Source organism: Microplitis mediator, chromosome 11 (genome assembly GCF_029852145.1).
Source record: "Microplitis mediator isolate UGA2020A chromosome 11, iyMicMedi2.1, whole genome shotgun sequence".
Taxonomy (NCBI): Eukaryota; Metazoa; Arthropoda; class Insecta; order Hymenoptera; family Braconidae; genus Microplitis; species Microplitis mediator.
This window is the reverse complement of record NC_079979.1, coordinates 7795081-7867169: the sequence shown is the minus strand read 5'-3', so window position 1 is coordinate 7867169 and position 72089 is coordinate 7795081. Positions and strand designations below refer to the sequence as shown.

At 31.4% G+C, this 72089-nt stretch overlaps 1 protein-coding gene and 1 long non-coding RNA gene across 2 annotated transcripts; one reads left to right on the top strand and one right to left on the bottom strand.

Annotated features, from left to right (window-relative positions):
- Window positions 1–25576: 25576 nt before the first annotated feature.
- Window positions 25577–26078, top strand: LOC130677954 (uncharacterized). Its single transcript, XR_008991740.1, has 3 exons — window positions 25577–25644; window positions 25755–25855; window positions 25939–26078. It is a non-coding gene; the product is annotated as an uncharacterized LOC130677954 (long non-coding RNA).
- Window positions 26079–49179: 23101 nt separating this feature from the next.
- On the bottom strand, window positions 49180–50346 carry LOC130676912 (uncharacterized). The gene has a single exon (XM_057483419.1). It carries the CDS (start codon window positions 50344–50346, stop codon window positions 49180–49182), a length of 1167 nt encoding a protein of 388 aa, XP_057339402.1.
- Between the last annotated feature and the right edge of the window lie 21743 nt (window positions 50347–72089).

Here is a 72089-nt window from a genome sequence, read left to right as displayed (position 1 = left end):
AACTGAATTATATTTAAATAATTCAAATTAGATTTGATAATCAATGAAATGTTTATCAAAATTATTTATTAATTAAATGAATTACTACTTTTGAATAATTCAACAATTATTTAAAAAAAACTTCTGAATTATATTTTAATAATTCAGTTTATAAACAATTAAACCACTATCATTAATGATTTAATAAAATTAAGGACTTTGCCTTTAAATAATTAAAATTTCATCAATGACGAATGAGCTCACTTGAGAAACTGAAATCTTTTTCGATTTCCAGAAGAGCTGTTACCAGGTAGTAACATCCCTTCCAATAATTATTTAATTATACCAATTATTCCATTGGTCATAATTGAATCAATATTTTTTATAATTATTATTTATATATATACATTTTTCATGACTTCCAATGCAGATAGCAACATACGCATGAAGCATTGGAGTCGAATTCATAAATCAATATTAATTGATTCTTACTTTTTTTCTTTATTGCAATATATTCTTTTATTATTTGAACATTGAATAATTCATTTCATTTTTAATTATTAATAAATTGTTTATTAATAATTATTATTTGATTATATTTTATTATAACATTTCATAATTTTCATTTCATATTCATTTATTATTTCATTCCTTTACTAGTAAACATATCATTAATAATTAATTTTATTTCTTTTTCTTTTAAACAACATATATATTTATCTCTTAAAGATATTCTAAAATTCATTTCATATTTTTTTTATAATAATAATTTCATATTTATTTAATTATTTTCATTATTTATTCATTCATTAATTTCCATTTTCATTCTATTATATCTTTTTATTATTTCATATTACATATTTATAACTTTTTATCATTTTATTATTTCATTATTTCTTTACTTATTTATTTATTAATAAATTTCAATTTTTATTATTAATTATAAAATATATAAATTTGAATTTATATTCAAATTTTATAATCATTTATTTTTCATCATTTGATAATTCATTATCATATTTAATTATATTTATTAAACAACAATATTTTATAAAAATAATTTGAATTATATTCAAATTTGAAAATCATCAGCCGTAATAATGGCTGAAAGTCATTTGCTAATTAATTAATCTATGCATAGCCAGATGGCATAGCATGTACGATTTTTAATAATTTGATTGACAGCAGGAATAAGACGTCCTGACGTCACACATCACTTTCTGGTCCAAATTTAGCCAAAAAATTAGAATAAAGAGTTAAAGATCTCTTGGCACCAGCCCGTTTGTTGGTTAATGATTTAATAAGAGCTTCCGTCACAGTGAGATAGCGAATTTAATATAATTATAATATAAAAACGCAAAAAAATTAAAATAAAGGCAATAACCAAAAATATTCAAGGAATGGAATAATATAATCAAGAAGTTTAAGGAAATTGGTAGTCAATTGACTTACTTTATCAACTGAATGATGATTACAGAACTTGATGAGAAAGCACTGCAGACTCTGGATAAAAGAAGTTAAACAGGAACAGCCGATGTCGTTTCCACTGGATAACAGTTGTTGAACAAGAACGGACGATGCAGATGTTTTTACTGGTCGATGCTTGATAATCCAAACTCTGATTGCACTTAAATCTTGTTGAGCACGCACTGACTCGATATTAATAAAGTTGCGCAATCGCAACGTTATTATTACACAAAAAATAGAAAATGCCACTAGAAAGTTAATTAATTTTAACTAATCCGGCTCGAAGGACTAATATTTAGACTCACAGTTAGTTTACCGTAAGCAATTGTTGTTACGTGCAAGATTTGCAATAAGTTTTGCACCAAAAAATATACTCAAGATTTAAGTGAACTTGTACTTTTATTTTATGACTGTGCGCTGTGATATTTCCAAAGTAACTGACCTCACAATAGTTTACAATATTTTTAGATAACTTGACCCAGGGTGTGGGTCATTACAATATTTAGTAGTGGGGATTGGGAAATAGGAAGTAGGAAAAGTTGTAGTCACGATTGGAGATCGTGATGGGCGTAGGTACGAATTTTCGTATAACTCACTGAATAAAAGGGTACTTACATTGATCAAGGTCCAGTTCGTATGCCCGGCTACCGTTTACCAAATGCTCAGTTTATTCTGTTTATATTCAAATCACGCCTATACAATATTGTTGAAGACAATATTGATAAGACCCAAAACGATTTTCAATCTAAGAGTGTGACCTATTTAAATTTCACAATCAAACGTTGAGCGGTAAACGTAAGACTGTGTACCCCCTACTGTTGACTATCTGTCTGAGCGGCTAAACAGGTAGAAAATAAGGGATAAAGGAAGGTGGGCTGCCGAAAAGCCTCGAGAAGCTAGTATTCTATTGCCAAAAGTATAATTGTCTGAGAAATAATGTTTTTCAAATTATTATGTTAACTAGTAATTTATTTATTTAAAATCCAGTATCCTCAAAATACAAAAGGGATTACAAATATTTAAAACACTCAATGTAGATAAAATGTGTCATGCATATGTTTTATAATCAATTTAAAATATATAAAATAATAAAAATCAATTAATGATTACAATGATAAAACTTACCCTAAACAGGTTTAGGTGAGGTGTCAAGACTGTCAGCAGTAACACAGGACACTTATACACACGCGCTCTCGCGGCTATTTAATATGATTCTAATTTTGATTTATTCAGTTTGTTTTAATTATTTATGCGTTTCAAAATCTTCGTAGTTTATGTAAAAATATAAATTGGTAGTAAGTCTTCGCGTTTTCCACGGTAAAATTAAATGTAAATTTGTTTATAAAATCTTCGCGTATTTTCGCGGTAATATAATTCTTTTACAATCTTCGCATTTATCGCGGTAAAATATTATTCGAAATCTTCGCATTAATCGCAATAAAATATTCTTTGATTCTTCACGTTTCGTGGTAAAATTCAATATTAAAATGAAATAAAATGATTAAAATAAGATGAAGATAATTAGCGCTACCGGTGCTTCCAATTGATATTAAATCACGACTTACGACGATCAAGGTCCGGCTCGTATGTCCAGCTACCGTCAACCGAATGGTGAATTTAATAACACGCCAATTATTCTCCTGAGACTAGTAGAAAATGATATATCGATTATTCGAGTGCTTACGTCGATCAAGGTCCGGTTCGTACGCCCAGCTACCGTTAACCGAATGCTCAATCGAGATATCAATCCTTTAGCCACGAACACCGTCAAGTGTCCGGAGTTCGGTATGGTTCAGAGTTTGATTCCCAAAAGAACTGATGAGCTAAAGTCCATGGTCTTTTTATATGGTCTTCACCTATGAAAAGTGGTGGTAACTTGTTTCCCATACAAAAAGACTCGGACCCACTCGAAAGTTCTAGGCCCATGCACACGTGTGATCCCTGGGAAATAGATTTTGACTATTAAGTAGGTCGATGACCTGGCGCCACTCTGCCGCCGAGGAAACCATAAATTTTGGTAGTTTCCATCAGCTTTCTCTAATTTCCAAGAATCACATGCAGGTGCACATGAGTTGGGTGGTCTATAGGTTTAAGAAGAAAATCAAAGAAAGATTACCGCTCCTATGCTTAGATTTTTAAATGGGGACGGATACATAAATTTTAAAAGTACGTTAAGTAAAATGATGAAATCTAAAGAATAAGAGAAACTCTGGTACGTGTTCTCTACTAGTACTTTTCTACTTGGACCTGTACGATTTTTAATTGTAAAGCGTTGTAAACGCTTTGGGAGGTATATTTGTCCCGTACGATTACTGGCGTCAGTAAGTCGGGCGTCAAAAAAAAAAGGTCCAAATGCAAGAGGTCTTAAGTTCTCACGTACTAGATGGACGGATATTCTCTTATGCGATCTATTCTACTGATTTTACCCTGTTAATTATTATATATATAAAAAAAACTGAAGGTCTACTCGGAAACGCTCTTGTGTTACCGCCTGTGTCTTTGCTGTTTTCTGTCTATGTCGCCATAGTTTTCGAGAAAAAAAATTGTTTTTTCGTATACAATAAGTTTAAAATTTTCAAGAAGAAAAGATTTTTAACGAATTGTAAGGATACGAGTCAAACGTATCAGCCATGACATTGTCAACGAATGGCAAGTAGGTCAGGTGACCAGAAGGAGGAGTACTTAACAAGGGACAGTTTTCGGGAAGGTGTAGGCGGTGAGAGAGGCCAGGTGCAAGGTTTGACGTCATCGGGTCCAACGGCATACCTGAGGATAATTGAGGTATCGGCATGTCTGGACCCTAATAGCAATGTTTACCAAACTAATAAGTACGTCTACTGAATTTTATAATAATATGCAGACTACAACAAAGGAAATAAACCCAGAATATTGCTAAGAGATTACAAAAAATGTCTAAATGTACACTTTATGACTATAAGAGGATGAGCGGGAATACCCATCTGTTTTGCTATAAATATTTGAATATTTTCTAAAATATAATACTATAATGACTGGGAAAATCGAGTTATTTGGCGACAACTCAATATAATTTTTAAGCCTAAGACTGCAATATACAAATAAGCAGCTTAAAACTTAAGTAAAAAATGAAATTTAAGTGTACATTTAAAACATGCATTTTAAACAAATCAATTTAAAATTTGAAGTCTAGACAAAATAATTATTTCAAAATATAATAAAAAAATATTTAAATTAAAAAATATAAAATTATTATTGCGTGACTGAACAACCCTGAAAGCCATACCTCACTCAGTAAGGTCTGCAGAACAACACTTTCGGCTAACTTACTGAGAAAGTTTCTGGCAAACCTTGGCTGGATAATACTTTCCTTTAAGTTGGTTTCAGAATACGGCAGTAGCTTGAATGTAACTTGACATAAAAACTTGACGCCAATTTTAAGTGAAACTTTCAATCAACTTAGCGTCATTGTGGGCGGATGTCTATGACGCAGATCCTGATGATACAGATATGTCGATGACACAGATTTCGATGACACAGATCCTAATGGTACAAATTTCTATTACACAGATTCCCGATGACGCAGATAATCAATCACCCAGACCCCGATGATACAGATAATTAAATCACCCAGGTTCCGATGACACAGAAGCCAAAGTCACCTAGATCTCGATGAAACAGATTGAGTTTCTTACTTACTGACGGTAGATAAAAAAAAACACTCAGTGATTTTAAATTCAAAAAGACGGCGCCAAAATGTTAATAAATATTAATTGAATTGAATTGAGGTGAGTGTGACTCTTTTGTTTGGTGTAGAGCCGAGCACTCAGTTCTTTTGAATCATTGTACTCGGCCCTACTAGTTCAATTCTCGTTAAAATTAAGGTTGGGATAACAGATTTATGGATTTCGAGAATCGCAGAAATCTGCCTATCCCAACTTCTAATAGGTTAGGCCGAGTACCATCACAGATCCCCAAGATGTCTTTCCTTACATCCTCTAAGACTCTGCATTGGCTCAGCAAGTGAAGGGGAAATTCATCCTCTGAATTGCATCTGGGGCATACCGAGTCATCGGTGATGCCCATGAGCTTCAGATGCCTCCCGGTAAACCAGTGCCTTGTAACAAGCCCGACAATAATCCTCAATTTGGATCTATCGAGCTCTACTAGACTGGTACCAAGCGACTTCGATGGTCCTTCAACTAGTGCCCTCGTATGTCGCATGCCTCCGGCCTCAAGTCACAGGACCCAGAACCTGTCACAGGTCCATTGGGCCAAGTGGCTTCTTATAAAGCACAAAGGCACCGGAATTGAACAGACTGGCTCGGGGCCCGTTTTGCAGGCCCCTGTCCTTGCCAATTCATTTGCTATGTTATTCCCTTTAATACCGCTATGACCCGGTACCCAAATGAGATTGACATAGTTGGCGCTCGCTAGTTTGTTAGCGAGCGTAATGCAGTCCCGTACAAGCTTTGAAGTCCCCACGACAGATGTGAGTGACTTGAGAGCTGCACGGCTGTCACTGCATATGTATATGTGTTTGTTCCTGTGATTTAGCTCTAAAATGTGCTTTACACAGGCCCAGATCGCATATATTTCTGCCTGAAAAATAGAGGCAGTGTGTCCCAGTCTGAGGGATATCTCAGTTTTGGGTCCGCCGCTATAAATTTCTGCACTTGCTCCCTCTACCCTTTTGGACCCGTCCGTAAACCAGACTAGCCCTTGGGGTGATAGGATTTCTTCGCTCCCTACTTCCCATTCCTGCCTGTTTGGAAAGAGGATTTTGTATTTGTATCGGAAGTGGTAGCTACGAGAGCCATAGTCCCCTCCTTGGGCCAGGACCTCTTCGAGGTCTCTGTTCCGTAGGATGGACGCATGTCTCGTCTTAGCCTTCGAACACAACCCAACAAAATGCAGTCTCAAAGCCGTTCTCACAGCCAGAGATTCTAAATTATGTTTGGAGGAACTACATTCAGGAGTGCCCCCATAGCTAGGGTAGGAGTTGTTTTAAACGCTCCTGTTATGCCTAGCAAAGCAAGTCGGTAGACCTTATTTAATGCCTTGATGTTGACGTCCCTTCGTATTGCGGGCCACCGAATGACAGAGGCAAAGGTTAATTAGGGTATCAAAATAGCCGTGTAAATCCACTTAACTAGTTTTAGTTTTAGACCCCACGTTGTGCCAAATATCCTTCTACAGGCCCAAAAAGTGGCAGTGGCTTTTTGAGCTTGTTTCCCTATATGGCTCCTCCACGTGAGCTTATTGTCCAGAGTTACTCCAAGGTAGCGTACTTCTGTTGAAAACTTCAGCTCAGTGTCGAAAATTGAAGGCGCATTTAACTTATGCTTCCTCTTTTTGGTGAAGAGCACCATCTCTGTCTTGTTAGGGTTAACCTTCAGAGATCTGTCCTACGACTTTTAGCTTTTTTTTTTCAATCCAACGTAGATAAAAAAAAAATAAAAAATCTGCCATCAACTGAAACTTGATGATATTTACTGCGAAATCTCATAGAAGTATAGGTTGTGGGTACTTTTGTCAGAGAATTTTTCATTTTCCACAACTTTCTACTTCTTTTATTTTTTTTTTATACCAACATAAAATTAAAAAAAAAAGCTGCCATTTATTGAAACTTTAGGATATTGACCATAAAATCCCACAGAAGTATGGGTTGTGCGTACTCTTTCCACAGGATTTTCCGTTTCCTACGACTTTAAGCATTTTTATTTCAATCCACTATAGATAAAAAAAAAAATCTGCCATCAACTGTAACTGAATGATACTTAGCGTAAAATTCCATAGAAGTAAGGGTTGTGGGTACTCTTTCCAGAGTGTTTTTTATTTCCTACGACTTTTAGCATTTTTCTTTTTTTTTTTTTTCATCCCAGACCAACATAAATACAAAAAAAATCTGCCATCAACTGAAACTTAATGATACTTACCGTAAAATCCCATAGAAGTAGGGGTTGTGGGTACTCCTCCAAAGGATATTGTATTTCCCACATGTTGTAACTGTTTGTTCTTTACCAACTAATAATGAGAATAAAAAAATTTACATAAATAGTTATAAAATTATTCAAACATACCATGAGTAAAACGAGATTTTTTTTTTTTATTTAACCATCAAAATAACATCACAAATAAATACTAAATTAACTATCAAGATGAAAAATTCGTTAAGTTTACGATAAATAAATTATGGATGAATTAAATGAATAATTAATATTTTAAATGCAATGAAGCTCTTTAGAAAGTATAAATGAAAAATTCTGCTATACTTCAGTCTTATATGCTCGCGTTCAGTTAGTATATTTTTTCTTCAATATGAAGGATCTTTTTATTTTTTTTTTTTTGGTAACCATGAATTTATTTTGTTATTATTGACAAACTGTTTCGATAAGGAAGCAATATACTCTAAACTCGTGTCATCATACCTGTTGTTTGTAGCTATTATATTTCTGTTTTCGTTTATTTGGTCCGGTCCGGCTGGTGATTGTTCCAGTAATTTTTTTGTTATAGAACTAGTTTTTAAATTTGAACTTTCATTGTTCTCAGGAAGAATTTCGATTGGAACTAAAAATGACTCACCGGATTTCAATTTTTACAAAATAATAAATTTTGTTTCATCGTTTTCATTATTAAACATCATTGTTTTCGTTGGAACTTCAAAATTGATTTTATTATCAGAAACTAATAATTTTCTTTTATTTGTCATATCTGTAAGTGCAGCTGAAATCGGAGCTGGAAGTGTAGCTCGAATTGTAGGTGGAATAGTAGATGGTCCTGTAGCTGGTAGTGTAGCCAGAGTTGTAGCTGGAAGGGCAGCCCGAATCGTTGTAACAGGGTAAAATAGATTCCAATGACTTTATATTAAGATCTAAATTTAGATTTGTCGACGGTCGATAACGGGTCCTATTTATAACCCGGTTTATTAAATTGAGTGATTCGACATATCACCGGGTGTCGCTAATTAGTGAGACCCGATCATCTGTCCCTCTCTTTGGCTAATTAATTTAGTAGGGATGAGTTTTCGGGGGTAAATGAAAAAAACCCGGATCGAAGAGTTATAAGGGAATAAAGTGCCAAAAATCGAGAAAGTTCTTCGGACACCCAAAAGGATCAGACGTAGTAACAAAAAAGTAAATATAAAAGTCTGCGTCCGCTTCACGTGGAACGAGGCGATTAATTATTGTTAATTATCAATTGTTACCTGGCACTTAAAGGCCATCCTTTTAATTAACTATATAAAAATACTTATACGTACTGATAATTGACAGATTTCACTCAATCGTAACTTAATAATTATATCCATTGGCGTAAAGAGGCAATAAATTAAGAAGCGAGAAGTTATTGAGGCAACGGAAAAACCTGGAAAATTTGAAGATATCAACATCAGTTACTGAACCGCATCCGACGGCAGAACAACCGCTGAATCCATCAAGTGCTACTGAAATTATATTTGGAGGTAAATTATAATTAATTAAAAAGGCCTCTGATTAAATCATTAATCTGGCTAATTAATTATAATATATATTCCTTAATATCTTTCCGTTGATCTCGCGTATGAAACGGATAGTTCAGGCTCTCCAGCCGTTCAATCTCGGATGATTTTAAGATAAATTTTAGTTATATATCCAGGGAATGATATTATAATAATTTTAGTTAACGTCCAGGGGACGATTTATTAATTGGTATTGAGGTTTAACGTCCAGGGGACGGTTTTTTAACGGGAGTGTGTGTGTGTGGAAACGTCCAGGGGACGCATTAGTTTGTCATAAGATTCCGTTCAGGGGACGAGGAAAAATTTAGTTTGTCATAAAAAAACGTCCGGAAGACGAAATTAGTTTGTCATAAGGGAATATTGGTTTGTCATAAGAATATAGTTTGTCATAAGTATATTAATTGTTATAAAAAGGGTTAAATAAATAATAAGCAAGGTGCTTAAAATTATTAAAATTAAAAATTAAAGTTTTAATTAAATTTATTTCAGCCTGTTTCTCTTCTCTCTCACAAAATATAATTTTACAACGACCCTGAGCATCAAAAAATTACATTAACATCCGGTTCTGGAAGGCCGAGTACATCTTCCAGTGGCGCCCTAATATTCGTCTATAATACTTCGGTGCGACCAGACTTGGCAAGCTAAACACTCTGTCATATTTGGCGCCCAACTTATAAAGTAAAAACCCCCCGTAAAATTTTGTGAGAGGGTAGAGGATTTTGAATTTGCTAAAATATTTTGTTGGTGAAAATTTTAATTTTGAAAAAATTATTTCAAAAAAAAGAGATTTTAAAATATTCAGTGTGAAAAAAATTTTAATCGAAAAATTATTTGGGATAGATAATTTGAAATAAAAATAAAGTGTGGCATTGAAAATATCTAAAGAAATTACACGTATTATTGGGACAAACATAAAGATAAATAATAGTGTCGGAAATAAATTGACGGAAAACAAAATATTATTTGGGGATTAAAATCATATAAAAAAAAGGCCATTCGGCAGCCGAAATGGAAGGTAGATTTTCCAATTAATCTATATAAAAAGTTTCATACATACATATCTTGTGATACATGTTAGTGTATAGTCATGATATGAAATTAGGCTCGTTTTCTAATGGTGAGAGTAAAAAAAGACAACGACTATTTTCGATAGAGAACTTCAGATAGTTGATTTGACAAAACATTATATAGGTAATGTACTAAACTAACCTTCACGTAAACAAAGTATACAAATTTTAATTAGTATGAGATCATAATTGTAATTACCATTACGACGGCAAGATCAGTTATAATTATAGGACGTACAGGTACGATTGAAACTGCATAAATAATAAAAAAAATACTTTTAAAATATAAAATAGCAGTTCACACTATAATACAACTGACAAAATTGTATTATAATGGGAAATGCATAAGTTATGTGAAATGAAAACCATATTTTCAACATTTTTTGATTCCATTAAAATTTTTAAGGCTATCATATTATTGGAAGAAATGGTCAAAACATTAAGTTCAAGGTCTTTAATTAAATCTTATTAGACAAGCTTTCAAATACTTTTTATTGGAATTGTCTATCAGTTTTAGTTTTAATGTTATATGAACTTCAACAGTGAATAAAAACTGATTTTTTCGAAAATTCGTGGAAATTTCAAACAGCCATAACTTCATAACTATTCTAACGATTCAGTCCATCTTTGAACTTGATCAAGATAATCGCCTATAGAATAAGTGTGGAAAATTTCAGTAAGATCCGATAAGAACTGTAGGTGCTATCTCAATGACAAGACCAGTTATAATCATACGTCGTAGAGGTACATTTGATACATCATAAGTAATGAAAGAAATACTTTTAAAATATAAAATAGCTGTGAAATTTACAGGTTATTTTGTGCACAATAAAATATAACTGACGAAATTTGATTATAATGGGAAATGCTTAAATGATGTTGAATGAAAACCATATTTTCAACATTTTTTGATTCCATTAAAATTTTCAAGGCTATTAAATTATTTGAAGAAATGGTCAAAACATCAAGTTTAAGGTCACAAATTAAAGCTTATTAGACAAGCTTTCAAATACTTTTTACGGAAATTATCTATGAGTTTTAGTTTTAAAGTTATATGAACTTGAAAGTGGATAAAATTTGTTTTTTTTTGAAAAATCGTGGGAATTTGAAACAGCCATATCTTCTAAACTAATCGAACGATTAAGCCCATCTTCGAACTTAACCGTGGTAATCGCCCATAGAATAAGTGTAAAAAATTTCATTAGGATCCGACAAGGATTCTAGGCGCAATCGTGTTCTCAAAACTTGGTTCTATTACATATATATATATATATATATACATATATATATATATATATATATATATATATATATATATATACATATATATTTATTCGTAAAACTTTTATAAATAAGTGTGTAACTTTTATATATAAATAAATAAATAAAATTAATAAGTGTGTTTGTTGTTAAACAACTGATCACTCTGACCGTAGAAGACATGAATCCATGTACTTATTAATTTTTTAATCCGGGTAAAATTATTATTATAAATTTTTAATTTAATAGTTACTGAAGAAGAGGATCGCATGTTGTTGCTGATAAGATTCGAGGAAAATGAAGATATGTTCGAATCTTTTGATTGGGAAGATGTGACAGACGGAGAAGGATATGAATTCGCGTATGAATTTTCAGAATTTCTCGAAATACTAAACTTAATTTAGACTGAAATGAATTATATTCTTATTTTGATTTACAGTCACTTAATTATGATTAAATCATCAATAGATAAATACTCATACAAATACTAATAATAATAATAACAATAACAAAAATAAATTAACATAATTGAACAAATAATTCTTTAAACCCTCGCGGATTCGGGGTTACTGTGAAATCACAGTGAAATCACAGTGAAATCAATTTTACCGTAAGTTTACTGTGTATTGATGGTAATTTCATAGTGAATTCACAGTCGTTTTGTGCCATTTCGTCACTCTGGTTATATAGTAATTTTACAGTAATTTTACAATTAAATTACCATACTTTCATGATAATTTTACTGTCGATCAGCTATCGATTTATGGTAACTCAACAATGGTAACACTGAGGCTTTATCATGGGTTCACAGTCAGTTTATCGTGATTTCACTACGAATTCACTGTGATTCCATAGTAATTTGATAGTGTTAACTCTGTGACTTTACAATAGTTTCACAGTCAGTTCATAGTGGTTTAACCATGAATTTACCGTGATCCCATGACAACCTAGAAGTATTAGCACTGTGACTCTATGATATTTTCACAGCAAATTATTAGCGTTTTCTCCATGATTTCACTCTACTTTGATAGTGATCTGATACGGTACATCTATCATTAATCCAATTTCAAAATCAAAAATTTGAATTTTTAATGTCATTAATCGATAGAAATGGAATTAAAAAAAAAATAATATCAATTATTTCATAAATGCTCCTATAATTATTTGTAAGTTTAGCAAATACTTGGGCACAAATGTATTTTATTTATTATAAATTTAGCTATTTTAGGAATTTCCGAGCGAAACTTTATCTGTAATTGTCTAATTTAGTTAATTTTATAAAAGCTTAAGACGGTAAAATTCTTCAGAATTATGAAAAAAAATAAATAAATAAAAAAATTGAATAACTTTTTTTTTAAAACTGTATAAATTGAATTTAAACTACTGCAAAAAATAAAGAGAATATCATTTAGATTAATATTTCAATAGTAAATATTTATTATTTATCATAATTTAAAATAAAATATTCTTAAATTAAGAAAACTTGATGATTTACAAATGAAGGTAAAAATTTTTTTTTGATAAATATCGAATTCTTTTAATTTTATAGTATTTAATAAAATAATTTTTCTTATAGCTTAATCTTGAGTATATATAGTATTGAATAGCATGAAGTAACAGATTAAATATTTAGTTCCGAATGCGTGTGGTGGCCGAGTGGGCTAAAGTACATGACTTAAGCTACTCTCAATCGAAGGGTCGGCAGTTCGAATCCCATCATGCGTTAAAAAAAAATAAAATTCCTTCTTTACCGAGGGTAAAAAAATAGCATTTAATCCTCCAGAGGAATAATTACATGAAGTCGTACAAAGGGATGGATACTAAATAATTTTTTTAAACAAGAAAAATTATTTATTGAAAAACCAAGATTAGGATTATTGTTGCTATTATAATATTATTATTAATTTTATTATTATTATCTTTGAATCAATAAATATAGGATCTCAATATTGCCCCTAAATCTCGATGAAAACTAAGCAGATCCAGGATTAAATGATTAAGAAATCACAGTAATATTACTGTCAATTCACAGCGATATTATTGTGATTTCACGAAGAATCTATAGTAAGACTGCTGTGAAATCACTGTATGATCACGGTATTATTACTGAGAAAGCATGACTGAAGCACTGCCGATCCAGCATAAACTGATAGTGAAATCACTGTAAATACACAGTAATACTACTGTCAACTTACAGCTATACTACTGTAAATTGACTGTTATGCTATTGTGATTCTACTATGAATCGATGGTGAAATCATCATAAAATTACCATCGGATGATAATTATCACACAGTAAGCAAATGGCACAAAGTTACAGTGATTTCACTGTCATTTCACTATGATTTCACCGAAATTTCACCATGATTTCGGAGTAATCCCGAGTCCGCGAGGGAACTGTTTAGAACAATCTTCTACAAATGCCGGTTCCAGCCACCGAAGAACCATTCCGACATAATTAGCAGGTACGAGCAGTTATGTGAAGAATTTGACCGGTACATATCAGAGTTTGAGGTGACATCAGTAACTCCCGCATGGCCCTATTGGGGAACATTTATAAAATACTACGCGATAGTTCGCATGCGGGGGAAAAACCAAAATCCTCATTTGTGCGGCGACAAAACTGATGACAGTAAGTATAATAATTGTAGCGTAAAAATTAACGTTATTTTATATTTTTTAATTTTTATTATAATTTTTAAACAGCAGATGAAGAAAAATGTCTTCTCTGCACTTCAGCGAGAGCTTGTGTAAGAGCCATCGGTTATAACCATGCAGTTGGTTGCTACGACTGTTGGCTGTACAACTATTACGTCATAGAAAGCAGAAGATGCATTTATGTAGACAGCCATATGACAGATTCAACATAACGATTACAAAAAATTTGATGACTTGTTTTATTAGTTATCGTCTCATCGATTCGTTCCTGTTACTAGACATTTAGTTATATTTATCTATGCTTTTCCTCCAGCTCGAACATCTAAAATTTCTGTTATACTACCAACTACGATTCCAGCTGCAACTCTCTCTAAACTCCCGGCTACAAGTCTTCCGATGGTTTCAGTTGTACTTTCAACTTTTCATGCACGTGCATGTAAGACTAAAGTATAGCAGAACTCATCATCTATGCTTTCTAAAGAACTTCATTGCATTTGAAATATTAAGTAATTATTTAATTCATCCATAATTTATTAATCGTTGACTTAACGAATTTTTTATCTCGATAGTTAATTCAGTATTAATTTGTGATGTTATTTTGATGGTTAAATGAAAAAAGAAAAATTTCGTTTTACTCATGGTATGTTTAATTAATTTTTATAACTATGTATGTAAATTTTTTTATTCTCATTATAAGTCTGTACAGAACAAAAAAATAAAAAATGTGGGAAATAAAATATCCTTTGGAAGGAGTACCCACAACCCCTACTTCTACAAAATTTTATGGAGAATATCATTAAATTTCAGTTGATGGCAAATTTTTTTTTTTTTTTTGTATTTATGTTGGTCTGAGAAAAAAAAAACTAAAAGTTGTAGGAAATGAAAAATCCTCTGGAAAGAGTACCCACAACCCATACTTCTATGGGATTTTATGGTCAATATCCTAAAGTTTCAATTAATGGCAGCTTTTTTTTTGGTTTTATGTTGGTATTAAAAAAAAAAAAGAAAGGAAGTAAAAAGTTGTGGAAAATAAAAAATCCTCTGAAAAGAGTACTCACAACTCATACTTTTATGGGATTTTACGGTAAGTATCATTCAGTTTCAGTTGACGGTAGATTTTTTTTTGTATTTATGTTGGTCTGAGATAGAAAGAAAAAAAAAATGCTAAAAGTCGTAGGAAATAAAAAACCCTCTAGAAAGAGTACCCACAACCCCTACTCCTATGGGATTTTACGGTAAGTATCATTCAGTTTCAGTTGATGGCAGATTTTTTTAACTTTCCGCTAAGAAAATTGTGAATTTTCAGAAATTCGGAAAGTTATTGGTTTCGGTCCGATTTACGAAAATCGAATTTCCATCAGATGTCGACGTTTTGAGGTCCTAGGAAGCTATTCTGACTAATTTCACGATGATGTCCGAGTGTATGTATGTATGTATGTACGTATGTAAATACCTGTGTCTTTTGAACGGATGAACCGATTTTGAACCTTATGGTGTCATTCGACGCGGCTTGTCAATATCTTGAAGCTGTGAGAAATTGAGCTTGATCAGTAGGGCTCGTTCAGAGATATTCCAAAAATAAAATTTTTTCAAAAGTGTTTTTTTCGGATAACTTTTAATTTGCTCGATGGATTGATTTCAAAATCGACTGGGCTCTAAAGCTTTGTAAGCCGCGTCAAATGCCACCTCAACTATCAAAATTGGTTCATTCGTTCAAGAGAAACCGTTGTCGAAAGAATTAAAAATAAAATTATTTAAAATTTTTTTTGAAATATCTCAAAAATGACTCGACAAATCGAATTCAAAATATTATCAGCTTCAGAACTTGATAAAACGCGTCGATTGCCACCTCAACCGTCTCGGTTTATTCGTTTGAGAGATATCATTGGAGAAAAAACTATTTTTAACTTCCCGCTGAGAAAATCGACGATTTTCAAAAAATTCGGGAAGTTATTGGTTTCACCCCGATTTTCACAAACCAGGTTTTCATCATATGTCGACATTTGACGGTGCTAGGATGCTATTCTGACATTTTCAGAGCGATGTCTGTATGTATGTATGTATGTGTATGTGTGTGTGTGTGTGTGTGTGTGTGTGTGTGTGTGTGTGTGTGTGTGTGTGTGTGTGTGTGTGTGTGTGTGTGTAGGTGTGGATGTAAACCTTTCATATCTTTTTGATGAATGAACCGATTTAGATGGTTCTTACGGCATTCGAAAGATATCTTCTGAACTTAGATTTTCAAAAAAAAATTTGGACCATTTAGTCAAATAAACTCTGAGATATTTAAGAAATACGAAAAAAAAAAAATTTTTTTTTTGTTTTTTTTGGATATTGTGAAAACTGTTGAATCGATCAATTCCAAAATCTAATCAGCTCTAGAACTCGATAAAAGCTTTCGATTGCCACCAAAAACGTCTCAATCGGATGATCCGTTCGAGAGATATCGTCGACGAGAGAATGAAAAGAAGTCGTTTTTTTTTTTTTTTCGTGAATATTTCGGAAACTATCGAATCGATCAATTCAAAAATCTAATCAACTCTAGAACTCGATAAAAGCATCCAATTGCTGCCAAAAACGTCTCAATGAGATAATCCGTTCGAGAGATATCGTCAACGGAATAATAAATGTAAAATCTTTATCTGCTTTTTTCATTGAATAACATTACAATTACTGAACAAGAATACTAAAAACTAATATATGCTTTTCTATGTAAAGATGCTTTTTCATGTTGACGCTTGACGCTGCTTTTTAGCGTCAAATTCGATTACGTGATGAGAATTTAACATGTGCGCCACCCAGAAAAAATGTAGCGATAAAGCTAAATTTAGTTTAACTTTTCTTGCCGGGTTATATAAGCGTCAAAGTCACTCAAACAATCGCATCGATTATAACCCTGGTGAAAATTTTTCGGACTTCTGTCTTAAAAATTCAATTTTAGAGTTCTAAAGACTTTTTTAGAGTTCTAAAGACTTTTTCGGACAAAAGTCCGAAAAGTTTTCACCAAGGAATCGATCTTTCCAAAACAACAATCAGCTGTTACTTTGTGATTTCATAAATGTAGCAAGTGCCAACATAAATATTGAGAAATATCAGATAGGTTTTTGTTTTACGTTACCAGTTATAATATCGACTGTTTCTTTGACTTTTTGACCCCTGATTGCCAAGTTGGCCGCAACTTGGCGACAATCTACTGCCACAACCTGTCACCAAGTTCACATTTCCATAAGTTGATGAATACTTGCTGCGAAAGTTGTCAACAGCTTTCACCGTTTGTAACCGTTGACTGCAAGTTGACTACAAGTTTCTCATAAAGTTTTCGACAGATTACAGCGGTAGATTGTCGCCAAAGGGTATAGCCGGATTAATATGGGAATTCTGCCCCCATGGCTGTTTTGACTCAAACTTAGGGGGTCGATTTGGTGTCGAATGAAAATGATTCACCTCAATTTTTAGCTCTTTAACTCAAACGGTATTCGAGAATTTCAAAAAAACTTGTTTTTTCGAAATTATTTTTATTTTTATAGTAAAATTCGGAATTAATCAATGATGATTTTTTTCCTAATTCTTACGAGTCCAAAACATGAAAAAATCATATGATCGTGATTCTCAAACGGAAAGCCGATTTTTAACGGAGAAAAGAAAATTATAATCTTTTTTTTTTTAGCCTTTTTGAAATATGACACTCACCAAAATTCGTCAGAAACAGTCTTTCATACTCATCTATACTCAGGAATTTTTTTGAATTTTTTGAATTGGTGGAACAATTCAAAAAAAATTAAAAACTCATTTTTTTCTTAAGGGAGGGGTCTGGGTTTCAGCGTAAAAAAAAACACTTTTTTGTGATTTTTTATCTCAAATATCGATTGAGCAATTCTATTGAAACCTTCTATACATTATTGAGCATAGTTTTGACTATGTTCTGTAAATTTTTCATGCAAAAATATTAAACCATTAGCCCGTGACAGAGCTTCCCCCAGGACGTCTTGAAAAAAAAAACAATTTGCGGTGTTCACTGTAACTCGGCCGGAAATTATCTGAAAATGAAAAACCATAAAAATTTAGTTAAATTATAAACAAATCTTCCCCCCAACGTTCTCTGATTAATTTTTTTTTAATTTAAAAATTTTTGGCGGCCATCTAAAGTGTGAACCGTTATTTTCGACTAAAATTTCCGCCATTTTGTGGGTGGGAAACACCCTTAATGTTAAAAAAAAAATTTTACTAAACGTAGGGGGGAGGTATTTTATATGAAGAAAATGTGTACAAAGTTTGAAATGAATCGGTCGAGTAGTTTTTAAATGGCAGTGAACACGGACTTCGAAAAAGTAGTTTAGAGAAAAACGCGTTCAAAGTTTATGAAGCAAAAAAGTGAAGAAAAAAATTTTTTTTTTAAACTTACACAGAATTATCAATTCCAGCTCCATACAGCATACATCCTTCAGCATTGTCGATGTCTTCAGCCTGTTTTTTTTCAAGTATTCGTTTTATTCTGGCTTCTTTGCTCTGCTGCACAGCTTGAAACTCGGCCCTATCAATGCGATTGCTGTCCGTAGATGATGCATACTCGTGAGCGCTTGGGCCGACACTGACGTCCATGTCAGACAGAAAAGTTAGAAGAGCACCAGCACCTTCATTGAATGTGCATGCAGCTACATAAGATGCAAATTTTGCATCTTGACCGTCACCAGAAACGGTCAAAGTGTCTGACTCCGAATTTGCACGTGTTAGCTGTTTTTCTTCGTCTGCGGCGGAGACAAAAAATTTCTCAGCAGTCGTTTCGATGCTGCAGCAAATAGATTTCATGAGATCCAAATAAGATTGTTTTGATAGAAAACTACTTGCTATGTCCATGAGCCCGCAAAATTTATTGCAGCCTGCTAAACCCATACCTAATGTACGCATTACAAAGGCAAAACGAGTGTTGATTTCATAGCGATGACCAGTTTTCTCACTCGACGGTATAAAGCGTGGATCACAATTTGTACATTTGACTTGGATTTGGAAGCCAAGTCCTTCTTTTTTACAGCTCTTGAACTCGATTAAACTATCACACTGAGCACATTTTACTAAACTTGCGATGGTTGAAAACACAAGCAAAAAATCTATGATTCTAAAATGTTTTTCAACATCTTCCGGTACACTAGCACTCGTATTTAGTTTTATTTTCTTCGCCGAAGCACTTTTGGTGGTAGCCTCATCTGTTATTTTTTTATTCGGGTTTGATCTTTTTTTTGATCGACACCAATAGGTCCTTCCACTTTGACGGTCTTCTCGCGTAATTTTACTGACTCTCGGCATTATTGCTTAGGAAATTTTTTGAAAAAATAAAATTACAAGTGCACGGTCGAACGTCTAATCACTAACTGAAGCTGGTTTCTTTTTTTAAAATAATGTAGTGTATAGTAAACGTACAAATATAAAATATATCTATATGGTTTTAGTTACCTGGCTTTACTAAATGAAATATTTCTAAAACTGGATATGGGATCAGGACAATAGCAATGAATAACCTGTATACCTGCTCGACAGCTGCACTGCAATCCCAACCGCCCGTAGCTGTTAGAGTTAGAGCGTTAAAGGCCCCGAGACTAATTAAACAATAACTTCAATAATATTGCTTAGATCGGATTAAAATTTTGAGGACATATTCTTGAAATGTTAAACAATAAGATAAAACAAAAAAAAAAAAAATCGATTTTTCGAAAGTGAAAACTCTTACCCCGCCCTTAAAATCTTGCGTTTTAACAAACTTATATTTTTTTAAGTACAAATAAATACGTAGAAAATTTTTTTTTACCAAAAATATATCTTTGCAAAAGATAAACATAAAAAATCAGTAGCCTACAGTCATTATAAGGGTTATTAATGATTCAAAAGACACTTAAAGGTAATACTTATTAGGGTGTCCCAACAAAAAACAAATATATTTTTTTTCAACGTCTTATAAGCTCAAAAGTTACTTTATATTATAAAAAAAATCCTTACCGAATTTCAGCCAGATATCTTTACAATTGAGCTATCAAACAGGGGGGTCCCTTTTCCCATTTAAAATACAAGCGAAAATTTTTCATTTTAGTTTTTTGTTATTAAGACTATGAAAAAAAATTTTTTTTCCAATTCCACCTGGTATAATTTTATAGGGAATTAAATTCTCTACCAAAAGTGCTTATACATTATGTACGTTGAACGAACTGGGAAAAAGTTACGGGGCTTCAAAGATCAACTAAAAATTAGTTTCATCAGTGTTAAATTATTTTTTTATTATTTTTCATTTTTGTTCTATCAAAATTTTTTTTTTTCACATTTTGAGAAGCACGTTCTTGTAGGAAATTTAATTTTCTACAAAAAATATTTAACATCTTATATACGTCGAGTGGATAAGAAAAAAGTTACAGGTCGTTAAATGTCAACGAAAAATGGAGTTCACTTTTTCGTTGACAGTTAAGTTCAAAAATTTAATATTTTTTAAACTTAACTTTTCGTTGACATTATAAGCCCTGTAACTTTTTGCTCATTCATTTGACGTATATATGATATCAGATACTTTTTGTAGGAGATTAAATTTTCTACAAGAATGTGCTCGTCAAAATTTGAAAAAAAAAATTTTTTTTGATGGAATAAAAATGAAACATAATTTTTAAAAAATTAACATTGAGGAAACTAAATTTTTGTTGATCTTTGAAACCCAGTGACTTTGTCCCAGTTCGTTTAAAGTATATAATGCTTGAACACTTTTTTGTAGAGAATTTAATTTCCTCTAAAATTTAGCTAGGCGGAATTAAAAAAAAAATTTTTTTTCATAGTCTTAATGACGAAAAACTGAAATGAAAAATTTTCGCGTGTATTTTAAATGGGAAAAGGGACCCCCCTTTTTAATAGCTGAATTGTAAAGATATCTGGCTGAAATTCGGTGAGGATTTTTTTTATAATATAAAGTAACTTTTGAGCTCATAAGACGTTGAAAAAAAATATATTTGTTTTTTTTTGGGACACCCTAATAAGTATTACCTTTAAGTGTCTTTTGAATCATTAATAACCCTTATAATGACTGTAGGCTACTGATTTTTTATGTTTTTCTTTTGCAAAGATAAATTTTTGGTAAAAAAAAATTTTCTACGTATTTATTTGTACTAAAAAAATATAAGTTTGTTAAAACGCAAGATTTCAAGAAAAAAATGAGTTTTTAATTTTTTTTTAAATTGTTCCACCAATTCAAAAAATTCAAAAAAATTCCTGAGTATAGAGGAGTATGAAAGACTTTTTCTGACGAATTTTGTTGAGTGACATATTTCAAAAAGGCTAATTAAAAAGATAATAATTTTCTTTTCTCCGTTTAAAATCGGCTTTCCGTTTGAGAATCACGATCATATGATTTTTTCATGTTTTGGACTCGTAAGAATTAGGAAAAAAATCATTATTGATTAATTCCGAATTTTACTATAAAAATAAAAATAATTTCGAAAAAACAGGTTATTTTGAAATTCTCGAATACCGTTTGAGTTGAAGAGCTAAAAATTGAGGTGAATTATTTTCATTCGACACCAAATCGACCCCCTAAGTTTGAGTCAAAAAAACCATGGGGGCAGAATTCCCATATTAATCCGGCTATACCCTTTCTGGTAGACTTGGAGTCTATTTGCAGTCAACAATTACAAAAGCTGAAAATTGTCGACAACTCATCGTCAAGTTGATTGCAACTCATGTACACCAACTTCCTGATCAGAAACTCTCGTTATCAAGGGAAATATTTACAATGGATTTTGAAGTAAATATCAATTATAAGGTACAAAGATAATACGTCAACTTTGAAGTATAGTAACATATAAAAGACTTGACATCAATACATCAACTATCAATATTCGTGTTTTATTTATCGCTTAAATTTTACGGTAAACGCGGCAGGTATACGATCCAGCCATAAGCGACCCTACCAAAAATAAAACCCTACCCAATTGAAGTCAGCCGCATCATACCTACCTAGAAAATTTCCGCTCCAATAAAATATTCTACCATCTCAAAATCTCTACTAATGTAAAAATCTACCATGATATAATCACTACCAGAAAAAAACTCTACCGAATTGCATTTATGAATAAACTCTACCGTTTGAAAATCCCTACCATCAACTTTAAAACGTATACTTACAAACAATAAATTTATTTTTAATTAATTGGAAATCATTTAGGAAGATTTAGAAATATAATTTTATAATTCAGCACTAATTAATTAAACGGTAATTATTTAATATTGTTTGAACGTTTAGTGCACATGTTAGAAAATGTAATTAACACGATTTTTTCGTTAGTTAATAGGAAACTATTTGGAAAGAAAATTATGAATTGTTTTAATTTTGAAATCCCAAATGCTAATTATTCATTAATAAATTAATTAGTCCTAAATAATAAAGTCATATTCCTAAATCTTCCCAAATGATTCCCAATTAATTAAAAATAAATTTAGGGTCTGTAAAGTATACATTCTAAAGTTGATGGTAGGGATTTTAAACGGTAAAGTTTATTCATAAATGCAACTTGGTAGTAATTTTTTTTCTAGCAGTGATTATATCATGGCAGATTTTTTCATTGGTGGAAATTTTGGGATAGTAGAATATTTTATTAGAGCGGAAATTTGCTAGATAGGTATGATGCGACTGACTTCAATTGGGTAGGGTTTCATTTTTGGTGGGGTCGCTTATGGCTAGATCGTATACCTGCCGTAAACGCAATAATTTATCGCTCCATTTTTTATGGGTGGCGCACAGGTCAAATTCTCATCACGTGACCGAATTTGACGCTAAAAAGCAGCGTCAAGCATCAGCATGAAAAAGCACTTTAAGTCATTGGAAGTGATTGCTTAAAAATCGTCATGATCGCTCGTGTCATGAGCGAAAATGGAAGTTTTATCAAACTTTAAATTTTCAAAATACAACGGAACAATGCTGATTGATATGAATAAATTTATAAAAATCAAATTAGTAATCGATTAAGTTGAAACAATTATTATTATACATGTCAAAAAATAGAAATGAATGGTAAAATAATTTCCAGCAAAAAGAAAATTTTTTTCTTTGATCCTTATATTACAAATAAATATTAAAAAAATATTTAAAACGTATGTACCTGAAGATCGGAACGTTTTATACGCAAGGAAAATGAAAAAAATGTATGTGATTCCACTACTTAAGGGGTAGTTAGGGATAGCCTGCAATTATTGGCTGACCTATGAAACATTTCAAAAGTCTAGATCCAGTAGATTTTTTACTTTCTATTTGGTTTTCCTATTTTTCTTCCGCAAAGAACGTTCCAATCTTCAGGTACATAAAAAATCATAATTCTACAAATTTATTTAAAATTTTTTCAAAATACGAAATTCGGATACGTAAAAGCTTACTTTTTAAAAAAAAAATTTTATTTGTACTTAATTTCAGCATAGTAATTAATTAAGTAATTTTTTTATGCTAAAATAAAATTTCGTATAAATAAATTCCATCAACTATAATGATTTTGATATTTATGGTAGGGCCAGTTTTTCAAACTATGTTTATTGTTTAAATAGAGTTTTTTCCGTTTTAATATAAGCCAAACAAAATAAAGTAAGCCTTGCTTACTTACTTAAAAATAAACCTTGGCCTTGTCACGATCGGAGAGAGTGAAGGCGACGGGCGAAGGGTTTTATTTAATGAATTATTTAGTAAAACTACCCAAAATATTTATTCTATTACTCAACCAAGGAGCCTAATAGGACCGTCACGTGGCTAGTGTGAGAATGTTTAATATTTGGCAAGTTTTTGTATGCTAAATAAGTCTATTTCGTACCGAGCGGAAGTACGATAGACAATCCCGATCGTTGACCTGCGTGGCTTTAGGGTAGGTCAGGGATTTTAAAGCGAGAGGGAAGTAGGTAGGTGAATATGGGCCCTCGAGAAGTCCCTGTTCCTTTACGTCTGTCTCTTACTGTACCCGTTAACTTACGAATGTTAGAGTGAGAGGTATAAATAAGAGAAAGATATATTTGATTAAAAAAAGAAAAGAATCTGTATATTCTGGTATAAAATTATAATAAGGTTTACATTGGGTATGTTATAGGTTTAACAATATGTATATATATATATATATATTTTGACTTACCACTCAGCTGGAGGTGGTTCACAAATTTGCGCTGATCACACTCTCTCTCAATTCACCGATTTGAATTTATGATCGCGAAATTGTTTTATTTAATTCGCCGGAACACTGCACTGTGGCGTCGTGATTTTACCTCAGCGGAATTACTGCACTATCCGGACTCGGAGCTACTGGGGTGCCAAGCGGATACACTCCCCTATCTACCGAATACGAATGCGGATATTGAAATTTGTTTTTAGGATTTCGATCTAGGAGTCTGGATTCCTAGGCTATAGACCGTCACGAGACCGATGATCCTGATTTGGGTGAGTCGAATCGACCGTGATTTTCGCGAGTTTCTAAAATTTAAGTATTTGGCCAAGGAGTCCGATTGCCTAGGCGGTGGACCGTCACGTGGACAACGATTAAAATTTTACCTCTGATTCGCGGTACTAACCGGACTTAAGCCGTTAGAACTAATCGGTACTTTATTAAAATCTGGAGAGCTTCGGAGAGATTATTTTTGATCGACTCGAGATCCGGCAGAGTTTAATTCTGATTAGCGATTGACTGCCTTCGTTAGATTTTCGGCAGTTTATATACTCTAGTTTTGAAGGGAAAGTCATAGATTTTTGGTGCAATCATTGGGTCCATCTCATTAACATGATGAGTAAGTACATGATTCCGGGAATAACTTTCTAAAAATTTAGAAAAGTCCATATATGGACATCGGGTGATATCGTTTTTGTCAACAACAACGGATGAGTAAGTGCTCTAATAGAAAAACAAATGGCTAAGTGCGTAGATCCGTTTAGTCATAGCATGGGAACGTATGCAGTGATTTCGAAATATGTAAATTAGATGGTCGTAAAATTTTTATGACCGTTGAGTCAATTAGAGGTCCGGTGCACACGTGCAGGTGTTCCGTTAAGTCGCAGCTATACATACTTTGGGTACTACGCCCGTACGCATACATACATACATTCTCTCTTATAAATGTGTTGTGAATAGGTGTACGCAGGTAAGTGTGGATGCAAGATGAGTATACGGCTAGATGACGTAGTTGGGTTTGAGCATAGGCTCTGCCCTTTTGATGGAGAGAAAGAGAAAGGTAAATTGTCACATCGGTCGATCTCTATTTTCTTACTCATCGTGCATGCACTTACATAGGTACCTGAGATGATCTCAACGCAAAGATTTTGGGTGTGGCATTGTACTTTTTGTTTATAAAGTCAAAAATTTTGGAAAAATTAATTAAATGGTTAAATCGCGATCCATATGTAACGATTGTTACAGCCTACAGTATTTTATTTAATAATTTAAATTGTATTTGAAAATGAAATTTAGATTGATTTAGTGGCACATCGATTTATTGTCCACAAGATGGCGATATAATTATATTTAGTAAACTAGTAGAATTCACCACCCTAGTAGACGGTAAAGTAACGAGAATGAAGAAGTAATGTTGGTAAACAGTTTTATTGAAGTGCACGCCATCTATAGGTTTTTAATAAAAACAAAAACTTTTGTTGAAGTTACACTAGTGTGAAGCGCTTCATATTTAATATTGACATTGTTTTCAATAACTCGGAGTTGAAAATAATAAATCAATCGTAAGAATTTTTCAACAATAAAAGTAAGTATAATCCATAATATTTTAATTTTGAACGCTAGACTTGTAAATATATCAGTAAAAGTTTATCGTAAAGATAATTAAATTTTAATAAATAAATAAATTGATTGCAGTGACTCCAACAGAATTACAAATCATTCAAAAAACTATCAGTGAGATGAAAGAGATGTTAGGTGTTAAAGATAATGACAATAGTCATTGGAAAGTGGTTCAGGTAATTATTAATTATATACGTATTAATTTATTAGTGTTATATTTTTTTTTTAATTATTAAACTTTGTCTAATCTATGTTTAAGAAAATGAGACAATTGGAAGAACAGGAGAAACAATTAAAAGAAAAATTAGAGTTCTTCAAGAATTTTGTCAACAACTACAGGGAGAGCATCAACAAATCAAAAACTCAACGCAGAAATTATTCCGATCGTAGAGGAAGACGTCATCCTTATTAAGCTTTTAAAGCCTAATTTTTTTCTATTAGTTTTTATAGGAGTTGATTTTTTCTTTTATTAACAACATGTTGAAATGTAATTAATCATAATATTAATGATGAATCTTCATGATATAAAGTTAAGGTTATTTTATAAGTTAACAACCTTATAATAATAATAATAATAAAAATTATTTAATAACTTGAGGTATAAAAATGTTAATATAATAATTAAAAAAACAATAACAAGTAATAAAAATCTGTCTTTAGAGTTTATTGGATTTCAAAAAAATTTTTAAAAAAGCAGTTTGCATTGGGCGTATTCGGCTGAATTCATTCCCGAGAAAATTTACTCTGGACAGTAAGATTTAGTACAGTAAATATGCTTTTACTATACTAAATCTTACTAAGTTTACTCAAAACTTAGTTCGGCCGAATATGTCCATTGATTTTACTACCGATTTTTTTCTTGGTGAAATGACCTTAATGGATATTTGACGACCAAAAGTTTGTAGTAAAATTCAAATGCAATCATTTTTTAACATATATAATAGCACTGCTGACTATTTTACCTAGATATTTAAAGTTAATGGCGCAACTAAACATGTGTACACAGGAACAGTTCCAACTATTGCAACAAATATCCAGAATTCAGTTTTGTTGACGTAATTGATAGACCTGCTATTAAAAGATTAGATCCAATTTAGGGTGAGCATTCAGATTTCTTTTATATTATTATTTACTGTATTATTTCCTTCCTTATGCCTTTACTGAATTTTTAGATGTCAATTACAAGGTATGAGAAATGTCTAATTACAGGCGGGTAATATTTACTCCGAGGGTTATCATCTAACAGCTAGAGAAACAAATGGATAATATTTGTTTTTTTTTTTTTATTAATATGCACCAATAAAAGTATTTTTTAACTATATCCGGACAAAACTGAGATGAGATTAATATACAGAAGTTGAAGATTGCTAAAACTATTGGTAGGATTCCTTTAGCTTCTTATTTATTCTGCTGGCATTGTAAAAGGGCATTCAAGTGCACAATTTAGGTCAACTGGCATTAGTTATAATATAACAAATAGCAAGATATAAAAATATATCTATGTTTTATAATAGCCAAAAATTAATATTCGTTAGAACAACACCAGCAACAGCAATTCTTTGTGATTATTGAATACACTGAAAAAATGTCACACTTGATTCTTTATTAATAGTATAGACTTATAGTTTTCGTGATTACTTCGAGCTATTAACATTTATTAAAATGAAATAATAAATAAACGATAAGATCCCGACTTAATACAAAAGAGAATAAGTATAAAGTGACTATCTTAACTTTCAAATTGATACAATTCTTATGGTAATTCAATTTTTTTTTCAACGTCTAACTTACCCCAAATAGTCAATTTAACTTTATTTTTATTTGACATTTTTATTATTTTATTTTATTAATCAATCACCAAATTGCAAAATTAAAAAATTTTAATAAATTACTCTAATATTTTAAAAATACTTATGAAATAAGTGTATTAAATATCCTTAGTAGTAAAGTATAACATATAAAATGTTTAATAATTATAAATATTGTTGATTTATGAAGTGAGGACACTTAATAATGTTTCTTGTGATGTGATTGATGTCCTTGTTGAAGATTAACACCTTGTGTTGATTCTTTAGCCAATTTTATATCGTAATACATTTTTCGATAAATTACTATTTGTTCATTTAAATTTTCAATCGACTCTTCTAATTCGGTAATACGCTAAAATAAAGATCACTTAATAAAACAACAATGTAATTATTACGTTCCTCTATAGTAATGGAAATAACATTTACTTACGTCTTTAGCTGAAGGTAAATTTTCTGGAGATAAATCCAGCATTTTTTTCAAATTAAAGAAACATTATTTTAATGTTGTTGATCTTTCTTCTTTTGTTGCTAAAAGTAATCAAAATTGATAATTAATAATATGTCAAAAATGAGCAGTGAATAAATAATAAAATTACTTTAAGAAATATTTTACATACTTGCCATAGTTTCTTTACTATTTAATAAAATTAAATTTGATAAAAGCAATGTTTAATAAAATTTAAGTCAAATTGTTTTTAAATATTATTTAATCAGGTTTGTCCGACAGTGACAAATTCTGAGCTTTTCAAATTTAATAAGTAACCTTTAATTTTTTTAAAAATGACATCTATTTAGAAAGATGTATCGCAAATTTATACCGGTCACTAGATTGATAATGCTGCCATCTTATGGCTAGGAGTATAGGTTATTATTACGCGGGAATTGCTCAAATGTTTCGTGTTTCTTGTTTCAATTAATGTTTCTTGTTTTAAATTTAATTTACTGTTTAAATACTATTAATGTATAAATTTTACAAATTTACTCAGGATGTATAAAAAAACACGAAGTGAACAGTTTAAAATTTTAAATTTATAATGAAGTGAATGACAATAAGTATGGATAATTAATTGCTTTATAATTTTTACTAAAATTATCAAAAAGAATTTTTGGAATAAAGAAGTGAAGGTTTAAAAAATCTTTTTTTTATAAACTTTGTATTGTTATTGTAAGAACCCGTTTGAAAATCATTATCTATATTCTTCTTGTTTAATTGTAATTTATTAAAAACTTAAAACCGGTAATTCATGAAATATTTAGCTGTCATTTATCATTTTCGTTATTACTTTTTTTTTTTTTCCTCCGCCAACTACTAGCAGCAGCACTTGTGTAATAATCCCTAATAGCCACTTCAGCTTGAAATTGACGGTAATTTGATATTGAAATTACCTGAAGTTTGCTGCCCGAATTTGCCGACAATTTGACAGCAAAAGTTAAAAATAAAAATTTGCAATTAATTTTTCTTCAATTTAAACGTGAATTTTTATGAAAAAAAAGTCGGTAATGTTCATTTTTACCATTTCAGAAGGTAAGCAAATTTATACATAAAATTGTCTACAATATGACGGTAAAAAATACTTAAAAATTTTTAAAGTCAAATTCACAATAAATTGACATAAAATTTGCCTGAAAATTAACAACTTTTTTTTAATCAACTTTTGAAAGGAATTTGCATTCTAATTTGGGCAGTGTTACGTTCTGGCTTTAATTAAATTTAAATGAAAATTTTTAGAAATTTTTTTCTTGAAGTCTCGAATTATTTATTCGCCACAGTGGGCGAATAAACGGTTCGACACTTCTTAGAATTATAATTAAACAATAAATTAATAAATCGTTTGTTGGCGATATTATTTTTATTCACCGCCAACAATGTAACGGAAATCTCTTGCGATAAGAGAGTCGCCGTGGCTCGTGGATAGTCTAAACAGATGACGATGCATGAGACCCGGGTCACGACGATTCTCTCATAGGAAACCTGAGATGCAACGTTAACATTTTGATAATGTATAATACCAAGGAGTGACAGAATCAAGTCAGTCGATTACAAGTCAGTCGATCACAAGATCTGGTAGAGCCAAGAACTCTACACAAACCTGCTGGCTTGATCCTGTCACTCGGACTTGAAGCAAAATATATATCCGTATTTTATTTAAACAAGCACTCCTTATTTAAACTTTGGGCGCCGCTACGGGCAGCCCAAAAATCACATACCTCGTATTGAGCGCCGCTACCGGCAGCCCAATACTCTCACCTGTTCCGGGCGCCGATACTGGCGGCCTGAACGCTTCCTTTCCAAATCCGAAATTCATGCTTCGAGGCCGATGACGCAGGGGGTCAGGATGTGCGGTACAGCTCGGTCGCGAGATTCGAGGTGTCATCGCGGACCTCATCGAAGGTCGTCCGAAAATTAAGTCAGTGGAAGTTCTTGTTGAGCTTTCAGCTCTTGTGTTGTTGAGCTTTCGAGCTCGTGTGTTGCTAGGCTTTCGAGCTCATGTGTTGTTGAGCCTTCAAGCTCTGGTGGTTGATCGACCAATTGGGATTACTTTTCTCTACGAAGGAACCGAGTCTTAAAAGCTCGTCTCGTTCGCACCCAGAGGACGTATCAAGGGATTATTTGGGCCGACTTATGGGGCCCATAATCCCCACCATGGTAAGTCAATAAACTTTTTTGCATAAAATAAAAGAAGGTCAACAGCTGACGCACCTGGGGTCTATCGACACCCTAACGACGTCAACCTGGTAAAATTAAAAATATTCTGTCTGATTGATAGATAAGCCAGAATGTAACATTGTTGCTGTGACCAGGATGCTGTTGAGTTTCTTTTATTTTATCATTTTATTATAAATTATACAAAGTGTTGCTACGGAAATTTCAATAGAAAGTGAACGCGAGTGTTTGTTTTGTTTTTGAATTAAAAAGTGTTTAATGTTTTTCTTCGAAAATAATTATTATTATGAATACTCGCGATCACTTTGTATAAATGGGAACGATTTTTGAATTATTAAATGATTTCCCGTGGAAGTTTATTTTTTTCATTTAAATCGATAAATAAATGACGTATCGGTGTGTTAAGAAAGTGGTTTTATTTTCCGTCGGATTATGATATCAGTAATGAGTATAATTTATTGCCGTCGGGAAATGCCCGTGAATATATTCGTAATTTTTAATGTTTTACAGTACAAAAAATGTTATAAAACGCTACCGAGTTGTCAAAATTTAACTCAACAAATGTATTCTAAGATCTATCCGAGGTTCGACATTGCTGAATTAATGGACGGTGTTAGTGTAAATAATAGAATTATAACTGTATAAGATTTCAAATGAGAATTGTATCTTATTTGATCTAACGTAGTTTTATTATTCATTATGGTTTTTATATTATGACTGTCGATTATTCACTAATGCGGTCTAGTTTGAAAATGATTTGCTTTGGCATTCTCAATTGTACAAAAAAAATAATAATCGGAATTTATCAAAGCAATTAGTTCTAATTTAAAATTTTTGTGAACTCAATGATTTTCTATTTCAAGCAGTTAATTAGTTTTTAAAACATTTATATTTATATTACGAATTAAATAAAATGAATTTTAAATTCTTACCGAAACGCTCCTTCATTGGAGCATTAGGTCTCAACTAATTTAATCAAAATTATTAATAACTGTTCAATGATATGTACAATTGCTTTGATAACTTTTGATTATTTTATGAATTAGATTAATAAATACTGAAATAGTTGAGAAGGCTTAAACAAATAATTATTTTCAAAATGGATAAACAAAGAGAACCTATGACAGAGGAGGAACTTCTTGAACTGTCAGAAAAACTTGATGAACAGTGTAAAAAGCACGGTGATCGGGAAGCAGATCTTGAGGCACGGGAACGGCTTCTTAACGACCGATTAAGCGACCTTTCGGAGCGGGACCAGACAAATATTGAAAAAGAATCGAAATTGCGCGACCTTGAGGCAGAATTACGGAGATTAGAAACTTCCTTGGGAGAACGCGAACTGGAGTTAAAGTCACGCGACTTAATAAACCGAGGTAAACAAAACGAGCTCAAGGCCGAGTTTGAACGTCGGTTACAGGAACTAAAAGAACGTGAATCGGAATCTAGTCAACTTCTGGAGCAGGCTTAAATTATGCAAACGGAGCGATTGAACAAATGCGAGGTTACGTTAGCTAATCGGGAGCGTGAGTTGACGGAGATTCAGGAAAACCTGGATCTCCGTGAACGTGATCTGCTTGAGCGAGAAAACGCGGTCGCTGCTCAAGAAAAAGAATTGCGAAACGACTCCAAATTATTGCAAACTTGGGCTTCGGAGCTCAAGAAAATGAAAGCGTCCACCGTGATTAAAATGCCCAGCAGTATTCAAGAACTCAAGGACGAAATGTCGCAATTAAGAAGCAGCGGGTCGAATGAATTCACTTGTAACGCGAACATCACAATCAAGGACGCGTTGTCCTACGTGCCTACCTTTGACGGTACTAGCGCCGCGGTTTCGGATTTTATAAGATCATGTCATCGAGCCTGTTCCATGTTGGCGCCGAGCGCCGAATTTATGTTTTTGACACTTGTACGGAAAAAATTTAAAGGCGACGCTCGGATCGCTGTGGAAAATATGGAATATAGTAATATGAAGGAGTTCGAAAATCTCCTTCGCACTGTCTTTGACCGTCACCGTTCTGCTAACCAATGCAAGGCCGAGCTAGAAAATATCATCATGCGACCCAAAGAAAATATGGTTTCTTATGTAAACCGAGCTCGTACGATTTATCGCGATATCCTTCACGCGGAAACAACCGAAAGAGGTACGCTTCTTAAAGCGGAAAAACTAAAAATTGAGAAAGACGCGATTTCGGCATTCCTCAATGGTATTCCACCTCTACTGCAGGTCCAATGTTTGTTGAAACCACACGATACGTTGGAGCAAACATACGCGTCGTCGATAGCCGCGTTTAAAAATCACGAAGACAACGCAAAGCGCTTTCAATACTCGACGAGGTTTCTGTAGCTTATATACAGAGTAATCAACCTGATAGGTCTAAGCTACCTAGGCAAGAGCGCCAGGCGGATAGAAATAAAGAGGTAATTTTTGTAATAAACGTGGTCATTTCGAAAGGGATTGCTTGCAAAAGAAGGTAGATAATAATAAATTTAATAACAATAATAAATACAATAACGTTGACCGGAGAAACCAGAATGATGGTAATAAAAACCAACCTCGCGGTAACGATAGAAAACCCGAGAAAAATCGGGAGGAGTGCCCGTGCTGCGGTAAAGTAAATCACAGTTTGGCGAACTGTTTTAAATTTGCAACGCTTGTACAAACGCGTTATGGGCCGTCGGGAAACTTTGAACTCCCGGGGAAGAACGACGACAGGTCTCATGGAAGTCCGAAACAAGTTCAAAGCCCGGCAGACAGTTGTAATAAATATCCGGATCTTATTAACGAACGTTTTATAAGTCCCAGATCGTCTGGGATAGATAATTTTACATTTGATAAACCGGTACGAAAATTTCTTTCGTTACCGGAAAATTAGAGACTCCCGTAGGAAATTTTGACGGGGGCCGACGGGAGTTCTTACATCAAACGAGTAATCCCGTCAATTTTAAAAGAATAATTAAGACTGCACGCAGGAGGACAGTCTTAAGTGTAAACAATGTTGAGCATGGAAGCGAACCATTTAAATTCAATTTCAAGAAAATATCGGAACCAATGATAAAAATTTGTTCAATTAGTACCATTGGTGTACTGAACATTAAAGATAGTACACTGGAAATAGAGCAGCACGCATCATTTAAGGAGCTACCTAGTATCTCAGGAGTTCATTGTAATCGGTTTACTCAAAATGAATTGAGTACCGAATTGTTCAATGATTGCGTCGACGAGCGTGTAGTTCTCGCGACAACGGAAAATCATACGTCGCCGATCCAATTCAATGAGGAAGTTGAGATCGAGCGAAAATTAGAAAATAAACGCGTCAAAACTGTAGATTTGTTGCCAGTTGATAATAAGCTGCTCTATTCACCAGGTGGTCATATAGAAGAAAATAATATTAAATCATTGGTCTCGAAATATGATTCGCAGTTGTGGATTGTTTCAGAGGTAAACAGTTCACAACAAAAGGAAGTACAGAAACTTCAGAATTTCCATAAAAATGTAAATGGATTTGCAACGCTTGCATGCTCCAACATTATAAAATATATGTATTTTATCATATTGTTTTTTAAATACATATATGATCAATTAACTTCATCTAAGAAAGGCTTACGATTTTGTTTCACTATATTAAACTTTATAAAGTATATCTTTAAGAATAAAATTAAAGTTCCTCCGGATAAAAATGGTTTTTTGAAGAATAATATTGATTATGTTAATGAAATATATCAGAACTATGGCTTTATTGTGGACCGCAAACGTTTAGATTCTATTGATTTATTTTTGATATCTCTAGCTATTAAAAAAATGAAAGATAATTTAACATTTAGATTTAAATTATGGAATTTTGAGATTATAATATCTCGATTAAAAAAAAAAAAGGAATAGAACATTTGAGAACTGATCCAATCTGGTTAGTGAGATGTACAACATCGAGGTGGACTCTCGATTATACGAAAATCGTCTACTGGGTGCTGTAGCAGTACAACGGAACAGTACCGTGGAAGTATTCGGCAACGAAATTTTCAGTCCTGCAGATGATGTTGGGGCAGCTAAACGTTTCATGTGTCTAAAAGCAAATTTATACACATTGAGACAAACATACTTTTCAATATAATCGACGCTCACTGTTTATCAACAACAGTAGGGTGGTCTACTTATACTACGAGCAACGAAGTCAAGCACGAGGACAAGCTGGGATGCAATTCAGATGAGCTACAAATTTTGGGTTCATCATCATAGGATTCGTTATTATCGGATGCCTGATTATAAGCATTATTTATCCAGCTGCACAGTGTGCCTTGTTTGCAGTTACTGTCGTCGTAGTAGTGTATACAATTACACAGAAATTAAACATTTTCAACCAACATCAGCAGCCGGAAAATATCGCCAAACCACTACAGAACCAATCCAAAGGATATCCAAGGACCAACAGCAGTTCGGATTTCAAATCCAAATTCAATCAACCAAAACCAAATGGGACTAGTCTCAAAAGATCTATCAGTAGGCAGAAGCCAATTTCATATAAGACATTCTAGAAATTTAAAAAAATTGTCGTTATAACAGGGTATTTCTCAACCTTGCCAAGTTTGGCCCCTTTATTAATTGATCTTAATAAGGGCGCCACTGGAAGATAAGACTCGGCCTTCCAGAACCGGAGATGTTAATATTATAAATCAGGGTCGTTGAAATATATAAGAGTGAGGAGATTGAGGGATTAAATTAATTTTTACACACAATTTTAATCGATATAATTTTAGATTATATTCACCAAATCACAATTTTGCCCACCGGGCTTTTCTTTTACTTATAACTATTTTTAACACTATTGTCCACCGGACTTTTATTCTTAACACTAACTAAATAAAATTTTGTCCACCGGACTTTTATTAATTTCACGAACGAGTCCCCTGGACTTCTACACGAAATGGCCACCGGCCTGATCCCCTGGATCTTTTATTATATACGACGAATGAGTCCCCTGGACTTTTCTACGAATTGGCCACCGGCTTGATCCCCTGGATCTTTTATTTAAAATACGACGAATGAGTCCCCTGGACTTTTATACGAATTGGCCACCGGCCTGATCCCCTGGATCTTAATTTAATTAAAACAAATTGGCAACTTGCCAGATCCCCTGGATCTATTATTTAAAACGTTTCCACAGGAAACTTAATTTTTCTCTTCACACACACACACACGTTTTACATGCTCGAGTCCCCAGGACTTTCTCACACTCACACACACGCTTACAATGTATTATTTTCCCGATTAATTTCACGCACAATTTTATTTAATCTCAATTTTATTTGTGTGTCCACTGGACTTAATTTCTATCCGTAAATTTTAATTTGTACATTTAATGATTCTACGATTTTATAACGACACTTTATCAACCCGACAATTTTATATACTTTCAGTTTTTCGAGTATCGGGTTGTTGAGTGAAAAATTTACTGACACCGAAAAACTGTTACACACGACTGACGCTATCTCTCTCTATATTAATTACTAGTCTTCACGTTAATACCCAAATTTCATATCAAGAACTGACTCCATTTATTTTAATTTTAATTTATTATAGTTTTATCGTTATCACTATTTTCACAGCACTTTTACTTTTCTTTCAATTTTCAATATTTTAAATTTTGTATTTTATATTTTTCTTATTAAATAAATTGATTAATTTACTATTTATAATTTCTTAATGACTAGATTTATTATTTATAATTTCTGGCCCTCCTGCCGAGAAATTTGACTTTTTAATTTAATTTTAATTGTAAATAAATTCTGGCTTTCTTGCCGAGAATTTTATCCGACGGACCGCGTGTAAATTAAATTTTGAATTCTGGCCTTCCTGCCGAGGATTCGTAATTTATTTTAATCAGATCGGAAATGGCGACTGCCCACGAATTATTTAATTATTAATTAATTAATTAATTGATAAATTGTGGCAACCGGCCGACAATTTATTTACCTCTCTGTAAATTTTCTTTCCAAACTGTTCGTGGCGTCCTTTGTCTCTCCAGCCTTCCTGCTGATTTCCGCTGACACGTTCTTTTCCAATAAATTTTCTCCAACACTTTATTTGGCTCAAAATTGATATAGATATCTGTGGATAGTTCAATACAAGTAAGTAATTATAATTGTAGTGTATCGGCTACCGGCCGGATACACGATTTATTAATTGAATTAAATTATTGCTTCTAGAAGGTTCCACAAGTACCTCTCTAGGGTATATATAATTACCTGAATTTACAGTTTGGTTTTATGTCTAACTGCAACGCCGGTCCGTCCAAATGTGTCTGTTTTCACCTCGTGCACTCACTAATGTAGATTAAGTTCGCGACCTTTCGGCAATTATCGGGTGTCTCCCCATTTGATTAATTCTAATTGGTTCTGGAGGACGAGCCTCCAAAATTGGCGCTCCCGGTGACAAGTCGATAAACTAGATCACGGGGTTTATGGTTATTAGGTCATTGACCAACCGCGGGAAATTTATTCAAATTTAAATTTTAACTTATTGTAATTTATTAAATTTACCCCGTTACATCGTGAAGACAATAAACTAATCTCTTAAGACTTTAATACCTGTTATTATCAGGAAAATTTAAATTTGATAATATTCTCTTTAAAAATTACGCAGTATAGTAGTATTAGATAACCGAAAGGGTATTCAAAACACGTATGTGTATGTGTAATTGTGTTTTTTTTTACTAAAAATACGTAAAATTATTAAAGATGTTAACTGACTTAAGTCGGGAGGTTGTTACCTCGCATTATTTTGAACTTCTTCAGTCAGTTACTTCTAAAGTAACTTATGAATAACCGCAAAGCGGACGTGTATCTATTCGAATCTATATTTAGAATTAATCAATTCATATAACCATTTGTTATACCAAACGACCAAGTCGGGAGGTAATTTAAGTACAAGATACTAACGTTTAGTTTCATATTACTAGGCTTAAGTAATATTATAAAACGTTGTGTCTCAGGTTTAGGTTAAAATACTAAAGCCAAGAACCTTTTTCTTCTTTACAGTATTCAAAATTGAATTTAACTTTTAGTTTATATAGAGTCAGTCATATAATTAATTTAAATTTATATAGAGCCACTTTTTCAGGGTCAGAAGTCGCACCGATTTTATTGAAGCGCCGCGACTTACTTAAGTCGGGAGGTGTTACGTTCTGGCTTTAATTAAATTTAAATAAAAATTTTTAGAACTTTTTTTCTTAGAGTCTCGAATTATTTATTCGCCACAGTGGGCGAATAAACGGTTCGACACTTCTTAGAATAATAATTAAACAATAAATTAATAAATCGTTTGTTGGCGATATTATTTTTATTCACCGCCAACAATGTAACGGAAATCTCTTGCGATAAGAGAGTCGACGTGGCTCGTGGATAGTCTAAACAGATGACGATGCATGAGACCCGGGCCACGACGATTCTCTCATAGGAAACCTGAGATGCAACGTTAACATTTTGATAATGTATAATACCAAGGAGTGACAGAATCAAGTCAGTCGATTACAAGTCAGTCGATCACAAGATCTGGTAGAGCCAAGAACTCTACACAAACCTGCTGGCTTGATCCTGTCACTCGGACTTGAAGCAAAATATATATCCGTATTTTATTTAAATAAGCACTCCTTATTTAAACTTTGGGCGCCGCTACGGGCAGCCCAAAAATCACATACCTCGTATTGAGCGCCGCTACCGGTCAGTGGAAATTAAGTCAGTGGAAGTTCTTGTTGAGCTTTCAGCTCTTGTGTTGTTGAGCTTTCAAGCTCGTGTGTTGTTAGGCTTTCGAGCTCATGTGTTGTTGAGCCTTCGAGCTCTGGTGGTTGATCGACCAATTGGGATTACTTTTCTCTGAGAAGGAACCGAGTCTATCGACACCCTAACGACGTCAACCTGGTAAAATTAAAAATATTCTGTCTGATTAATAGATAAGCCAGAATGTAACAGCAGTAAATTTACGTCAAATTCAATAGCAAGTTGCATACAAATTGTCGTAAAAAATAAAAAAGTTCGAAGTTGACGGAAATGTGACGACAAATTTAACGAAACTTTTGCAAAGTAAACTTCTGCTAAATCAAACTGTGTTATTAGAGTAAGATTACAAAGAAAAAAAGCAACATCCATGAAAAAAAGGCGGAATATTTAAAAAAAATTTTTAATTAAAATTAAACTGAAAGAAAAAAGCAAAAAAATAAAATTAATTGCTTAAAATTTAATAATAATTAATAATCAATAAAATGATCAAAATGATAATACAATCAAAATAATGATAAAAAAAATTAAATATTAATAATTACCATAAGCGATCGTGGTGTGCACTTTCGGATTTTCCAACAAAGTTTGATCAACAAAGTTAATTAGCAGGATTCTAGAACTCAAATAAGCCGGAGTACTAGGCATCAATGACAATAAAAGTACTATCAATCTTTCAAATAACAATTATTGTGAATTTTACCTTTCTTAACTACCATACATCAACTTCAAATTGAAATTTCTCGAGTGACCCAGGGATTACTCAACAAAAGTTTACATTCGTTTCCAACTAATACCAACTATAGTTTTCGAACATTCTAAATTTTAAATTTGATAAGCAAATGTGTTCTCAATCAAACCGCGAATTTACAGCAATTTCTATTACTTAATTTTATTACTGCAATATGAGAAAAACATGCAGTGCAAATTGATAAAAAGTTCATAGCAAAATTTTCTCTCTTTTGATGATTATCAAGTTGTTACAGAAAATCAAAAATCTCAAGTTAATAAAAACTGGTTAACAAATTAAAAAAAAAGGAAATTGCTGATTAATCCTGGCTATCAAGAAGATGTTAATTACAAATCTTTAACGCCATCTTGCGTCAAAATCAAAACTATTTTTTTGGTCCATGGAGATTATTAATCGTTTAGTTTTTTTATTATCGAGTATCAATATATCATCTCCAAAAAATATCGATAGAAAACATCGATCCTTCAGAAAAAAAACATCAGTTGAAATATCGATAGATATCACCCATCCCTAGAAATTAACATACACAACATTTGTTGACATAGCATCACCATTATAACTATTATTAAGAAAAATATCTTTAAAAACAATGTATATTACGTGATTCTTTTGTTTAATTTGAATATAAATTAATCCTTTAATATTATAAATATAAATAAAATTGTATATTTTAAAAACGAGTAAGTTTTTAACAGATAAAATTTATCGACATTGAAAATTTATTACTAACCTATAATATTAAAATTAATAACTTTTTGTTTTTTTTTTTTAACAAATTCATTCATTAATAAAGTATTTTTTAATTTATAGGTAAAATTTAAGAATATTTATATTTTCTTAATAACATCGTTTTTTTTTTTTTGATTCACAATTCCATTTATTTAATAGTCGATTTCAAATATTTATAAGATTCAAAAATATCAACGTTTGGCCAATCACTTATTAAATTTATTGTTCGTTTTTATTTAATTTTTTTTTTCACAATGTCATGAAAATCAAATACCAATTTTATATCAATAGGATTATAATAAATCAGTAATTTCTTATTCACTTAAGATATTTACAATTATAAATATTAAGGATTATTACTAATAATATAAATAAAAACACTTTGCAAAACTAATCATAAGAAAATAGTATACGCACCTTGGCCAGTAAGAAAGAAAGCCTCAGACCACATGTTTGTCAGCCTCGGCTTCGCCTCGGCCAACAATTACATGTGCTCTGAGACTTTTCTTGTTTTACTGGCCTAGGTATGTAATATACTATTACAATAAAATACATACATTTACGTTATAGTTAATATTTATATCTTTAGAATTAAAAATTATAGCAAATTAATAAATTTAGTTTTAAATTTCATTCAACCACGATGAAGACAAAAAAAAATCACAAAAAGAAATCAATAATAAAAAAAAAAAAAAACTTTATGAGCATAAATTATTCAACAAACAAAATGAACTTATTGATAAAACAATAACTCAAATCAAAAATGATGAAAAAAGAAAAAAAAATAATCAAAAAAAAAGAAATGATTAAAAATGCAATACAAAAATTAAGAACTGACGATGATTATGTAAAATTAGAAAGAAAAACAAAATAATCTTAGACATTCAATGCTACGAAAAATTCCTTACTTTAAAAAAAATGAAAACCTAAATAATACCAAAAGAAATATAAATTTACGAACTAAAAAAAATTATAAAAAAAACGAGGTCTTACAAAATATTAATAGAAATAGAATCTTACGAAAAAATAACGATTTTAATAAAAACGAAAGTTTAAATATCACCATCAGAAATAAAATTTTACGCAAAAACAAAAATTATTGTACAAAAGAAAATTTGAAAAATGTTAACCGAAATAAAACATTACGTAAGAATAACAATTATAATACAAACGAAAAATTAAAAAATATTAACAGAAATAAAATTCTACGAAAAAAGTTGAATTATATTACAAACGAAAAATCAAAAAACATGAACAGAAATAAAATTCTACGAAAGAAGTTAAATTATAATACAAACGAAAAATTAAAAAACATGAACAGAAATAAAATTCTACAAAAGAAGTTAAATTATAATACAAACGAAAAATTAAAAAACATGAACAGAAATAAAATTCTACGAAAGAAGTTAAATTATAATACACTTATCCAAAAAATTAAAGGAACAAGAAAATTTTATAAATTTTATCGTGATTTTTGGAAGGCTGTATTTTCGTGAAAAATGATCGTATCGAAAATATAAGAAAAGCAAATTGAAGCTTGAAATCTCTAGTTTGAAGATCTTTCAGCAAAATATGTTTTTGAGCCACGGTTTTTGCGGAATCATAAGAAAAAGGTCGAGACAAAATTTTTCTAAATTTTTTGGTTTCGTTTTTTAGGTCTACGGGGCCGGGAAAAATTTTTTCAAAAAAACGAATTCATGGCTTGTTTAGGAAATTTATTCACCTACAAATGTAAGGTAAAGAGAAAAAAAAATTTTCTAAAAAGCGAGACCAAACAAGAATTTTTTCACATGTTTTTTTTTTACGTTTTATTCGGGGGGTTATTTTTTTGTTTTGTTTTTCGGAAAAAAATTTTTTTTTTCTTTACCTTACATCTACTGAATAACTAACGCAAAAATGAAAGAAAATCCCAAAAAAAAATTAATTTTTTCATTTTGGTAATGATTACACGGATTAAGGAACAAAACTTGTTCCTTTAATTGTTTTGTAAAACTTTGAGCAATCGGACCGGACAAACGGTTCAATGGATCAATCTGAAAATTTCCAGGGTTTTCGGGGGTACATTAAGCTGTAAAATTACCTGGCAATATTATTTTTTTTATCAATATTTGCAGAGTAGCGATGAGTCGACTAAAAAACCAGAAAATGGCCATTTTTTAAGGGTTTTGGAAATGGATATCAAGGATGAAAAAAAATTTTTTTTTTAAAAAATCAAAAATGGAGCTTGTAGGGGATTTATTCAAGTTTATTAAACTGCCCTTTAAATTACTGTGTGACCATTTCTTGCTGAGATATCAATAATCAAAGACAAAAGGATCCTTTTTCATTTGAAGGCTGATATCTCAGCAGCAAATTGTCGTACAGAGAAACAAAAAACGGCAAATTGTAGCTGAATAAATTTCCTAAACAAGCCATAAATTCGTTTTCTTGAAAAAATTTTTCCCGGCCCGTAGACCTAAAAAGCGAAACCAAAAAATTTAGAAAAATTTTGTCTCGACCTTTTTCTTATGATTCTGCAAAAACCGTGGCTCAAAAAAACATTTTGCTGAATGATCTCCAAAGTAGAGATTTCAAGCTTCAATTTTTTTTTTTTATTTTTTCGATACGACCATTTTTCACGAAAATACAGCCTTCCAAAAATCACTAAAAAATTTATAAAATTTTCTTGTTCCTTTAATTTTTTGGATAAGTGTACAAACGAAAAATTAAAAAATATAAACAGAAATAAAATTTTACGAAAACAGTTAATATTTAAACAAAAAGAAAGAGAGAAAAATAGTCGTAGAACTATAAAATTACGGAATAATCCGGATTATAATAGGGAAGAAAAAATAAAAAATGTTTATAGGATGCAACAACTACGTAAGAAATATAATTTTCAATTTATTGAAATACAACAGAATAATAAAAAATCAAACTCCTACGGAAAAATATGACTTACAAAAATGCAGAATTGAAAAAAAATTTAATAGCAATACAGAAACTTAGAAAAAACAATAATTTCAAAATGCAAGAATTAAAACGCAATACTATAAGAATTAAACAATTAAGATTATTAATTGAATATAAATTGAAAAAAAAGGCCATTTGGCAGCCGAAATGGAAGGTAGATTTTCCAATTAATCTATATAAAAAGTTTCATACATACATATCTTGTGATACATGTTAGTATATAGTCATGCTATGAAATTAGGCTCGTTTTTTAAGAGTGAGAGTAAAAAAAGACAACGACTATTTTCGATAGAGAACTTCAGATAGTTGGTTTGACAAAACATTGTATAGGTAATGTACTAAACTAACCTTCACGTAAACAAAGTATAGAAATTTTAATTAGTATGAGATCATAATTGTAATTACTATTACGATGGCAAGATCAGTTATAATTATAGGACGTACAGGTACGATTGAAACAGCATAAATAATAAAAAAAATACTTTTAAAATATAAAATAGCAGTCAAATTTACAGGTTATTTTCTTCACACTATGATACAACTGATATAATTGTATTATAATGGGAAATGCATTAGTTATGTGAAATGAAAACCATATTTTAAACATTTTTTGATTCCATTAAAATTTTTAAGGCTATCAAATTATTGGAAGAAATGGTCAAAACATTAAGTTTAAGGTCTTTAATTAAATCTTATTAGACAAGCTTTCAGATACTTTTTACTGGAATTGTCTATCAGTTTTAGTTTTAATGTTATATGAACTTCAACAGTGAATAAAAACTGATTTTTTCGAAAATTCGTGGAAATTTTAAACAGCCATAACTTCATAACTATTCTAACGATTCAGTCCATCTTTGAACTTGATCACGATAATCGCCTATAGAATAAGTGTGGAAAATTTCAGTAAGATCCGATAAGAACTGTAGGTGCTATCTCAATGACAAGACCAGTTATAATCATACGTCGTAGAGGTACATTTGATACATCATAAGTAATGAAAGAAATACTTTTAAAATATAAAATAGCTGTGAAATTTACAGGTTATTTTGTGCACAATAAAATATAACTGACGAAATTTGATTATAATGGGAAATGCATGAATAATGTTGAATGAAAACCATATTTTCAACATTTTTTGATTCCATTAAAATTTTCAAGGCTATCAAATTATTTGAAGAAATGGTCAAAACATCAAGTTTAAGGTCACAAATTAAAGCTTATTAGACAAGCTTTCAAATACTTTTTACGGAAATTATCTATGAGTTTTAGTTTTAAAGTTATATGAACTTGAAAGTGGATAAAATTTGTTTTTTTTTTTAAATCGTGGGAATTTGAAACAGCCATATCTTCTAAACTAATCGAACGATTTAGCCCATCTTCGAACTTAACCGTGGTAATCGCCCATAGAATAAGCGTAAAAAATTTCATTAGGATCCGACAAGGATTCTAGGCGCAATCGTGTTCTCAAAACTTGGTTCTATTACATATATATATATACACTGGTCACAGAAATTAAGGGATAGAAAAAAAATCCGAAATTTTTAGGTGATTTTCAACATGCTGTAACTCGGTGAAAAATGGTCGTATAAAAAAAAAAAAAAAAGCAAATTGTAGCCTCAAGTTTCTAGTTTTCAGATCTGGACCTCAAAATTTTTTATCATGTACGGTTCCGGAGTAATCATAAGAAAACCAACGAAAAAAAAATTTTCAAAATTTTTGCTGGTCTTTCAATACCTCTATGGGCGACAATAAATTTTTTTGAATAATCCGACTGTCTGACTTTTCTCGGAAATTTTATGCCCTTTAATTTGGTGGCCTTAAAAAGTCTCTACGACGATTTGGCGCCGAGTTATCATTGATCAAAGCAGAAAAGTCCATTTTGGCTTTGATAATCAATAACTCCGGATGTATTGGTCGTACAGAGAATGGAAGCAGGGTTTTGAAAACTGGAAAACATTCTCTATAAGGCAAAATTAGTGGCATTTGATAGAAAAATTTTTTTTAAAGCGATATTGTTTGGTAAAAAACAGGTCAAAATTCACAAATTTAAGGATATTCGGAAATCTTGCTATAACTTTGGATATAACGGATGAACAAAGGATATCTTCGACTTTTTTTCATTTTTTTCGTTGGTTTTCTTATGATTACTCCGGAACCGTACATGATAAAAAATTTTGAGGTCCAGATCTGAAAACTAGAAACTTGAGGCTACAATTTGCTTTTTTTAGATTTTTTATACAGCATGTTGAAAATCACCTAAAAATTTCGGATTTTTTTTCTATCCCTTAATTTCTGTGACCAGTGTATATATATATATATATATATATATATAAATATATATATATATATATATATATATATATATATATATATATATATATATATATATATATATATATTAGGGTGGCGCAAAAAAATCGACTATTTTTTTTTTTCCATCTCGCATTAAAATTTGTTGGTTTACGATGTTTTAAGAAGCCTCTCAACAAATCAGCTCGATAAAAAATTTTTAAGAGGTCGCTCACGAATTTTGGAAATATCAAAAATGATCGAAATTCGAATTTTTATTTAAAAAATTTTTTTTTTCTCGTGGCAGCAATAGTTTATATTTGTAAAATCATGACTATGCTGAAAATTTCAGCCCAAAATTTAAATATTTAAACGGCGCTCAAGAATTTTGAATGTTTCCGAGCGCAGTCTCTTGGACGTTTTTGAGCGACCCCTAAATATTAATAATAAAGCTTCTCGACTTTTCCACTATCAATTTGCATGACAATGAATGAAAATATAACTCGAGAAATAGAAATAATAAGTTATTTACATACTTTTTTATTTTCTAATCCAATTGGTAGGTTTTTTCGCTTATTCAAAACTGACCGAATTTCATTGTTTAAGACTGTTCTGTATATTTTTGGTTATGCAAAATTTATATTTAAGTGAAATGACAATAATTGAGTTATAAAAACTAATTCAAACTATTAGTTACATATTATCAGTTAATATTCGAAATTCTTGAGCGCCGTTTAAATATTTATATTTTGGGCTGAAATTTTCAGCATAGTCATGATTTTACAAATATAAACTATTGCTGCCACGAGAAAAAAAAAATTTTTTAAATAAAAATCCGAATTTCGATCATTTTTGATATTTTTAAAATTCGTGAGTGACCTCTTAAAAATTTTTTATCGAGCTGATTTGTTGAGAGGCTTCTTAAAACATCGTAAACCAACAAATTTTCATGCGAGATGGAAAAAAAAAAAATAGTCGGTTTTTTTGCGCCTCCCTAATATATATATATATATATATATATATATATATATATATATATATATATATATATATATATATATATATATATATATACATACATATATAAATTTTTCAACGAATGGTATTTTCGAACTCTACTCAACTAATTATGGTAGGTTGTGACAAAATTTCTTGAAAAATCGACCATGAGGACAAATACAATACCTAGATTTTTAAAAAAATCTACCTAAAAAAAGAGTAGAATGTATGAAGAGAAATCGACTTATCAGCAAAAGAAAAATGTACAAATCACGGGAAAATAAAAATAATCATGAAAGAATAAAAAAAGCACCTAAAAATATACACTATTGTAATAAAATGCAAAATATCAATACAATAAAAACAAAACAAAGTCGTCGTATAAATTTCATAAAACACAAAACAACTATTTATAACAATCTTCAAAAAACTAAGCAGCACAATAAATTAGCACAATTAAAATTAGATTATATAAAAGTACGTGCACAAACTCCGTCATTTATATGTCGTTGCTGTGAAAGACTATTGTTTCAAAGATCGGTTGTAAAATTAAATTCACAAAAAATAAAAAATATAGATAAAAACTTATTTGCAACTATAAATAATTTTAATTCTGAATTCATCTGTAATACTTGCAAAAATACAATTTATAAAAATCAAAAAATACCTAAATTATCAACAAGTAACGGTATGAAATTTCCACCAATTCCACCATGTTTAAAAATACTTACAGATGTTGGAGAAAGAATGGTTGCTCCAATCGTCAACTTTATGCAAATACGAGCTTTAAAACCATATGCACTGAACTCACAATTAGGATTAAAAGAAAGTGTCGTAAATATTCCAATCAATGTTAATGAAGTGCTTGATATTTTTCCTAGAAAATTTAATGAAATGCATACAATCCACCCTAGCGGATCCGAATTATCGTAAATACAGTGATTTACCGTAATTTACGGTGCCTAGCAGAATTACTGTAAATTACGGTAATTTACCGTAAATTACGGTAATCTACGGTAATCTAGGGCAAAATACGGTAAATTGCCGTAATTTTACGTCACCTAGCAGAATTACTGTAAATTACGGCAATTTATCGTAATTTGCCGTAGATTACCGTAATTTACGGTAATTTTGCTAGGCACCGTAAATTATGGTAAATTATGGTAAATCACTGTATTTACCGTGATTCGGATCCGCTAGGGCAAGTTAAATTGAAAAGACATATTACTCACAAAAGCCATTACATGTATGAAACTATTCGTCCTAAAGTGATATGCGATGCATTAAATTATTTAATTAATACTCCATTATATGTAAAACACAATATAAAAATTGATGAAAAATTTTTTAAACGCTATGAAACTCATGCCGATGAAATTATTGAATTTATAATTGAAGATACAGAGAAAGATGTAGAGATTTTAAATCTAAATAATGAAAATAATGTAAACAATGAAAGTAATGATGATAATGACTCAATTATGAATGAAAAATCACTTATAAAAGAATCTACTAATAATGGAAATAATACAAATAATACGACTGAAGAAAATTGTAAATTGAAATTTGATTTTAGTCAGATAAATAATGATGAAGTATTATTAATGGATAGAAATTCGAAAGCAACCAATCGAACACAAAACTTCATACAAGTTATTGCTCCTGGTCAAAATAACAAACCAATAGCATGGCATAAATTTGAAGATTTAGACGAACTGTGTTTTCCTAAAATATTCGCAAGCTATTCTTTTAATGTCCCAAAAAATATAAGTTATACTATTCGTGCAAAATCAGAAGCTACACGTCATGACCGAAGGTCATGTTAGTAGTTAAACAAGAGGGCTTTTGGGTCAGGAATCAAAACAGTGCCCTACTTTACCGCCCTAGGATAAGTACCTGATGTCGGCAATGTAGATTTGTTTTTATCGATATTTGAGCCTGGTGATGGTAATGTAGATTTGTTTTTATCGATATTTGGGCCTGATGATGATAATGTAGATTTATTTTATCGATATTTGGGGCCTTTCGCGTTGTTGATGATAATGTAGATTTATTTTAACGATATTTGAGGCTTTTTTCATTATTTATGGTAATGTAGATTTATTCTATCGACATTTTGGGGTCTGTTTCTTATTGATGATAATTTAAATTCGGTGGAGGCTTGATCATGATAATGCTGACTTGATCATGGTAATGCAGATTTTGACTGGAACCTTATCATGGTAATGCAGGTTTTGTTCTGGGGGTCTGTTTTCTATTATCGATAAGAGTAGATTTTGGGGACTTAGTGGATAAATAAGGACTTTTTACTACATGTTTTTTTACTGCATTGAGCAGAATTGGAAAGGAGATTTTACTGCCGCAACCTGTTGCCAAGTTGACTGCAAAAGTTGGCATTTCCATAAGTTGACAGCAACTTTCCGAGCAACTTGTTGACAACTTTCAGCTCGTGCAACTGGTGCCAACAACTTGGTTGCAAGTTGCTCAGATTTATAGCGCTCCGGTTTGTAAAGCATCCGCCTATAACGCGCCCACTTATAACGCGCCCGCTTATAACGTGCCCGCTTATAACGCGCCCGCTTATAACGTGCCCGCTTATAACGCGCTTATTTAGTTGCAGTGTGGACATGCTCCTAGACTAGTGGGTTCTATTTTTTTGAAAAAATGGAAATTCTTCAAAAATATGATAATAACAATAAGCTGGTAAAGCGGAAAACATTGGTTAAACAGCTTGGAATTCCAGATTTAACTCTCAGATCTATTGTTAAGAGTCGCGAACAAATTAAAATGAACGCTTTCAGTGGTGTGATGAAACGTCAAAAAATTCGTGCAAGAAAATATGAGTTAGAAAAAATGTTATTGCGATGGTATAATCAAGATAGCACATCAAAAATTCCTGTGAATGGTCCAGTGTTGCGGAATAAGGCTCAAGAAATAGCGTCCCTGCTAGGTTTAGAATTTTCTGGATCAAACGGATGGCTTGACTGCTTTCGACAGCGTTATGATATTGTTTATTAACAAATTTCAAGAGAACCTGAGTTAGTAGATGCACCAAGGATTGCTACCTTGGACACCAGCATTATTTCAAAATTAATTAATCAATACACTCTAATGTTTGCAATGCAGGATGAAATTGATATGGCAAAATCTTCCAAAGTCAAACGTGTTTGAATTCCAGGAAGAAAAACAAGAAGTATACTGAAAAATGTGGCTATCGTAACCATCTGAGGTATTGCTAATGGTAGATAGTTGTCATAACAAAATGTATCGTTAACTAGGCAATACTAGGTGGCTGTATTAACTATCTTCAATTTTAAAGAAATTTTTTCCAACTTAAATATAATTATATGTACTTATCATGATATATTAATTAATTAATTATGTGTATTGGGTATAAGCAAAATAAAATTATTAAAACATATTTTAATTGTGAAAATTTATTGATTTCTCTCAACCTTGTTTTCTAATACATTTATTAGTATGTTAATTTTCTTACAGTACTACTCAATGGATTATATTCAATAATACGATCATGCAGAATTAAGCAGTATGCTGATGTCTGATCAGGAAACGATCATTTGGTTCAAATTCAACACGAATGTCCACTGGTCCAGATTTGATTGATTCATTTTGTTTTAAACAATCGATAATGTAGAGTGGTGCTTCTTCCAAAAATCCTGCTTTAGTCAACGATGGTTTCGGCTCTTTATTATAGTATGACGTTTGAAAATTAGTATACATATCATACAATAAAGCATACTGATTGCGATTAATGTTTAGATTCAAATTTCCATATGGATAACTTTGAGAATTGAGGAAAACTTTTACATCTCGGATATTACAATGATCAAAGTGGCTGGAATTTTTCGTCACAACATTTTTTCTTGCAGTTTGAAATCCTAGAACCAGATATCGTGGTTTCTCCAATTGTGTTGAAGTTTTGATAGGCCAAACATGTTTTGTTGTTTTCGGAAGTAGTGGATATTCATATAATTGCCATGTACGATAGCTTAATGGAATAGCTGGATCATTTGAGATGAAACTTAGTGCTTGAATTTTCTGTTTATCCGACATTGTAACGTATGGTACATTCCATTCAACTTTATTGAGAACTATTTTAACTTTTTCAGCAGCGTCTCTAGCAGCAGCAGGTGTATGTAGATATGCATTAATATCAGTGTTTGATCTGATGAGAATTAATTCATGCTTGGCATTCATAATAATCCGATTATAATCTTCAGCGAATCCAAGTAATAAACTCAGCGGTATAGAAATATCAAAATATCCATCGCCATTAGCCAATTTATCATCAGTTTGTAACCACCCGGCGTTTTCCATTAAATTAGCCTGTCCGGGGGTTAAAGATATATAATTCTTTATAAGACTTGTAATTCCAACATTCTTACATCTATCGATTTCAATAGCGTTCAATTCGTAGCGTATTTCTTCAAACATATGACAAATGGCCATGTTAACCAACTCCATAGTTTCACTAACAGCAGTGCCATCTTCTTTCGTAAATCTCCCACAAATGTGTAAGGTACTCTTACTCGGTAGAATGCATAAATCCTGATGTTGAATACTGATTCTTATTTCATCACTATTATTGAATGTTGTTGAAGCATAAGGTTGATGTGAATGAACCTCATAGTGAGAAATTGATTCGTCGAAGATTACTGGTTTTTGGATGTTCAAGATTTCCGCCATGGTAGTATAATGCAGCACAAATTGATTTTTCTTATTTTACCGATTTTCCACGTAATCTTAATCCCAGGTTTTTGAGAAATTGGGCGTTCTGAGATGTTAGCACCCTGACAGGGGCCCGACGACTGATGGGCTTTCGGCATGATGCTTCACTTTTATAACTACCACCAATTTTTTTATCAAATACAATCCCCATTATTTCACTGATTTTATATGCAATCTTATTGTAATCGTTTCACAACGAAAATTCACCAAATTCTCATCTTGATCAACAATTCGCATCTGAAGATTGTGTATTGACTGTACTGCGACTGGTAAGTAAATGATGTGGGATGGTACTTCAATGATCTTATATCCTGGTGCAACACTTGGGCAAAACTCATGAATTGTATGTCCTTTACGGTTATTCATATATGCACCAGTAGTAATATTGCACTCAACTCGCAATGCATTAATTTTGAGGATTTTTATTGGTAAATCAGATTTGTGGAGAAGCTTTGGTGTAAGTCGGCGATTTCCGAATCCCAATAATGATGCGATTGAATCTTTCGGTTCAAAATTTACAATTCGATTACAGTTGATTTCACTATGTAATTCATTGTTATTTGCTTTGATGCTCAGTTCTACACCCTCAGGTAATTCCTTTATTAAATATTTTTCAATATCGCGAAGTTCATAACTTCCAGTAGGTATTGTTATAACCTTATCCGCTTCCTTCCCATTTATGCTGGATAAATAGAACTTATTACAACCCTCATCAATATTAGGTATAGAATTGAATGTTAACAATTCCACAAGACCCAAGACATAACTTTTTCCAGGCGATAATTCAATTGGTGGAAAATATTGAGCTTCCAATGTGGATGTAGCTCCAGATGGTGTTAACGTCAACGAATCAGCCATGACTAAGCATATCAATCAAACCACACACCCATTTATAGTTCATTATTGAGGAATTTTAGACACAAATGTCCACATATGACGGTATCATAATCTTGATATTTCTGATGATTATATTTTACGCTACCAACATCGAGATATTTCATGAGTTCATTTGGTGGTTTGAGGTTACCAAAACTGTCAAAATAAATGACATCATCACCATTTTTCTTGTATGCAACCCAATGAGTTCCACCACCATTTTTATCATCTAGATTTATGATTGCTGATTCCTTTTTCCATGGACCAGATTCTGGTAAATCATTTCTCATGAAAACACCTCGGAAATATGCAATCTTTAAATCCTTTGCATATTTGATTAAATCAAAATTGGTGAGAGCTTGATGAGGTAGCGTCACATGTTTTTTGGTGGAGGGCTCAAGAATAATCCTGTTCCAGTCTTGTACGGTGACAAGTATAACCCTTTACCCAAGGCTATAGCTTCCATTGTTGAATTATGCCGTTTAGCCTCCTCCAATTCACGCTTAGCATCCTTAGCAGCAATTACAGCTTTAGCGATACCAGCAGCGCCCCCAGCTAATGCGCCAGTAGCGCTTAAGCCAGCAAAAATTGGTACTAAAAATGGTAAGAGCCCACCCAATTTTAGTTGTGGTATTGGTAATACACGTGGTGATCGTATATTTTTTTTCCCACCAACCATTTTTACAGCTTCACGAGCACCTCGTAATGCCGACTTATACGATGAAATGTACTTATTCCCCCGCAAAAGTACACTTTCACCCATAGTTTTTCTAGCTGATTTTATAATTTGCCGGATAGGAATAAGTTTTATTTTTTTCTTTACGATCTTCTTTTTCTTTTTACCACTTCTTTTAGACTTCTCCCTCTTTATTTTCAACTCCTTTTTACGTTATATTCCACCAACTTTTGGTGTTATTTCACTATTTTTTTTGTGATACTGGCCTCCTACGAGATTTAGATACTAGAGGTACATCTAACATATGGCGAAGTACTCGAATATTCTTTTTCCTACCACTCAACTTCTTTTTAACTGCATCCATCTTTTCCATGCCCATGCCCAAGCTTCTCTTCACTCTCATGGTCTTATTGACACCCCAAGCAACTTCTTTTTCACCAAGACTGGCATCTTTCGCATGGAAACGTTGTAAAGCTTTTCAGAAAGCTCTTTATCAGCTTCATGACGTGTAGCCATATTGTCTGAATTTTTTGAATAAGCAATATCGTGAGCTTTACACGCTCTGTCTAGAGGATTTATCCTTGGATCACCACGAGCTAATCTTTTTACTAATTTTGTACCGGGTCCACAATACTGATATCCCGGCACGTGTAATTCGATTGGTAGTTTATTTATAACACTGTTGACAAAACCTTTGCCGCGCTTACTTTCAACTTTACTAATACGTCCGCTCTTAGCCATTGTAGCTTTATGACTGATCTCGATCGTATAAATACTCGATACTAATAGACATATTGTTGAGTCAGAATTGAGTCATCAGCAGATTAACATAGTATTTAGTGTTATCTAAAATAATTCAAAATGAAGTTTGAAAAACAAGCATCTAAATTACCTGTGATCAATTTTGATCAAGTAATTCAAGGTGATGATAAAAAATTCAAAAACGTCATGGTGCACTGCTACCAAATACTGTTCGAGCAGTTCTTTGTGGACCATCAAATTGTGGGAAAACAAATGCACTCCTTGCACTAATTACTCATCCTAATGGTTTAAGGTTTGAGAACATTTATGTATACTCTAAATCACTGAATCAGCCTAAATATAAATTCTTAGAGTCAGCACTGCAGCCGATAGATGGAGTTGGATACTTCCCATTTAATGATCATGAATCAGTTGTAAATCCGGATGACGCACAACCGAATTCTCTCATGATATTCGATGACGTAGCTTGTGAGAAGCAAGATCATGTCAGAGCATATTTTTGTATGGGACGACACAAAAATGTTGATAGCTTTTATCTCTGTCAAACCTATACACGTATACCAAAGCATCTGATACGTAACAATGCCAATTTTCTTGTACTTTTTCGTCAAGATGAAATGAATTTGAAGCACATATATGATGATCATGTGAATACAGATATGCCGTACAGTGAATTTAAAGATTTATGTTCAGCATGCTGGAATGATAAGAAAAGTGATAATAAACATGAATTTGTTGTTATTGATAAAGATAGTGAACTAAATAATGGACGTTACAGAAAAGGTTTTGACTGTTTTATAAGCATAAATTAATCATCCCTATACAAATTGACACAGTCATAAATGACATTCAAGTGTGCAAACATGGCGTGTGAAAATATTTCTCAGCAGAAAGATATGCTGCTACAAATATCCAAAATTAGTGATGCAATAAGACAGAAGCATAAAATATTAAAAGTTGACAAAGATACTTCTGAACAAGCTGCAAATAAAATATTTAAACTTATAGTGACACTGTTGAGGACATTAGTTGAGAATTCAAAGGCTTTGAAACATGAAATTAAAGAAGAAGCCGTAGAAAATTTTCCGTTGAAGAAACGTGAACATAGTTACTATCCAAGTAACTATCAAACTGTTTATCCTAATGACAGTGAAATATATGATCCTCAGAATACTTATGATGACTCAAATGTTGGTAGTACTAGTACCAACAACTTGGATGCAACCATTATATCAGATCCTCCAACCTCTGCAAGCACACCGCTGAGATATCATAGCTCTATCTCCAAATATATTGAGATGTTAAATAAAAAAAATCCTAAAGGCTTCGATACAAGATTTGGTATTCGTAAAAAAAATAATCAATTATTTTTTGGTAATTCACCTGTCCAATTTAGAGATAATACAATTTCAGTGAATCATCAAAATCATGTTTTATCTCCGGGGCTTATAGAATTGTTATTTAAAAGTGAGCCGAATGAAAAATCTATTACTGAAAATGATTTAGATGTGTACCATAAACTGATCATTTCCACAAATACACACAAGAAAAATTATGAATCCGAAAGAAGTCTTCATGTTGATAAGAGTTCTAAATATATTAAATATATTGCTGACTTTGTTGGATCCCCAATAAAAAAAGGTAAAGGGTTGCCTAACTTTATGACTGTTTCAAAAAAACGAAAATATGTGGATTATATTTATTGGGATGATCCTAATGAACTTGTAGATCGCCTTCGTCTATTGATGGCATCTCAAACAGCTGGCAACTCTAGTCATTCGAATGAGATAATTTCAATTATTGAAGAGCTGCGGGAAGCTGAAATAATTTATTAAGAGTAGCATTAGCAATAATTCATCATTTGTAAAATAACATTTGAGAAGAGAGGATCATCAAAATGGGTATCGATATATTTGGACGTGTATCTTCCCAATCGAATCAGACACAATTTAAAGGCTGTAGTAGTGGTGTTGGACCACCTGGAAAAGGTTTCAAGTTAACAAATGATGGGCAGTTCGACTTAGACTAAAAGAGGTTATGTAATGTTGCTGAACCTTAGAATGAAAGTGATGCAGTCACATATAATGCTATGAAAGCTGCAATAAACCATATGGATGATAGATACAAAACTCATCCAGACCTCATTATCGAATTGAAAACTAAAGTGAGTGCATTAGAAAGGAGTCTTAGTGAACTGATTCTATATAGTCAACAGCAATCGAATCGTATATCAACGCTTACGAGATCTGTAATACGTAATAGTGGAATATTAGCTGATTTCGAACGTAGAGTATCTAAACTTGAAAAACATGGAAAATAAGAAGAAAGTCATAGCTCAAGAGCTTCACAAACCAGCACGAAAAAATTATACTCGTCGTCATGTTGACATTCGAGGACTTGATGAAACTTGGCAAGCTGATTTAGTGGAAATGATACCATATAGTTCTGTAAATAGTGGATTTAAATATCTACTGACAGTTATAGATATATTCTCAAAATATGCTTGGGCTGTTCCTATTAAAAGCAAAAGTGCTGGTGACGTCACAAATGCTATGAAGTCTGTATTACAACAAGGGAGGCATCCTAAAAATCTACACGTTGACCAAGGCAAGGAGTTTTACAATAAAGAATTCAAAGATCTCATGAAAAGTTATGAAATTCATTTGTACTCAACATTTAGCAACCTAAAAGCATCCATATGTGAACGTTTCAATAGAACTCTAAAAAATAAAATGTGGCAAGAATTCACAGCTCAAGGTAGTTACCGATGGATTGATATGCTCAGAAATTTGGTTGATACTTACAACAATACCAAACATCGAACGATCAAAATGAAGCCCATTGACGTAACAGCTGAAAATGAAAAACAACTATTCAAGAAGATTTACAAACCCCTTCAAATCAATCAACCGGTGAATAAAAAGAAAAGCAAGTTTAAAGTTGGAGATAGAGTGCGAATAAAAAAATATAAGCATGTTTTTGAAAAAGGTTATACACCAAACTGGACTACAGAAATATTCACAATAAAAAGTGTGCAAAATACTAATCCAACAACGTATAAGATTATTGATTATCAAAACCAATCGATCGAAGGTGGATTTTACAATGAAGAGCTTAGTAAAGTCAAATACCCTGATATCTACCTAGTAGAAAAAATAGTAAAAAGGCGTGGGAATAAATATTTTGTAAAGTGGTTAGGATTTGATAGCTCACATAATAGCTGGGTAGACAAATCAGATTTATGAAAACTTTATTTTTTTTTTAAGATGATTTTTATATGTGGTGTACTTTAATGAATAAATAAATAAAAAAAATTTTTTTAATACAAAATGTGTTATTTATTTTTTATTACTATTTTTACAAATTTATTTTTCATTATTATTTTTACAATGTTTTTAATTTATAAGTGTTAATATTAATGATTATACATTATTTTTTTCTACTTCCATATACCCCCATGGTAAGGTATCTGTTGAATTCTCAAGTAGGCGTCTTTTATCATCATTCCAACTTAATGCTAATTTTTGTTGTAAAACCGTCTTAACAATATGTTTATCACTTTTGATTAGCCATTCCTTTTCTATTACGTTACAATGTTCTAAAAGGCATTTTTTAAAATCATCAAACTCGATCCTTCTTAAAGTTGAACGTTTAACCCCTTTGACTCTTTTTTCAACTCTATTGTCTTTATATTTTCTATATGTATAAAGCTTAGCTCTTAAACCTACAAATTCCTCTATAATTTTACCATTAGTTTCATCTTTCATTAGACCTATTACTTTTTTATTTTTTAATGGAATATTATATACATTATTTGGAGAATAATCAGATGTATCAAATTTATGAATGTCGCGTTTAATAATTTCGTAGATATTAGGTACTGTAAAATGATAGATAAGACTATCAGTATCTGTGTTCAGTCACGAGCTTAATCATTTTGAAAAGCTTCGTGTACTTTCGCTACGTACGGGAGCAGCCGAACTCGCTACTGACTTGAATGTCAGAATAGTGCCGGGTCACTCGCTATCTGGGCCCGACACCTGCAATTTCTTGCTCATGACCGTGCCACGTCGGCATGAGAACCCGCTACCAGCCGGCCAATCAGAGAAATTGGCGGCTAACTATTTCCTGTTGGCGCGCTTTTAAGCCAATGGGAAAATTCGTTACTGCAGCCATGCTGCCACGTCACCACCGAGCAGCCAAGAAGGAAGAAGACGACGTCTCTATTTCCAATCTACATCGATCAGTACAAACTCAGCTATCCATCCAACCGCTTCGCTCACATTAATATATCTCTCGTGTGATATAAGTCTGAACCGCTTCGCTAAATCTCTGTTTAAATATTCTCAATAATTAGCTAGTATATCAAGGCTACTAATTATTGAGTATATATTGGATCGTTGCTCGCGTCTTATTAATTATAAAATAATTATCGCGTCATTAACCGCTACCGACCACGTGTCGAATTTATACGCGTATTCGTTTACAGTCGCATTCGCTATCGCGTATCTTGTAGTTGCATTCGCTATTTTTCTCATAGTTTTAGTGTACATATTGTTTAATAAAGATCTATTCTTTTATCTGTAATTTGTGTTAATTGTTAGTTATTAAATTAACCACACCTACACCAGAATCCCACAGAGCATTCGCTCATTTTACAATCTGTATACATTAATTTTGAGGTCTCATTATGAAAATTTTTCTTTACATAATTATAATGGAAATCATAGATGAATGTTTAAGCTAAGTCAAGTATACTGAATCCAATATAGATGGGCTTTGTAAAATGTACATGAACGTTTTTTAATTCAATTATTACCATGTCTTCGCCAAAAACAGTTAAACTATGAAAGTTAGGTTTAGAAATTAGAGATTTTGCACCATAACGTCCTGTCCATTCTGTTACTACTCTAGTTTCTTTATGTTTTCTAACATTTTCCATTGTTTTTCCAAATACTGCATTATTCATAAGCTTAAAAAAGTTTTTTTCAAATTCATTCTTAGCATTTTTACGACAATCAGTATTTTTTATCAATGTATGGCTGTAACCAAGCTGATTGTTCGAAGCTTAGAGCACGATGAACTCTTACGAGTTTCATACCTAACTGAATACACTGCTGTAAATTCTTATAATGAATAACATATCTTTCTTTTGAATATAAAGTAGTAATTAATTTAGATTGCTTACTGTTTGGTGGTACAAAATGATCAGGACATAATGATAGATCTTTATGCAGATCATGAAGCTCTATCGGATATTCTAAATCTACCTCTAGTATATAACCTTTTGATTCGTTCAAATTAAAAATACTATCTATATTGTCTGCAGTTATATTGTCCACCCATTTGAATGACTTATATGGTAAGGGCATACTCATTGCAGCTCCATATAAATTATTCACATCAAAATACATTAAATAAGATTCAGGTTCATTCGGATTAAAGTCATCACCCATAAATCGATTATTAGCCACAGCATGACGATTCGTACACTGTGATACACCACCTCTTATGCCTTTTTCTATAAATAATACCATTTTAGCATCATCTAGCAGTTCTAATTGAATACCAGTAAGCTTTAACATAGCATCAAAGGCTAATCCTGGTGCTGTATAATAATGAAAGGGATCTAAATTATAAGTATTGTAACAACTACGTCGAAAATTTTCAAAAATATCAGCTAATAATAACACATCGGTTTTTTAATACAAATCAGAATATTCACCAAGTGTTTTGATGTTAAATTTACTCCAAACTAATTTTGCATGATCATAATCTTCGTCAGAAATATTATTATCATTTAGTTTGAAATAAAAAAATGATTTTTGAGGCAATTTATCTTCATTTAACTTTACTATTGAATCTATGTACTCATACGGAAATACTCCTTTACGAGTGGCTAAACTAAACTGCTCATGATCAGAGTAATACATTCGTGTAATTTGTTTGTCATTATCTGTAAGATATGATGCTAGTTTCTCAAGACCAGATGCCATAAATCGAAATGAGTCAATAAACCGCAATTCAACTAATGTATTTTTAATAGACTTTGTAAAAGATATTTAACGTTCTTTATTAATGGGTAAAACAGTAACTGAACCTCCAAAACCTGTGACTAATGATTTAATAATAAAATGCGAGTCGTAACCTGTTAAGTTATGAAAAATAATGGGTATTTTGTAAGATTGTTTGTAATTTAGATTACATGAATTATGCGCAGGTCCGCGATATTTTCCGGTGAAATGACAATGATCACGACATTTATTAGCATTAGAATCAATTATTTTCCCGCAAATATGACAATCTTTTGTTTTATTATGATATCTTTTTTCATCGGTATCGAGTGGCTTCATAGGTATAGGGTTTTTGAGTTTAAAATCAACTTTTCTTCCTAGAATTTCCATCTCCTTAATAAATCATTCAATACAATCAGAAGAGCGTTTGAGTTCAAACTTTGATAATGAAGAATCATAATTACATAAGACATAATAAGCTATACTATAAGGAACGTGTTTTTGAGTCTCATTGTCAGATTCAAGAGTGCATTCTAAGTCAGCATAGACAGCAAATGGAACAGGATCTTTATATTTAAAATTTTTAAATTTCAATATTTTATTATCCTTGTCAGGCAAGCTCATTCTAATCTTATTATATTTAATACAGTCTAATTTATGTTTTTCTAGAGAATTTTCAAATCTAAAATGACACAAGCATCTCTCGCAAAACCATAATTTATTTTTACTTTTTGATATTTGACTTTTGACTAAACGCGATAAATTTTTTATTAAAGTGAAATGGAAAATTGGTCTATAGTTCTTAAGATTATCATTGTCAAGATTACTATTATTATTATTATTATAATTATAATTATAATTATTATTATTATTATTATTATTATTATTATTATTTCTTTTTAAGTTAAATGCTCAGGGGGTTATCCCCGGTAGTCCGACTCTACCGAGGGCCTCACCTGAGCGCCAAATCGTTACTGCTGCGATGCTTCATCAACAAGATGATCAGCATGCGCAGCAGGCCAAGTTTCGTTGCCTAAGTAGACGGAGGGATCCTAGAATTACAGCTTTTTGCATCCTCGATGCCAGAAGCTCAACTTGCGCTGAACAAGTTGGTATTCTAGCCAATGCAGATACAAAAGACTGTTTCATCCCTCCAAGGACGCCAACAATGAGGACGACAAGTTTGACACGGTAACCTGGGTAAAGTTTGCCAATTTCGAACAGGAGATCCTGATATATCTCGTGTTTGTGCTCTTCTTTAACCGTTATGTTATACTCAGCAGGAGCTGAAAACTCAATGACATAAATGTCACGAGTGGTTTTATCGAAGAGCACAATATCAGGTTTATTATGGTCGATTTTCCGCGTTGTTGCGAATGGCACGTTCCAATAAATGCGGCAACGGTCATTCTCAACAACTTGCGGAATATCTCCTGGCAGATAAGGCAGCACTGGTGTTTTGTCGATACCGTGCGTATGTCTAAGGTGGTAGTAGAGTACTCGCAGAGCAGCATTATGACGCTGGATGTATGCACTTCTTGCCAGCACAGGACATGCTGACAAGAGATGCATAAGCGTCTCAGGATGTTGCTTACACACCCTACACGATGTGTCGGGTAGCTGCATCTGGAGTACTTTCGCACGGTATTCGAGGGTATTGATTACACCATCTTGGCAGGCAAAAATATATCCTTCGGTCTCGGACATCAGGCCAGCTGACTTAAGGAAGGAAAACGTCAGCTTATTATTATTATTATTATTATTATTATTATTATTATTATTATTATTATTATTATTATTATCATTATTATTATTATTATTATTATTATTAATATTATTATCAGCTTCAATCATTGATAAATAAATTGTAGGTTTCTTACATTGATAATTAGTACTTAAGTATAATGGCGCTATTACACTAGATGCTGCATCTTCTTCTTCATTCTTAGTGAACTGTGATTTAAGCCCGTAAACATTTATCTTCAAGTTATTTAACTTTTCAAATTTTGGAATGTCTTTGAGAGTTATAGTAAAGTTAATATCCTTATAATTAAAAAGTGTACTGAAATGTGGATATGATGATGTCCTTTTTGGGTTAGTAGTTTCAGCACCATATACTGCAGCAGTTACGCACCGAAGGAAACAAAATTCATCATTATTTTGGATGTTGATGACAGCTTTTTTATATTGTATGTCTTTAGGCAAGGAGACAAACGTTGATAAGCCAGCTCTCAATGGGGCATATCTAGCAATCTTAATAGCTAAGTTTATCACTTCCACTAAACTCCACCCCGAATCTTTTTGATTAAACTTTTCAACTTTCTTCAATAAAACATCATACACACTACTAGCAAACCAGTTGTCGAGATCTGTTGTTATTAATATCTCATTACTTTGAGTTTGAAATGTCTTTGTTTCCTCAATGGTTAATTCACTTTTAACATTTTCAAATTTGCACATTAAAGTTGTACTGACTTTAAGATTTCCTATCCTCTGCATATTTTCTTGAATTTTATTAACTGTTAAACTTTTTGCATCATGCAGAAATGTTCTTAAATCAATATGACCAATATTGACAATGCAGCCAGTTGTTATACGATTCTGAAAAGCGTTTTCCATATCGCGCCACTGAATTAAATTTCTAGAATTCAAATCTCCACCAACCACTTGCTCACTTAATCGTAGAAACTTCTCATAATAAGAATGTAATAGTGTAATATTTGGTTGTATACACCGTCTCTCTTGAACACTTACTCGCGGATTTAATAGGATATTATTAAATGATATGATTGTATCACTACAAACATTACAAGCTCTAATACTCATATCTTTACTTATAGGGTTGTGTGTTAAAAGATCTTCATATGTTTGAGCAATTGTATTCCCTACGTTGGAATATAATTGTATCGCCATAGTTGAAAAATGAAGATTTTTTGGTAAAACACAGAATTATACCAAACTCGTCTTATGATGAGCAGAAATGAACTGATACATCATCTCCAAAAACACCTCTTTTTATATAAAATTCATCAAAGAAAAACCGACTACGAAAAGATAAAAATTTTCCTTGAATTTTTAAGATTTAGGATCATTTTTCCGAGAAAAAATTTTTCTAAAACCTTGTGAATGTATAAAATATAAATTTTTAAAATAATTTTAGTTTTTTCAGCTGAGTAAATATAAAAAATTTGAAAACTTTTAAAATAACGAATATACATTTAGGTTTATTATTGCATAATGTATTTTTACAGATTGCATAACTAGATAGCGGTGTTTTCAAAAGTTTTTTAATCCTTTTATGATGGTTATAAACAAAATTATAATAAGATATATATATATATATATTGGTCTGCTATTGCATAATGTATTTTACAGATTGCATAAATAGGCGGCAGAAGTTTTCAAAAATATCTTACTTCTTTTAAGGCCTCGATGAACAAAATTAGCATAAAATATATAAAATTTTTCCAAGATAAAGTTTTTGAGCAAATATGTATATTTTATTAATAATTTATGTAAGATCCTTTAAAATAATAAATACATAGATAAAAGGACCACTATTGTACAATGTATTTTACAGATTGCGTAAACAGGCGGCTGAAGTTTTCAAAAATATGAGCAACTTGTAACCAAGTTGTTGGCACCAGTTGCACGAGCTGAAAGTTGTCGACAAGTTGCTCGGAAAGTTGCTGTCAACTTATGGAAATGCCAACTTTTGCAGTCAACTTGGCAACAGGTTGCGGCAGTAAATTCCCCTTCCCAATTCTGCTCAAAGCAGTAAAAAAATATGTAGTAAAAAGTCCTTATTTATCCACTAAATCCTCAAAATCTACTCTTATCGATAAGAGAAAACAGACCCCCAGAACAAAGCCCGCATTACCATGATCAGGTTCCAGTCAAAATCTGCATTACCATGATCAAGTCAGCATTATCATGATCAAGCCCCCACCGAATCTAAATTATCATCAATAAGAAACAGACCCCAAAATGTCGATAGAATAAATCTACATTACCATAAATAATGAAAAAGGCCTCAAATATCGATAAAATAAATCTACATTATCATCAACAACGCGAAAGGCCCCAAATATCGATAAAATAAATCTACATTATCATCATCAGGCCCAAATATCGATAAAAACAAATCTACATTACCATCATCAGGCTCAAATATCGATAAAAATAAATCTACATTGCCGACATCAGGTACTTATCCTAGGTCGGTAAAGTAGGATACTGTTTTGATTCCTGACCCAAAAACCCTCTTGATTAACTATTCATGTGTACCACAAAGAATTTTATTTATGGCTAAAAAAAAATTAGAATTAATGTGTATTGCAAATATAAATATGTACTTGAGAAAAACTAAACAAACAAAAAGTATTACAGTAAACCACATTATAAACGATGAATTTCTTGACAACCTTATTAAAGTCGATCACGGATACAAACTATTAAAAACAATAAGATCTTCACCATGATATTGGGAACATCAAAAAAATGAACTATGCGCAATGATAAGACAATTAGGAAAACCAACATTTTTTCTTACATTATCAGCAGGCGAATCTCAATGGCCTGAATTGCTTCAATGTTTAATGAAATTTAGTGATTTGAAACAAAATATATCTCTTAAAGAAGCATATGAATTAGATTACAACATAAAAAGCAATTTAATAAAAAATGATCCAGTTATATGTGCTGAATATTTTCAACATAAATTAGATAAATTTATGACGTTATTAACAAAAGAAAACAGTATTTTTTATGGATTCACAATCGGAGATTACTTCATAAGAATTGAATTTCAATTACGTGGAAGTCCACATGCACATATTCTTATATGGGTGAAAAAATTAGTACCTGAATATGACAAAAAGAATGAAAGTACAAAGCAAGAAATAATTAACATGATAAATAGATTTATGTCTTGTAAATATGATCCAAATGATCCATATATTGATTTACAACGTCACAATCATACACATACATGTTATAAAGATAAAAAGAATAAAGTATGTAGATTTAATATTCCATATCCAGTAATGAAAGAAACCATGATCTTAGAACCACTTGAAGAAAATGAGAAAGCACCTAAATCCTATAATGATATAAAAACTCTTATGAATACCTTTTATAAAAAACAAGATATTTCTATGTCATTAGAAGAAATATTAATTAAACTAAACATGACAGAATTTGAATACATATTGGCTATTCGAAGTACTTTGAAAAGACCTCAAGTATTTTTAAAACGATCTAGCTTGGAAGTTGGTATTAACGCTTATAATAAAGATATACTTCATTTATGGGAAGCAAATATTGATCTGCAATTTATACTTGATCAATATGCTTTAATGTCATATGTGACCAATTACATTTCTAAACCTTTTAGTGGTTTAGCAAAAGTTTTACGAGAAGCTAGTGATGATTGTGCAAATGGATACTTAGATCCTAGAGAAAAATTAAGAAAAATTACAAATGTGTTTTTAAATTGTAATCTTATGTCAGCTCAAGAAGCTGCTTATCATGTATTATCACTTCCTTTATGTAAAAAAAGTCGAAAATGTATTTATATTAATACAAATTCCATCGCAGAACGTGTTCGAATGTTAAAATCGAAAGCTGCATTAAAAAAATTGAATGAAATACAACCTGATTCTGTCGAAATTTTTTGCTGATGATGCTTTTAAAAAATATACATCACGAGACCAAAAATATAAAGATATTTGTTTAGCTGATTTTATTGGAAATCATACAAAAAATAATAAAAATATTGAAAACGATGATGATATTGATAATGACAATTATAACAATGATGATATCAATAAGGCAGAATATAGAAACAGACAACAAACAGCTATTATTAGATACAGAAGATACAAATTACATCAAGATCCAATTAACTATTACAGAGAACAAATTTTATTATTTATGCCTTGGCGAAATGAGAAAACTGAAGTCGAAAATATTGATCATCTAATTGTATACAAAAAAAAATAAATCTGTAATAGAAAAAAATAGGATATTATTCGCAATTATAAGTGATAAAGAATTAGATGATACATGAGAAAAACTGATGAATGATTTAGAAAAAGATAACGAAACAGACAATGATAAAGAAACAGATAAAATTGACCATCCAGTAGATATTTTTGAACAAGTTGGTCAAAAACTTAATGATAAAAAAATTGAAAAACCCATTAATAAATATACATGCTCACCAAGAATATTACCAGAAAAAATACATGAAATGTTTCGAAATTTGAATCCTGAACAAAAAGAATTTGCAATGCATGTATTAAATTGCTTCAAACTTGATAAATTACCTGTGAAATTTTTTTAAATGATTCTGCTAGAGTTGGAAAAAGCTATTTAATTAATTTATTATATCAATTGATTACAAATTTTTATGATAATGAACCTGGTAATGAATTAGAGAAAATTATAGTACTATTAACAGCTCCATCCGGAAAAGCAGCTAACTTAATTAATGAAATGACATTGCATTCAGCATTTTCATTACCAATCAATCAATTCAGCGGACAAATACCTGAATTATCGAATGATGTAGCTAATCAAATCCGATCGAAATTAATATCTGTAAAACTTATAATAATGGATGAAGTTTCGATGATTGGATCAAGAACGTTTAATCAAATTGATATACGTTTACGACAAATAATGGGCATTGATAAACCATTTGGAAATATATCAGTCATTGTAGTTGGTGATTTTATGCAATTACCACCTGTACGAGACCGTTTCATTCTCCAAATCCCAAATAATCATGAATATAAAGATTTATTGAATCGTAATCCATTATGGGATGAATTTAGAATTTATGAATTGAAACAAATAATGAGACAAAAAAATGAAAAAGAATTTATAAATGCTCTAAATAACTTAGCTGTTGGAACGATGACTGATGAAGATATAAAATTAATTAAATCTCTTGAAGTTAAAAATCCTGATGATCTGCCAAAAACAGCCGTTAGATTATATGTGACAAATGGAAAAGTAAATCAATATAATGATTTCAAATAGCCGATACTCCGGGAATAACGATTATTATTCACGCTAAAGATATATTATTAACGAAAGTAAGTGATATAACGAAACAAAAAACTTTAGACTCATTAAAAAAAAAAAAAATTCAGGATACAAATAGATTACCTTATGAAATAAAATTGAAAGTAAACAATAAGTATATGGTAACTCAAAATATTGATATTGAAGATGGCTTAGATAATGAAGCCTGTGGCACTTTAAAATTAATTACTCTAAATCAAACATCAAATCAGCCGGAGGTACTTTGGATAGAATTTCCTGATAATGTTGGTAGTAAAATAAGAGCATCATCGTCTGAATTTATGAAAAATAATAACATTGACTCAAAATTAACACCGATAAAAAAAATTTCTGTCTCATTAAATATTTCTTCAAATTTAGAATTTCGAGCTGTTATGTCCCCGTGAAAATTTTATGTAATTTATTATGTTTATATTTTGATTTTTAGAAATCTATAGATTTCTTGGAATAACTTGTTTCGGGGGATTCACGGGGAAACATGGATGTGAAATTTTATAATAATAGATTTTATTTCGTGGTTTTAAAGTTTATTTAATCACACATTTAATAATTAAACACCAAACTAACAAATTTAAAATTATTTAAATCCATAAGAAATTACTATTTAAATTTATATTTCCGTTATTTAATGTAACTTGTTCATGAATTATTTATAAATATTCTAAGTAAACAAATTCATATTATTTGAATAACTATTTTATTTTAAATTCAAAATTATTATTTAAATTCGTATTTGTGTTAATATTTTGACAGTTTCTTTATTCCCAAATTAAAATCATTTATTTAGATTATTATTGAAAACATTTGTGTTTCACAGATTAAGTTATTATTTAGATTATTATTCGAATTTTTATTGTTTTATAAAAATTTATTCGAATCAATATTCAAATTATTGTAGAATTGATATCCGAATTATCATAGTTTCATAGTGCACAAATTAAAATCAAATAACACAAATTAAATTAATATTGAAATCAATCGTAAAATAACACTTTTGTAATGTAGTTAAACTTCACAAATTAAACTAGATATTTAAATTTAACAAAATTCATAATAAAATTTATTTGAAAATCACTTTCATTAAATAAAGTGATAAAAATAAATTATTTAAATATATTTTATGGTTAAACTTGAATGAAAACTATTTGAAAAATCACTTTCATTAATGAAGTGATTCAAATAGAATGTTTAAATAATATTTCTATAAATATATATTGTTTAATGTCTCACAGTAACAAAAAAAACATTATTTTGAATACTCATCATTTGATTAAAATTTCCTTTTGTTATCCGTCGGAAACTTGTATGAAAGAGGACATACGTTCAAAACACTAGTTTCACAATTATGTTTTAATTCACAGAATTTTATAAATTTTCACGAATGCTTTTTTATTTATTTTTGTTATTTTAATTGCCCATAAATTCATAATACACAAGTAATTAAAAATCACTGCACCTCTTTATTTTAACGCAGGGAAGATAATTTAAATTTATTGATATTCTTGAACCCTGGCGGATCCGATTCCACTGAATCCCCTGAAATCCCACCGTGTAAATGTGAAAAAATTCCACATAACATACACTTAAATTACATTGTACTTCTCCTGGTTACACGATTTTTACTTGCTATTCCCACCGGAGCTTTGATGAAAGAAAGAGTACACCAATGCTACACTGACTTTACACGACGACTGTTTCAGTGGAAATTTAAATTTGACGCTTAAATTACATCGTATTACACGATTTTTACTCGCTATTCCCACCGGAGCTTCAATAGAAGGAAGAGTACACTATAACTACACTTATTTTACACCACGGATGATTCAGTGGAAATGTAAATTGTACGCTTAAATTTCATCCTATACAACGTATTAAATAAATTGTAAATTTTTGTTCATATAGTAGAAACCCTATACTTTTTCCAAAAATAATTTTTTTTTGTAAGTCCAAGTTTAATGTCTGAGAATTAATATTCATGGAAGCATTGGTAATAAATACTAATGCCACGATGTAAAATAGGATATACTATAATACCATCAAAAAAGGTACTCATCACTCTGTCAAATGACAAAGGAGTACTCGTGCCACAATTGCTTTCAGCACTGGAATATAACACTTCTGAAATAAGTCTCTTACTAGAGACACAGCAACCCGTGGGCGCGATCTCGTGGCGAGCTTCGAACTACTTCCGCTGCTGCTTATAGCACCGGTGACCTCCCTCTCCTACATATATACATATCTATCTTTACTCCCGAGTTATTTTTCTCTTAGTTTAAGCATTTTTTTTGTTGGTTGTTGATTGGAGCGTATAAAAATTTTTGCGTTTAAAAAATTGTACTTGTTCCGAGAAAATTTATTGTCTTCAAATCAAAAAATGTAATATTGTTTCAAAAAACTAACACATCTTTCTTTAAAAATTATCTGTGATGTTTAGAAAAAAAAACTCTTAAAACAAGTAAAAACTTATTTTGTTCAAGCATAAAAATATGTTGACTTAAGAAAAAAAAATTTTGATTCAAGATAATTATTTACTAGGTGCAAGAAAATTTCAATTTTCTGAATCGTTTAACAAAATCTCATGTATCAAGATTAATTTTCTTGGTTCAAGTGAACAGTATTACTTTGTGAAAAATAAGTTGTAGGAAGTGAAATGATTTACATAAAAGACTATTATATTTTAAGATAAGTCTGATAGTTTCACCAAAAAAGTCAAATAATACTAAAATTTACTATGAATTCAACTTTGACCTCGAATAACTTTCAAAAAATTAACTTAACGAAAAATTATAAGAGACTTTTTTTGAAGAACGTTCAATTTTCAACACAAGTATTCATTGATTTTTCCGATACACTAATTCCCTGGTGAGTGATAAAATTCTACACTGTGAAAAAATGTTTTTCCTATGTTATTTGAATCAGAAATCGAAAAATGCGATAGACTACCTCTAAAACTTGAATTTCAGAGCCGATCTTCTGACAGAATTTTAATTTCAACATATTTCATCAATTTCGGTGGTACCCAGAAAAAAACAATGTTGTTTTCCGGCACACCCTAATTATTATATTATAAAATAATTACAAATTTTAGTATTGATTACAAATACACTGGTCACAGAAATTAAGGGATAGAAAAAAAATCCGAAATTTTTAGGTGATTTTCAACATGCTGTAACTCGGTAAAAAATGGTCGTATAAAAAAACTAAAAAAAGCCAATTGTAGCCTCAAGTTTCTAGTTTTCAGATTTGGACCTCAAAATTTTTTATCATGTACGGTTCCGGAGTAATCATAAGAAAACCAACGAAAAAAAAAATTTTCAAAATTTTTGCTGGTCTTTCAATACCTCTATGGGCGACAATAAATTTTTTTAAATAATCCGACTGTCTGACTTTACTCGGAAATTTTATGCCCTTTAATTTGGTGGCCTTCAAAAGTCTCTACGACGATTTGGCGCCGAGTTATCATTGATCAAAGCAAAAAGGTCCATTTTGACTTTGATAATCAATAACTCCGGATGTATTGGTCGTACAGAGAATGGAAGCAGGGTTTTGAAAACTGAAAAACATTCTCTATAAGGCAAAATTAGTGGCATTTGATAGAAAAATTTTTTTTAAAGCGATATTGTTTGGTAAAAAACAGGTCAAAATTCACAAATTTAAGGATATTCGGAAATCTTGCTATAACTTTGGATATAACGAATAAACAAAGAATATCTTCGACTTTTTTTCAACCTCAAAGCGTCCTGAAAAAACCCTGAAAATTTCAAATCGCTGCGATTTTTCTTTCTTAGTGCCCCGAAGCTTTAAATTTATCGATTTTGTCAAAAATCACCATAATTGGTAGTTTCTCGGTTTTTGTTCATTTTTTCGATTTGAAAATGTTTTTTTTTACCGATAATCTTCATTTCTTCGATCAAAGAGATCGATTATCGAAAAAAATTGAAAAAAAAAAAATTTTGAAAAAAATATTTTTTTTTTTTTAATTTTTTTCCAAAAATTTGTTTTTTCCAAAATTTTTTTTTTTTGTTGTATCTGCAATGATTTATCATTGTCAAAAAAAATTCCTAAAATTTTCTTTACCGCCGGCATTAGAGTTACCCAAAGGGTATGTTTGTTAAGTTGACATTTGAAGCAGATGCAGTTACAGCGGTAAAAGAAATTATTATTTTTTTTATACGACCATTTTTCACCGAGTTACAGCATGTTGAAAATCACCTAAAAATTTCGGATTATTTTTCTATCCCTTAATTTCTGTGACCAGTGTATATTTTACAATTATCTGATAATCTTGCACCAAGTACATAATTATCTTGATAATTTTATCTTATGTCAAAATTTTTTTAACTTCCCGCTAAGAAAATTGTAAATTTTCAAAAATTCGGGAAGTTATTGGTTTCGGCCCGATTTACGAAAATCGAATTTCCATCAGATGTCGACGTTTTGAGGTCCTAGGAAGCTATTCTGACTGATTTCAAGATGATGTCCGAGTGTATGTTTGTATGTATGTACGTATGTAAATACCTGTATCTTTCGAACGGATGAACCGATTTCGAACTTTAAGGTGTCATTCGACGCGGATTGTCAATATCATGAAGCCGTGAGAAAATTGAGCTTGATCAGTAGGGCTCGTTCAGAGATATTCCAAAAATAAAGTTTTTCCAAAAATGTTTTTTTTGGATAACTTTTAACGTGCTCGATGGATTAATTCCAAAAATGGACTGGGCTCTAGAGCTTTATAAGCCGCGTCTCATGCCACCTCAACCACCAAAATCGGTTCATTCGTTCAGAAGAAACCGTTGTCGAATGAATTAAAGAAATAAAATTTTTCTATTTTTTCTGAAATATCTCAAAAACGACTCAATAAATCGAATTCAAAATTTGATCAGCTTTAGAAATTGATAAAACGCGTCGATTGCCACTTTAACCGCCTTAATCGGTTTATTAGTCTCAAGTTATTCAAGTTGTAGTAAAACACATGTACCTATTATAAAATCTAAAGATTGCTTGTTAATTATATATAACCATATATAATTGTGTAAGATTATATATAACCATGCGATTTTTTTTAGGGGCATTATATATAATTCTGTATTGTTGTATACAATTCTGTATAATTATATACAATTCGATATGAATCATATACAATTCGATATAATTATATATAATTCTACACTTATCCAAAAAATTAAAGGAACAAGAAAATCTTATAAACTTTTTAGTGATTTTTGGAAGGCTGTATTTTCGTGAAAAATGATCATATTGAAAAAACAAAAAAAGCAAATTGAAGCTTGAAATCTCTAGTTTAAAGATCTTCCAGCAAAATAATTTGAGCCACCGTTTTTGCGCAACCATAAGAAATAACTTGAGACAAAATTTTTTTTAATTTTTTGGTTTTGTTTCTTGGGTCTACAGGCCCGGAAAATTTTTTTTCAGATTTTTTAGCTCGTTAAGGAATTTTATTCAGCTACAATTTGCTTTTTTTGTTTCTTTGTATGACAATTTGCTGCTGAGATATCAGCCTTATAATAAAAAAGGATCTTTTTGTCCTTGATTATCGATATCTCAGCAACTAATGGTCGCACAGTGATTTTGAGGGCAGCTTGAGAACTTAAATTGATACCCCACAAGCCTCATTTCCGATGTAAAAGAAGAACATTTTTTTTCATCCTTAATATTAATTTAAAAAACCTACAAAAAACACACTTTTTATGGTTTTTTAATTAATTAACCGCTGCTTCAAGAATATTGATGGAAAAGAGAATATTGCAAGGTGATTTTACAGTTTAATGTACCCCCAAAAGCCCTGGAAATTTTCAAATCGATCCATTGAACTGTTTGTCCGGGCCGATTGTTCAAAGTTTTACAAAACAATTTAAGGAACAAGATTCCTTAAGTTGTGTAATCATTACCACAATGAAAAAATTAATTTTTTTTTTTATTTTCTTTCATTTTTGCGTTAGTTATTCAGTAAATGTAAGGTAAAGAAAAAAAAAACGAGATAAAACAAGAATTTTTTTTACGTTTTATTAGGAGTTTTTTTTTTTTTTCGCTTCTCGGAAATTTTTCTTTCCTTTTTTATTATAAGGCTGATATCTCAGCAGCAAATTCTCGTACAAAGAAACAAAAAAAGCAACTTGTAGCTGAATAAATTTCCTAAACGAGCCAGTAATTGATTTTTTGAAAAAAAAATTTCTCGGGCCCGTAGACCCAAAAAACAAAACCAAAAAATTAAAAAAAATTTCGTCTCAACCTATTTCTTATGATTCCGCAAAAACGGTGGCTCA

Bases quoted from the DNA above. Each gene is read 5' to 3' on its own strand.
- LOC130676912 (XM_057483419.1), bottom strand. From the start codon at position 50,346: ATGGCGGAAATCTTGAACATCCAAAAACCAGTAATCTTCGACGAATCA.